We start from the raw sequence: 72,089 nt of genomic DNA on the forward strand, positions 1-72,089 counted from the left end.
TTTTTATAAATTTTACTGAAGTATGTGTCACTTCTAACCAACTCTGCATCCTTGAAAAAGATCTTTTTGCCTAAAGTCATTTCTTTTACCAGTCATACCTTTCAGAACTTTTACATTCTCTCCTCACTAACTTCCTGTCGAGACCAGCTCGACAAGCAGTTTTTGAGAGTGTGATACGGTTAGAGAATGAGAAACGAGACACAAGAATTTAGAGAAAAGCGAGGATCAGGGGACCAACACTGCTGTAAGGTGAAGGTGCCGAAACTGAATCCAAGCCAGCTTTATTATACTTTCAGCTGTGAATGAAAGAATATGTGGGGAGTTAAACTATAACTCATGTGGCCTTCAAGGCCAAAGAACAAAATGATCATTAACCACTGAGTGATTAGGAAACAGTAATCAGTAACAAATCAGTAGCTAAGAATAATATTCTTATCTATAGATTTTCCACATAAAACATGTGACTCTGAGATGCCAGTTGAGAAACAGTCTGGGGTCGGTTTTCCAACCCCAGGATCATATCATGTTTTCAAGATTATGAACTGTTCCCTCTGGACTTGTTCCAAGAGCCTCATGCCTTATAGCATCCAGTTTATCAATAATTATAAATTTCTTTTGCAGCCCTTGTCAGGGCCTGCTTTTCTTTTATTCTTCCTGTCTCCTACAACTTCCCAAATGTGGATATTCCCTTTAGTTTAAAGAGAAAGGGCTTTTCTTGCTCTACATTTTTTTTTTCATTTTTTTTTTTTAATACTCATTAATGACTATGTATTGATAAGGCTAAAAATATACTTATCTGACTTCTGAATTTTTGTCATATGTCTCCAATATACTTGAAGATATTAGTGCTAAATATCACACTATATTTCTAAATTTCCTATATCTGGAATTTAATTTAAAGAAGCCTTCCATACCACCTTTCTGGTTTCTGTCAGCATCACAATTACTCTTTCCATAGCACTACCTTGAATTATCTCTCCTTTAGGAGTCTCTGTAGAAGGCAGTGAAAGTCATTCAGTTGTGTCCAATTCTTTGAGACCACATGGACTATACAGTCTGTGGAATTCTCCAGGCCAAAAGACTGGAGTGGGTAGTTGTTCCCTTCTCCAGGGGATCTTCCCAACCCAGGAATTCTTTATCAACTGAGCTATCAGGGAAGCCCTTATAAGGCAGAGTCATAACTAAATTGGAATATGAATTCCATGAAATAGTCACAATTTCTTCAAGGAACTGAAGAGCAAGCTAATGGACCACCCAGAATTCTTCTCTCAATCATAATTGCAGGAAGCTGAGGAAAGAGTGGTAAAAACACTTTAATATCAAAAAAAGAGAGTGCAATAATTATATTCAGTGTGAAAGAGGGGAAAACATTCTTGCAAATTTAACAAAATCATTATTTAAAGCATCTTTTACTGTTATGAAACAAAATAAGATTGCAAACAATAAGAAATATGGTACTTTATTGATTTTTTTACATATCTAAGATACATAGGCCTTGTAAACCAACTTTCTTAATCCTCACAATGTAAAATTTTGGACTTGTTTTCAAATTACATTCAGTAAGGACATATAGATGAATGCAATGATAGCTCCATTCACTTTAGGGTTATAATAATTTTTACAATATGCTTTGATTTGGAGACTGTAGGGTTGTATAGCATAAAATATATTATGTAAACGTATCTGTTTCCACATCTGATACTGACATTCAAAATTCAACATCAGAGCAAGCAGAGGAGATAAAAATGGAGAATTTTTTAAAAGACACTATGAGTTGTTTGGAAAAAGACACAAGGCCTCTTGGGGGGATGTTAGAAATTTAAGGAGGAAGGTAAGAGATGAAACAATAGTTATAAGAGAGTAGAGACTGAAGCAACTTAGCAGTAGCAGTAGCAGTAGAGAGCCTAATCAAAGTATGACGTATGTTTAGAAAGAAGACACAAGCAAATTTAAGGATAAAAGAATAAAGATAAGAGAAGGCTTAGGAGTTTGGGTTTAGCCAATGCAGACTGCTATATATAGAATAGATAAACAACAAGGTCCTATTTTGAATAGCACAGCGAACTGTATTCAATATTCTGTGTTCCGTAAGCTATATGATTAACACACAGTTTCTGCCAAGCCACAGTGAGTTTTCAGTCTTAGGTCTTTTAGTAAACTGCCTTATCTCTTAATACTGTGCGTCCTTTGGTGTTTCTGAGGTTATATTTTCAAGTTCAAAATCTCCTTTTAAATAATATATGGCAAAGTGCCAGAGAAGTAACAGTACTGGCTTTTGGGTAGATAGACTAAACTTTAGTCTTCTAAAGTTTCCATATTTTCTATTATGGGCCTATATGACTTTTGTAATTGAAAAAAAATGCTAAAACATGCCAGTCTCTTAAAAATCAACAGGTTCTGTTATTCATTAAGTCAATCCGGGAATGAGTCCTGATTTTATTTCATGAATTAGTATCAAAGAAATAAATACAATATATTCACCCATCAGTCCAGTTGAGTTCAGTCACTCAGTCGTGTCCAACTCTTTGCAACCCCATGAATCGCAGCATGCCAGGCCTCCCTGTCCATCACCAACTCCTGGAGTTCACTCAAACTCACGTCCATCAAGTTGGTGGTGCCATCCAGCCATCTCATCCTCTGTCGTCCCCTTCTCCTCCTGCCCCCAATCCCTCCCAGCATCAGAATCTTTTCCAATGAGTCAACACTTCGCATGAGGTGGCCAAAGTACTGGAGTTTCAGCTTTAGCATCATTCCTTCCAAAGAACATCCAGGGCTGATCTCCTTCAGAATGGACTGGTTGGATCTCCTTACAGTCCAAGGGATTCTCAGGAGTCTTCTCCAACACCACAGTTCAAAAGCATCAATTCTTCGGTGCTCAGCTTTCTTTACAGTCCAACTCTCACATCCATACATGACCACTGGAAAAACAATAGCCTTGACTAGACAGACCTTTGTTGGCAAAGTAATGTCTCTGCTTTTGAATATGCTATCTAGGTTGGTCATAACTTTCCTTCCAAGGAGTAAGCGTCTTTTAATTTCATGCTGCAGTCACCATCTGCAGTGATTTTGGAGCCCCAGAAAATAAAGTCTGACACTGTTTCCCCATCTATTTCCCATGAAGCGATGGGGCCAGATGCCGTGATCTTCATTTTCTGAATGTTGAGCTTTAAGCCAACTTTCTCAATCTCCTCTTTCACTTTCATCAAGAAGGTTTTTAGTTCCTGTTCACTTTCTGCCATAAGGGTTGTGTCATCTGCATATTCGCCCATAATGGTATTTAAATATGAATCTTTTTTCACTAACTTAAGCTCCAAAAAACAGATAGGATTTCATAGATTATCTTCCAAAATTAAGTAATGGGAATGAGGGCAAAATGGTGATCATAAGATTACTTGGGTCCTCAGTGACCAAGATTCATATTCTCTCTCTCTGTCTCACTTAATAATTATGCTATATTTCAAAGCAAAGCTGCACTCCAAGATTTCAGAAGGATCCCATACTTATACACTGTGAAAATTCTTTTAACTAGAATGCTGTTAGCTAGGAAAACATTCTGACATCATAGTTTATAATCATGGAGAACCTGTCTCTAAAACCTACTAACTGATTGGAGTTTAATATGACTATATTGATAGAAGCAATCTCTCAGGCCTTGTCTTCTCCTGCTATAGCTCTGGAATCATGAAAATCCTGGTTGGTCGCTTAGCTTGACTCAGCCACCAAGGCCATTTCTGACCTTAATCCAGGAAGGATGTAAGTAGTTTAGTTCAACTGAATGAAAATTAGTATAAAATTATCTTTGTGCTAGTTATTCATTATCTTATTTAACAACAATGTATACTGGAATGATTGTGCGCCCAAGACTACTCATGCTCAGTTGCTTAAGTCATGTCCTCTTTGCAACCCCATGGACTGTAGCCCACCCAGCTCGTCTGTTCATGGGATTTTCCAGGTAAGAATACTGGAATGGGTAACCATTTCCTTCTCCAGAGCATCTTCCCAATTTAGGGATCGAACCTGTGTCACCTGTGTCTCTTGCATTGGCGGACAGATTCTTTACCACTGAGCCATTTGGGAAGCCATTTGTCTTACGCTGCTTCATTAAAAAATTAAAGCTACCTTCCAAATACAACATTAGAGCTAAGGAAAAATGGAAACTGGGTGAAAACTAGACCAGTTTTGTACAGGTCATTAGGTTTATTAAATATTAAAGAGTTGCAATTTTCAAATATTATATATGGTAGTCAAAGCAAAAATAAATGGAACATGATCTGCCTCTCAGTTTAAAATGTCTACAAAATATAAACATATTAATTGTTTGATGAAAGCAATAGATTTGTTGTCACTTAGGACAGGAAAATCTCTCTTTAAGAGATGGTAAAAGATGTGATGCATCCCAACAACCTCCTTATAATAAGTGTAATACTGAATTTCAGAAAATAGAATCACATTGGAAAGGAGAAAGAACAATAAAAGAGAGGTGAGCTTCATTTGGGAAGAACCTAAGAGTGGGAGATCAATTTTTAACAATCTTTCTCCATTTTTCACCCCCTGAGACTAAAATGCTCACTATGAGACTATTCTCTGTGGTATGCACTATCCAATCCAAGTAGTGTATACTCCAGGAGTATAAAACTACAGAAAAGGGGGAAAAAAAAAAAAAGATGACAACACTGGTATTGAGATATGGGAAGAGGCCATAGCTTTTAAACACCACCCTCCCTTCCTGCCATACATACATATATAAGCATATATACTCACAATTTTAGCTGTACATTTGATAAAAACTAAATGGCACATAGTTCAAGATCATTTATGTGAGGTAGAATTAGACCTGCCCCAGAGTCTATCTAACTTTGATCTTGGGCAAATTAACCAATCCTTTCATCATTAAATAGGGTAATACTGGTACCTACTTAATAAAATTTTGAGTAAGATTAAATAAATCAATTTTTTTAATAAAAGGCTTAGAAAACTACCAGCATATAATATCCACTATTTGTTTATTTAAAAAATAACAAGAAATGTCTATAAAGGTTTGGAGGATCAACATTCTACATTGCTCAATCATTTGTTTATTTAAAAATTGTTCATTGTATATCTATTGTGTCAAGCCCTGAATTTAAGATACATTATGGCAGCTGTGACTATGATAGATCTTCTGCCGTCAAGCTCTAATATGCTAACGACTATTTTACTTTTAAATCTAACAACTGATTGGAGAAGGCAATGGCACCCCACTCCAGTACTCTTGCCTGGAAAATCCCATGGACAGAGGAGCCTGGTAGGCGGCAGTCCATGGGGTCGCGAAGAGTCAGACATGACTGAGCGACTTCACTTTCACTTTTCACTTGCATGCATTGGAGAAGGAAATGGCAACCCACTCCAGTATTCTTGCCTGGAGAATCCTGGGGACAGGGGAGACTGGTGGGCTGACGTCTATGGGGTCACACAGAGTCGGACACGACTGAAGTGACTTAGCAGCAACAACTGATTTCTGTCTCTTTCTCTCTTTTTTAAAATTTCTCTCTTTTATTTATTTAAAAAATTATCTCACTAGTTAACAGTTCAATAAAATATTGTACATAAAACATAGTTTAGAAAGCTGGTCTAGTCATATTGCTTGGATGTAATACTTAACAGATTAAAGTGACTGTAGAGTTAAATTTTTGTGAGAGTAAATTGAGGATCCAAATACAAAGTCCACCTTTATTTTAAGATGGGCTTTTAACTAGTGAGTACTGTGTGGAGATGTGGACCTAATCATACAGTGTACAGCTAAATATGCTCAATTATAAAGGAAGTTTAGCTCTAGGCTCAAGTTTGCTCCATATTATTCTTCCTTATTATAAACATGGTAACATACAACCACTGACAGCTCCAACAGATACAAACACAATGTATATTTTTGGTAAGGCTTGACTGTGACCAAAACTAATGCTTTATTTCAATAGAAACAAGACACATGTACTTAAGTATACATAGTTTGAAATCACGGTGTGGTATTTAAAATGTCTTATGTTAACATGTATATTTGTTGGATTCTTGATTTAAATTACCTATATTTGCATATTTATGCATATCATTTATGCATATCCTGAATGCATATCAGGAAGCTAAAGTTTAAATATTTTATTTTCATTTCTTGGCAGAAAAGTTGATTGTAATGTAAATTTTCTTCTAAATTATTTGTGACATTGTTTTCTCCACTAAAGAATGAAAGCACAAAAACACTTTATAAATTAATTATATCTTTATTTTTCCTAATGGAAAACATTCATATTAATGTCAGTGTTAAAGCCTCATAGGAAAATATATTTATGTTTTAAGTAAATGAAATATTTTAGGATATGTATGTAAATCATTTTAAGGGTTTGGAAAAAAAAAATTCATTTAGTTTGCCAAGGGGAAGTTTTCAAAGTTAAATTTGAATTAAAAGAAATTATATTTATATTGCTCAGATGCACAGTTAACTGAAATTACCTGAAATTAAAAGTTCAAGATTAAAATTTTTGTTGTGAGCTAATATTTATAACAGAAAAGTAAATATTTTAACATATATTAAGTTCTAAATAAACAATTACTCTATAAGAATTATTAAATTCTTACATGATACATATTAGTAACAAGTATTACAGAAGATTATCTTTTAATTTTGTTGGCTCTAAAATGTTCATTAAAATATATCCATATATTAGATTTAAGAAATATCTTTTGGAATATAGTGTTTCAATATTTAAATATTGAAAAGTATTTAAAATGTATATGTAGACTTCTGTTTTATTTATATCTTTAATACCAATGAATATGACAACATAGTAGTTATATGTTTAAAGCAATCATGATTATTTGATAGATTGACTAAACAAATAAACCAAGTTTTCCAAGAGTCTATTTCCTCTTTGCAAGATACTCAAGAAAGCAAGCATGAAAATACCTTACTTATAGAATATCTTATTACTGAAATTCTATTATTTTCAGTAATATAAAATAATTTGAGTCAAATATTAATGTATTTTAATATATTACCATAAAGTAGCAAAAATAAGCTGGGATAAATATTTGAGAAAAACAATATTGGAAAAAAAGAGAAAAAAAGGCTGTAAAATTTCTAGTAGTTTTAACTATAAGACATATACAAAATTTTCCCCAGAGTGAAACTCTAAACTTAAATTTTGTTTATAATTTTTGCTTATAAAAAGTAGTAATACTGGAATAAAAATATATATACATATATAAAGTATATAATTTATGGCATCAGGTATAAAATCACTGATAATGGAACATATACATCTAACTGCACATAAAGTAGAACAATAAATATCATGTCCTCAACAAATGCTGTGAAACAAGGGGTGTTAAAATAAAAGTTTATTAATAAAAATAATTTTATTTGTTTTTCTATAATATTTTGATATAGACCAGGGATTGGCAAACTTCTGTCCACAAACCATATCTGCTCCACCAGCTATTTTGTAAATAAAGTTTTATTTAAACAAAATTGAGCCATTCCTTTATGTATGGTCGATGGCTGCTTTTGTTCTACCATATTAGAGACCATATAGCTTACAAAACCTAAATTATTTACTACCTGGTTCTTTATAGGAAAAGTTTGCTCAACCCAAAATAGATCATTGTTATAAATAATCTATTATTACTAGTTAGGTGATTTAAAGTGGTATTTCAAATGTTTCTTGGTTTCAAATGCATATTTTCAAAAGAATATATCATATTACTATAAGGCCTTTTTATTTCCTTCATGCTTCAGTATTTTAACAGTAAAGATAAAAGTTACACTTCATAATTTTCTCTGACATGTTAAAACTTCTAAAATTAAATAGGCTTTTAAAGTACCATTATAATGAAGCATTGGATTTAATTAATTTTATATATCTGAATTACCACAAGGGAATTCAAACTCTACAACTGTTCTTTGTGAAATGAACTTGGCACATTTATGGATCTATGCAAAAAATAAAATAGTCTATGCATAACTGCTTAGTTTTATCCATTTATCTTCTCACCAGGTAATTTTTAAAATTTAAAATTTATAACAAAATGTTTTTCTCATATATGTGCAGTTACCTGCACTTTTATATTTATTGGGCTCCCCTGATAGCTCAGTTGGTAAAGAATCCACCTGCAATGCAGGCGATCCCGATTTGACTCCTGGATGGGGAAGATCCACCGGAGGAGGGATACACCAGCCATTCCAGTATTCTTGGGCTTCTCTTGTGGCTCAGCTGATAAAGAATCTGTCTGCAATGCAGGAAGCCTGGGTTCTATACCTGGGTTGGGAAGATCAAATGGAGAAGGGAAAGGTTACCTGTTCCAGCATTCTGGCCTGGGAAGACCTGGGTTCTATCCCTGAGTTGGGAAGATCCCCTCGAGAAGGGAAAGGCTACCCATTCCAGTATTCTGGCCTGGAGAATTCCATGGACTGTATAGTCTATGGGATCACAAAGAGTCAGACATGACTCAGCAACTTTCACTTTAACTTTACATTTATTTAAACAGATGTACACACGTTTGCACATATTTTTAACAAAATAAAAATGCTATGATTAGAATATGCTATGATTTTATAAACCCATCTTGATAATCCATAATTTTTTTTCTGATTTTTCTAAATCAGCAATTCTTAGTGACTGGCAAGCCAATAAACAGTTTTCATTTCAAGAATGTCACTTTCTGCTCTGCCTCAGAGGTATCTTTGTAAAGAACATGATTTCTGCTAATATGTAGATTAACACATGTAAGAGTCACTCAATAATAACAGAGTTATTATTCAATTTAAATATAACTTCTGCATAATTGCATCATAATGCAGCTTCCATTCAGCTGGTTAATATTCTTGACATCATATAATCTCAAATCGCTAACCTAAGAGCAACCTCTGCTGGCAAACAGAGGCTGAGCTGCAAACATTTTAACCATAGTTTTACAGTGTCATTTGACCATGTCAGACTAAAAAGTGTTTGAGGGAAGGTTTTAACATTTTTGTTGTATATAGCTGAGTGACAAATTGTACACTTTTAATATAAAATGAAGGTAAGTATGGTATATTTGTTTTAGGACTAAAAAAAATTCATAAGATTTCTGTTACATGCTTGATTCTCAATTCACAGTTTTGTGGCCTGAGGATCACTTAGGAAGAAAGGTTAAAGATAAGAGCTTAGATTTCAGAGGATCTTAATAATATTGAATGAAAGGATGATGTATCAAAAAGTTTACTGCAAAATACAAAGTTTTATATAAACAAGCTTATTCTGAATTTTAAGAACGGTTCTACTACAATGAACCTAATAGATATGAATACGTTAGTGAATTTTCCTTTCCAGATAAATATTGCAAATGAGACCATATAGAAGGATTCAGATAATACTTTTCTATTAGAAGCATATAAAATAAATGCCATCTCGATATAATTTCCAAATATTACATCTACTAAGGATACAACCACACTTTTGGGGTCTATGTTATGGAAACATACACCAAGTTTAACTATAAAATATGTCTTGTGTAGTAGCAAATAATTGTTAAGTAAGTATATATAATATTTTGTCTTTTAGACTGAGTTACGTGGAGGATACACATTGTATAAAGGCATGTACATCTAGTCTAACAAAACTATCCACACAGAAAGATTACACTTGAACAACAGTGAACAACTCAAACCCACAAACATTGAGTGGAATATATAGTTATATGTCCTAAATCCACTTGACACTGCTGTCCATTTTTTGAATAAAATTATTCCTCTGTGCTTCATAGAGACATCCTGATAAATTGTGAAAAACAAATAAAAATTCAGGTCCTTTAAAAAAAAAATGTTTAATACACACAGTTCTTTATAAAACAGAACTCTCTACAACTGAGAGTTGTACAACTGGCTCTTACTTCTCCCAAGTGTATTTCTCATAGGAATATGTCATTCATATTTCTCCTCTCTGCTAATTCTTTGCACAAACGTTGGCTCTTCTTTCATAATAATAATACTGCTACTGCTGCTAAGTCACTTCAGTCGTGTCCGACTCTGTGCGACCCCATAGACGGCAGCCCACCAGGCTCCCCAGTCCCTGGGATTCTCCAGGCAAGAACACTGGAGTGGGTTGCCATTTCCTTCTCTAATACATGAAAGTGAAAAGTGAAAGTGAAGTCGCTCAGTCGTGTCTGCCTCTTCGCGACCCCATGGACTGCAGCCTACCAGGCTCCTCCGTCAATGGGATTTTCCAGGCAAGAGTCCTGGAGTGGGGTGCCATTACCTTCTCCAATAATAATACTATCCATCATGAATTGGAGAAGGCAGTGGCACCCCACTCCAGCGCTTTTGCCTGGAAAATCCCATGAACCGAGGAGCCTGGTGGGCTGCAGTCCATGGGGTCGCTAAGAGTCAGACACGACTGAGCGACTTCACTTTCACTTTTCACTTTCATGCATTGGAGAAGGAAATGGCAACCCACTCCAGTGTTCTTGCCTGGAGAATCCCAGGGACGGGGGAGCCTGGTGGGCTACCGTCTATGGGCTCGCACAGAGTCGGACACTACTGAAGTGACTTAGCAGCAGCAGCAGCTATCATGAATATCTGGTACAGTGGTTCTGAAAGTGTGGTCAAGGATCTTGGAGGTCTCTAAGGCACTTTCACTGAGTTCATGAAGTCAAATCTATTTCTGTAATACTAAAATGTCATTTGCCATTTTTACTTTGTTGACATTTGCACTGAAGGTGCAAAAGCAATGGTGGAGAAAAGTGCTAGCGTCTCACTAAAAATCAGGGCACTGGTACCAAACTGAATCCTTTACCATCATACACAGTTAAAAAATAAAAGAAAAAAAAATCAAATTCACTTAAGAATAACCACAATGCAAAAAAAATTAATTTTACTAAATCACAACCTGTGTATATGTCTTTTTTACTCCTCCCTGTGATAAAATAGAAAATTTATATATGCACTTCTGCTATATACTAAAGTAAGATGGTCGTCTCCAGGAAAATCAGATGTGCGATTATTTTTGAGTGGTACTAGTTGCACTTTACATAGAAAAGAATTTTTACTTGAAAGAACAACTGACAGACAATCTACAATTATCTGGAAGATTATCTGGCAGAAATTTTGACAGAAAGGAATATAGTAGGTTTATACTTCAAGGAAAACAATTATTTGTTAATAATAAAATTCAGAATTTTAGGCAAAATTAAGATGTATAAAAAACTTGCATCTATCATGATAGGCTTAGGAACTTCCCAATAAATAAAGATTTTTCTAATATGATTGGTGGTGATATTAATGAATGTGATTTTTGAATGTTGCGTAATGAAATGTGGCAACATTTGGGAGATAGCATAATCATTTAACCAACATTTTTCAAGTGACCAATGCATGATGTTATGAGACTATGCATCATAAAAGATCCATTCCAAGTATATAACAGATCAATGGGATTTAATGTAACAGAGCTCTAAAAGTTCATTGATATAGTTTCAAATCCCACATTGCAACAAAGCTTTAGGAAACTATCATTTGTCAAGATTTGATGTTCTACCAAAGAATATCCACAATTATCAGAAAAGCTTTTAAAAGTATTTCTCCATTTTCCAACTACATATCTATTTATGAGCAGATTCTCTTCATATACTTCCACAAAAACAATGTATCACAACAGATTGCATACAGAAAAATATATGGTAACTCATCTGTTTTATTATGGCAAAGAGTACAGACTCACAAAAATTTAACAATGTAACAAAGCCATTCTTTTAACTAAATTTTTGGTCTGGAAAATATAGTTACTTTTCCTTAAAAATATTATTTATTTTAGCTTGTAAGGTATACATTGCTATAATTTTCAATTAGTTAATTAGAAAAATATTTTAAAATACTGTTATGGCAAGTATTAATAGCTATAGCCCACATACATATTCATTAGGGTACACAACAGTTTCTAAGTTTGTAAGAGGGTCCTCAGTTCAGTTCAGTTGCTCAGTCATGTCTGACTCTTTGCGACCCCATGAATTGCAGCACATCAGGCCTCCCTGTCCATCACCAATTCCTGGAGTCCACCCGAACCCATGTCCCTTGAGTCGGTGATGCCATCCAGCCATCTCGTCCTCTGTCATCCCCTTCTCCTCCTGCCCCAAATCCCTCCCAGCATCAGAGTCTTTTCTAATGAGTCAACTTTTAGCATTAGGTGGCCAAAGTACTGGAGTTTCAACTTTAGCAAAATTCCTTCCAAAGAACACCCAGGACTGATCTTTAGAATGGACTGGTTGGATCTCCTTGAAGTCCAAGGGACTCTCAAGAGTCTTCTCCAACACCACAGTTCAAAGGCATCAATTCTTCGGTGCTCAGCTTTCTTCACATTCCAACTCTCACAATCCATACATGACTACTAGAAAAAACCATAGCCTTGACTAGATGGACCTTTGTTGGCAAAGTAATGTCTCTGCTTTTTAATATGCTATCTGCTGCTGCTGCTAAGTCGCTTCAGTCATCTCCAACTCTGTTTCTTCTCCAAATATGCTATCTAGGTTGGTCATAACCCTCCTTCCAAGGAGTAAGCATCTTTTAATTTCATGGCTGCAGTCACCATCTGCCGTGATTTTGGAGCCCCAAAACATAAAGTCTGACGCTGTTTCCACTGTTTCCCCATCTATTTGCCATGAAGTGATGGGACCAGATGCCATGATCTTCGTTTTCTGAAATGTTGAGCTTTAAGCCAACTTTTTCACTCTCCTCTTTCCCTTTCATCAAGAGGCTTTTGAATTCCTCTTCACTTTCTGCCATAAGGGTGGTGTCATCTGCATATTTGAGGTTATTGATATTTCTCCCAGCAATCTTGATTCCAGCTTGTGCTTCTTCCAGCCCAGCGTTTCTCATGATGTACTCTGTGTGTAAGTTAAATAAGCAGGGTGACAATATACAGCCTTGATGTACTCCTTTTCCTATTTAGAACCAGTCTGTTGTTCCATGTCCAGTTCTAACTGTTGCTTCCTGACCTGCATATAGGTTTCTCAAGAGACAGGTCAGGTGGCCTGGTATTCCCATCTCTTGAAGAATTTTCCACAGTTTATTGTGATCCACACAGTCAAAGGCTTTGGCATAGTCAATAAAGCATCCGAGGTCAGGGGTGGCGGCCGAGAAAAGCAACCACATGTCCAAGGAATGGTGGCTTCGTGGGCGCAGGAGGGCCGAGAGGAGCTACTCTACGTTCAATAAGGGTCCTAAAACCCCAAATTTGAGCACTATTGACTTGATACAGTTAGATACTAGCTTATTGACTGCAGATATTACTTCATCAGTCCTCAAAGCAATCATATGAGCAATATTATTTTAACGATTTATAGATGGAACTTCATAAATTTGCCAGAGGTCACATAACTAAAATGGAATAAAGCCAAGATTTGAACACCAGGTCCCATACTGTTTACTATTATACTACTGCCATGATTTTGGTGATGATAGTTTATCTGATAGTCTAAGTTTTCCACTGAGGAGCACTGTATTACAAACAGAATCAGTGACAAAACAACATACCTGAATTTGATTCCTAACTCTACCATAAATTCCTTGAGGTTCAATAGCTTAAACACTGAGCAAGTTAATAATGTTCATGGTTCTTGTAATGAGCAAATTAAATAACTCATATAAAATTTCTGTACAAATGTAATGCATACTAAAGTTATTACTGCCTTTGCTTTATGTCTCAAGTGAAGACATTCCTCCCCACAAAGCCTTTTTAACTATCACGTTCCTCTATGTTTGTGGTGTTTCTAAAGATTTATGGTATTTTTAATGCATTCATTTGAGAACTCATTTTTTATTTTATGTATGCTTCCTATATTCATGCTTAAGTTATAGGATCTACAGCATAGGGACTCTCATATCTAAGTGAATACCCAGCTTCTAACGTATGGTTCTCTAGCCAAAAGCACCCAGTAAGTGTTTTCTTATGAAATCAGTGATTCCACCTATCATTCAGGTTTAATATCAGTCCACTCCAAACCTTATGAATCTGACTTAACTTTTTTTTTTGAGGAAAATATATTCTTACTGAGATAAATAAAAGAAACAGGTAGGAGAAATTTTAGAAAGGTGTCTACCAAGGACCATTAAAGCCAATAAAATGAAAACATACTTTAGGGAAGAAAAAAAGTAATGATGATCTATACTTATAATGAAGATCTATCTATACACATGTGTTCCTGTTTTAGGTCCTTACATGCAGAGGTTGTAAATATTTTGTGTATTGTCTTTCAGATGTGCAAACCTTGATGAGTTGGTCTGTAATCACATCCAAACACATCACAAAAATTGTACTGGATCTCTGGATACCATAGTGATGACACTAAGGGGTTGAAGAATATACTGAAAGAGTGTTTAGTTTCTTCATAAAATTTCCCTGGTGGCCCAGATGGTAAAGAATCTGCCTACAATGCAGGAGACTTGGGTTCAATCCCTGGATCAGGAAGATCCCCTGGAGAAGAGAATGGCAACCCACTACTGTATTCTTGCCTGGAGAATTCATTGACAGAGAAGCCTGGTGGGCTACAGTCCTTGGGTCACAAAGAGTCCGACAAGACTGAGCCACTAACACTGTATATCTTCCATGTCAGTATCTAATAAACTCCAGGTGCTACAGTACATACAGTTTATTTTTAAACAGTGCTCAAATTGAGATAAACACACATATTCTTCTATCTCTTGGGTACATGTCCTTTTCCTTCTTTCCTTATAGCATAGCAGAGCCCATATTTAATACCCATGATTATCTGATTTTCCCTGTAGGCTCACTGTAAGACTTGTTAATCCCATGAACATCATGAAAACAATGTTTGGGTCTATATTCAAGAACAGCATGGTACTTGTTACACTGGAAAATGTTTGAGTGTATCTTTTTTAAATAGGGTAATTCTGAATATTAATTTGTTTCCTAATTACATTCTAAAACATTAAAAAAATCCAATTAATCAAAATAATCACTTCTTTTTTTAACTTCACATTCCTTTGTCTCAGCTACTTCTAAATAACATCAGACCTCCTTCACTGGAACATTTATTTGTTCATCTTCAGTTCACTGATACATCAGGGTGTCATTTTTGATAAAATATCAGCTCACATACTACACAAAATAAAATTATTTTGTGTAATTTAATGGCATACCTCTTTCCTTTTATGAGTTCAGAAAATATCTCATTAGCAGTTTCACAAATTACCACAATAACTTATGTTGACATGCTCATTTATTCTCATTTATGGATAAATCTGGTTGACAAGCCTAATGAAACAGTACAGGAATTCCAAGCCTATGATAAGGATCAGGCATCACTAGTGAATCTCAAAATGAGGACTACTTGACACAGGGTGGAGGGAAGCTCATCGGTGGGGCCACGAGCTGAGTGCACTTAGTCACTCTCCCCCATGTTCCTTGAGAAGGTCTGAGACTAGGGCCAAGAACAGGCAGTAACAGGGCCTCCCTGAGCTTCCCAGAGGTGAGTTCCCAGAGAATGTGATTCCACGTGCAAGGGCAGACAGGACAGGAGATGCCATGGACCCCACCTTTGTGGAGGGGCCTGGAAGATGCCTCGTTAGCCAGAGCATGGAACAGCCTCACGCCTGCCAGGACTACTTGATGCAAACACTTCACTATAAAATGGAATATTGGGCTTCTACCAAATTTTACACTAAAAATGTACTTGTTTGTGGACACTTATCCTTAGTACAATGTGGAGCTGTTCTTACTTCCCACTCATCAAGAACCACAGTGATCTCAACCATCTGCCTGATACTTCATGAGAGAAAATAATTCTGCAACTCAGAGTTTTTCTTTGTGTTTAGAATACTATTTTGTATTTTTTGCTTGATAAGTATGATAGTGAAGAAAAAGTGTGTTAGTGGCTCAGTCATGTCTGGACTTTTTGTAACCACATAGACTGTGGCCTGACAGGCTCTCTGTCAATGGAATTCCACATGCACCCATACAGGAGTGGGTAGCCTTTGCCTTCTTCAGAGGATCTTCCCAATCCAGGGATCAAACCTGGGTCTACTGCATTTCAAGCAGATTTTTTACCATTTGAACCACCAGTGAAGAGCTAATTATTATAACACCCACTCTCAATGATCATTTCTAGAAATGAAAAGAATTTAGTATACAAAATTATTTGGAGTTGATACAAACACATTTTATTTAAAAAAGTAAAATTATTTAAAATTGCTATGAGGAGACTAATGAACAAAAAGTTATACTTCAATCTTTGAGGTTCTTAAAAAATATCTTAATTGTTTAAGGAATTATAAGTGAACTTTTAGAGGCTTCCCTGGTGGCTCAAATGGTAAAGAATCTGCCCACAATGCAGGAGGCCCAGGTTCAAATCCCTGGCTCGGGAAGGTACCCTGGAGAAGGAAAGGGCAACCCACTCCATTATTCTTGCCTGGGAAATCCCATGGAGAGAAGAGCGTGGCAGGCTCATGGGGTTGCAAAGAGTTGGACAAAACTGAGTGACTAACAGTTTCAGTTTTCAAGTGAACTTTTAAAGTATAATTTGGAATATATATTTTTAATTAAACATCTGTGTAAAAGACACTAATTAAATATCATACAAAGATTAAAAAAACAAAAATAGTTCCTATTCTTTAAGAGATTATAGTCTAATGTATTTTGAATATATCTATACAAAGATTTATATTCACAAATTGCCCAATTTTATCCTTAATTTCAATGTATCTCTTTCTTCAACATAAAAATTTATTTCATTATTTCTTTTCACACTATTATTGTCAAATTCAGACTTAAATTGAAGAAAGTGGGGAAAACCAAGACACAATTCAGGTATGACCTAAATCAAATCCCTTATGACTATACAGTGCAAATAAGAAATAGATTTAAGGGACTACATATGATAGAGTGCTTGATGAAATATGGACGGAGGTGCTTGACATTGTATGGGAGACAGGAATCAAGAAAAAGAAATGCAAAAAAGCAAAATGGCTGTCTGGGGAGGCCTTATAAATAGCTGTGAAAAGAAGAGAAGTGAAAGGCAAAGGAGAAAAGGAAAGATATACCCATTGGCATGCAGAGTTCCAAAGAACAGCAAGGAGAGATAAGAAAGCCTTCCTCAGTGATCAATGGAAAGAAATAGAAGAAAACAAGGGAATGGGAAAGACTAGGGATATCTTCAAGAAAGTTAAAGATACCAAGGGAATATTTCATGGAAAGATGGGCTCAATAATGGACAGAAATGATATGGACCTAACAGAAGCAGAAGATATTAAGAAGAGGTGGCAAGAATACACAGAAGAACTGTATAAAAAAGATCTTCATAACCCAGATCATCACAAAGGTGTGATCACTCACACTCACCTAGAGCCAGACATCATGCAATGTGAAGTCAAGTGGGTCTTAGGAAGCATCACTATGAACAAAGCTAGTGCAGGTGATGATATTCCAGTTGAGCTATTTCAAATCCTGAAAAATGATACTATGCAAGTGTGGCACTCAATATGCCAGCAAATTTGGAAAACTCAGCACTGGCCACAGGACTGGAAAAAGGTCAGTTGTCATTCTAATCCCAAAGAAAGGCAATGCCAAAGAATGCTCAAACTACTGCACAATTTCACTCATCTCACATGCTAGTAAAGTAATGCTCAAAATTCTCCAAGCCAGGCTTCAGCAATACATAAACCATGATCTTCCAGATGTTCAAGTTGGTTTTAGAAAAGGTAGAGGAACCAGAGATCAAATTGCCCACATCTGCTGGATCATCGAAAAAGCAAGAGAGTTCCAGAAAAAAACATCTACTTCTGCTTTATTGACTATACCAAAGCCTTTGACTGTGTGGATCACAATAAACTGTGGAAAATTCTTTAAGAGATGGGCATACCACACCGCCAGACCTGCCTCTTGAGAAACCTGTATGCAGGTCAGGAAGCAACAGTTAGAACTGGACATGGAACAACAGGCTGGTTCCAAATAGGAAAAGGAGTACGTTGAGGCTATATATTGTCATCCTGCTTATTTAACATATATGAAGAGTACATCATGAGAAACGCTGGGCTGGAAGAAGCACAAGTTGGAATCAAGATTGCCGGGAGAAATATCAATAGCCTCAGATATGCAGATGACACCACCCTTATGGCAGAAAGTGAAGAAGAACTAAAGAACCTCTTAATGAAAGTGAAAGAGGAGAGAGAAAAAGTTGGCTTAAAGCTCAACATTCAGAAAACTAAGATCATGGCATCTGGTCCCATCACTTCATGGCAAATAGAAGGGGAAGCAGTGGAAACAGTGTCAGACTTTATTTTTCTGGGCTCCAAATTCACTGCAGATGGTGACAGAAGCCATGAAATTAAAAGATGCTTACTCTTTGAAAGGAAAGTTATGACCAACCTAGACAGCATATTAAAAAGCAGGGACATTATTTTGCCAACAAAGGTCCATCTAGTCAAGGTTATGGTTTTTCCAGTGGTCATGTATGGATGCGAGAGTTGAGCACTGGAGAGTTGATGCTTTTAACTATGGTGTTGGAGAAGACTGTTGAGAGTCCATTGGACTGCAAGGAGATCCAACCAGTCCATCCTAAAGGAGATCAGTCCTGAGTGTTCATTGGAAATACTGATGTTGAAGCTGCAACTCCAATACTTTGGCCACCTGATGCTAAGAGCTGACTCATTTGAAAAGACCCTAATGCTGGGAAAGATTGAGGGCAGGAGGAGAAGGGCACAACAGAGGATGAGATGTTTGGATGGCATCACCAACTCAATGGACATGGGTTTGGGTGGACTCCGGGAGTTGGTGATGGATAGGGAGTCCTGGTGTGCCGTGGTTCATGGGGTCTCAAAGAGTCAGACACAACTTAGCGACTGAACTGAACTTACACACTATTTCATAATACAGAAAAAGAGAGACCTTATGACTGTGTATGTGCTTAGACACTCAGTTGTGTCTGACTCTTTCCAAATCCATGGACTGTAGTCTACCAGGTTCCTCTGACAATCGAATTCTCCCATTATGAATACTGAAATGGGTTGCCATTTTCTCCTCCAGTGCATCTTCCTGACTGAGGGATTGAACCCGCATTTTTATCACTAGTTCTACCTGGGAAGCCCCCATGACTATCTATACTAACATTATTTTAATAGCTTCATGCACATTTTTCATATTTATGGTATGAAAAGTTTATCACAATCTGAAATTAACTTTTTTGTCCACTTATCTGCAGGCTCCTCCTCTAAAATTAAAAAAAAAGGAACAAAGGAAGGAAGGGAGATACAAAAAAAAAAATAGAAAGAAACAAAGAAATAATAAACAGAACATGAAAACCTAGTCTTTGTTACTTTTGTTCATCAGCATTCTTTCACACAATGGTACCTGACTTCTAGCATGTCTTAACAAAATATTTATTGAATAAATAAATGAACGAATATATAGTTCTGGCGTCTAAAAACATATTCTTTAGAGTAAAGAACATATTATTAAATAAAATGTTAATAAAAGCGTTCAATGTTATAGCAAGCATTTTGTTGTTGTTGTTGTTACTGCCATAGGAACGTAAAGAGGAAACAGTGTTCTGCTATTGGAAACTTAGACAAGCTTTGCAGAGGCATTAAATGTATAAGCTGTACTTCAATAGACGGATGATTACAGAATTTTTCATTCATACCAGAATACATTAAAGAGCAAAAGGCAGACAACAGGCATAAACTAGAAAATAGCAGATTGGGAGTGGGTGTGGAGGAAGACAGGAAGACTAAAAAGGGGGATATTTTGGCATAACATGATGTCAAATTAAAAAGTGCACACAAAAGAAATAGATTTTTATCCTACAAGCAATAGTTTCTATTAAAGGTAGGGTATGGAAAGATGACATTTGTGTTTTGAAGATACAGCTCAAATATTCAATGTCTTTGTAAAACTTCCCTAAATTCCCATAAACCCACTTGAGCATGGGAAGAATGTAGCTGAGTAGAAAGGAGGATAAAGAGTTGAGAAATGAGATAAGGATGTGCTAGTGATATTATCCTTCTGTACAACAAAACCTTGCTACCTCCAAAAGTCTCTGGATTGCATGCAGAGCCAAGGGAGTTACAACAAAAACCTGGAATTTCAGAGTTGAATGGGAGGGAATGCAAAGAAGAAAGTCTTGGAGTTTAAATGAATGAGATAACACTGAAGACATCTTAAAAAAAAAAAAAAAGAATAATAAGATGCAAAAAGAACCTATTTCAGTACAAAATAAGAAAGAGAACACATGGAAAAGCACTCCATGCTAATCTTTAAGATTTTCTCTGACAACAGTTAAACTGATTGCATGCATTGACATAAGAAGTATTCAATATATTTTTATGTAAGAATTAGTAAATAATTTTATTGGCCATTTCCAATATGGAACAAGATAACAACAACAACAAAAAAAACCAAAAGTAAATTTTCTGCATTTTCAGTTACATTGATGAAACAATTGTAAATTCAATTTACAGCTTTGTCAATTTCATAATCTAGTTTAAACTAGTTTTTATTTAGACTTTCACTAGAATTGGTAAATAAAGATAGATATTTCTGTTAGGATTTAGGGTAGCTAAACAAGATAATATAAATAGAATGTAGTATTATATTTATATTATTAATATAATAATATAAAAAATATAAAGAACATGTTGGGCTGTGTTATTAGGTTGGGAAAGCAGAACTTTATATCATTTCATACCACTAAAGAATGCTAGACTCTTTACAGGATGGGTATAAAGTGGTCCTTTTCCCTCTGTTAAAATGCAGAGTTGTTCTTTTCTGCTCAAACCACTTTTTATGATAATGGCTTTAGAAGTGGAAATGAGGAATAATTCATCTAACTGAAACTTAAAACACTATCGATAGGCAGAAAGTAATTACCTATGATACAAACTACCCAAGCTCCTAGGAATAACATCCATATCTTTATGAAAAGTGTTATGAAATTATTCAAAACCATGAGCATCATGGGACATTCATTTACATCTTATCTTCCCCTCTCAGAGTTCTATGGGATGCTTAAATTGAAGCAGAGTAAATAAAAACAGCAAGGTAATCCTCCTATTATATTCAGCACTGGTGAGATCCTACTGCATCTAGTTGCACATCTTGGAACTGAAGAAGAATGAAGAGATTTCAGGATAAAGGAAGAAAAATAACTGAAGGGTTAGAATATGGAAATCCCAAGAAAGGTAAGAAAGATTTATATTATTTAGTTTAGAGAAGAGCTGGCTGAAAGGCCCTTATTAACAGTTTTCACTGAAGAGCTATTCCACAGATTGTGGTGACCAGCTCTTTTCATTTTTGTTGAAAACAAAATAGATAAAAATTAATTTTAATACCAAAACAAGGAAAGAAAGAAAGAAGCTTTTGGATGTTGGACATTAAATCAGCTTCTAAGATATTTCAGAATTTTGTAATTGTGGGAATTTTTTAAAAATAAAATTTTAAATATTTGAGGCTTTGAGGTCAAGGGAAGGACAAGATGATCTTTTAAGATGATTTCCATGAACTCAATTAAAAGGCTACAAAAGAAGACAGGACATCCGTTATTTACCAAGATGGATTGTGTAAATAGGAGAAGCAAAAATAAGTACAAAAGGCAGACAAATGTGGCATCTCTTCTTGAAGTTATTTACTAATTTATATAAATGCTTTCTTCATGTGACAATGAAGGAAGTGCTTTTCCTCTCTATTTGACACACATATACTTATGCCCAAATAAGTAGATACATACACACTTCAGAGAAATGAGAAAATAATTCTTTCCCCTAATAAGAATTTTTCTTCTTAAGACAAGTTCCTTACTGAGTCATATGAGATGGAATCTCCCACCCTATATTAACACAGAAATAAAAAAGAAAACCTTAGAGCCGATGATGAACCCTTCAGTGGCACTGTGGGAAAGTTTGAGATTGAGAATATAGAAAAATTTTTTTAAACTTTAGTGTGCATAGAAATTACCCACAGGTTTGTTAAGTGTGTACATCCATGGCTCAAGCCCTCAGAGATTCTGATTTAGATGGGCCCAGGGATCTGCATTTCTAGCAACAGTTCAGGTAATTGTGATGCTGGTTTCTGAGGACTACAATGGTAGGAACAATGGCCTAGAAATTTTGGTTCTGGTTCGTTTATATATTTATTCAATATATTTTCTAGTAACTGTATCTAGTTAAGTTAGAGATTAATTAAGTTATAAAATCACCATGGGACTAAGAATTCGAAGATGGTGGAGGAATAAGATGGGGAGACCACTTTCTCCCCACAAATTCATCAAAGGAACATTTGAATGCTGAGTAAATTCCACAAAACAATTTCTGAATGCTGGCAGAGGACATCAGGCACCCAGAAAAGCAGGCCATTGTCTTTGAAAGGAGGTAGGAAAAAATATAAAAGATAAAAAGAAAGACAAAAGAGATAGGGACAGAGCTCCATCCCAGGAAGGATGTCTTAAAAAAGAGAAAAGTTTCCAAACACCAGGAAACACTCTCACTGCCAAGTCTGTGGCGAGCCTTGGAACCACAGAGGGCAACATAACTGGGAGGAAAAATAAATAAATAATTAAAACCCACAGATTATGTGCCCAAGGGTAACTCCCAGTGGAAAAGCAGCCCAGATGCTTGCATCTGCCACTAGCAAGCGGGGACTGGGCAGGGAGGCGCGGGCTGCATTACTTAAAGTAAGGACCAGGCCTGAATGTCCCGAGGGCAATGTGAGGGAACTAACTTGGGCTAGCAAACCAGACTGTGGGATAGCTACCACACGAAAAGCCCTAACCTAAGACACCGCAGGCCCACTCACAGAACAAAGGACTAAGCAGAGCTAGCCAGCTGCAGACCGGCCCATCACCTGCCTCCTGTGACAGGCAGGGGAGGGTAGCCAGAGCCGGAAGGGGTTAGTCGTGGCCACAGAGAGGCATCATGTACCAAACTGCAAGTAGGCTTCATTGCTAACCAAGACTTCTTGGGATTCTGGACAGTCAACATCCACCTGAGAAGGTGAGCTGGTTGTACACTCAGAAAACCGAGCGGCAGGGACAGGGGAGGAGACGAGTCGTAGCGACCATGCTCGCCAAACACCTGGTCACCTGAGCTTCTTGGACCTGGGAAGGACACAAATGCAGGCCCAACCGAGGCTGTGCCTCTGAGGACTAGCCAAGTACCTGAACCTGGGCAGCTTAGACCTGGGAAATGCATACAACCCAGGGCTGGCCTCAGACAGTTCCCAGCAGAGCAACCTAGAGCCTAAGCAGGGTAGACAGGGAAAGCACACATGCCATGAGCAGGGGCAAACCCAGTGTGGCTGAGACACTGCAAGCACACACCAGTGTTATTTATTTGCAGCGTCCCTCCCTCCCCATAGCACGACCGAACAACTGAGCCTAAAAAAATTGTCCACCACCACCCTTTCATGTCAGGGCAGAAATTAGACACTGAAGAGACCAGCAAACAGAAGAAGCTAAAACAGAGGGAACCTCCTTGGAAGTGACAGGTGCAATAGATTAAAACCCTGTAGTTAGTACTGACTACATAGGAAGGGGCCTATAGATCTTGAGAAATATAAACCGGATCAAGGAACTATCTGAAAATGAACTGACACCACACTGCCCACAACACCACCAGAGAAAATCCTAGATATATTTTTACTATCATTCTTTAATTTTTTTAAATTTTTGTTTTAAGTCCTCTATTACTCCTTTAATTTTCATTTTTACAACCTACTATACTTTGCAAAAAAAAAAAGAGAGAGTCCCTATTTTTTAAAGCAAACTTCATATATATGTATTTTTAAATAATTTTTGTGATTTTTTCTTTAATATTGTATTTTTTAAAATCCAACCTCTACTATAGAGTTTTAATCTTTGCTTTTTGGTATTTGTTATTGATTTTGTACCTTTAAGAACCCAAACTTCAGTACCCATTTTTACTTGGGAGCGAGATTACTTGCTTGACTTCTCTCTCCCCCTTTGGACTCTCCCTTTTCTCCACCAGGTCACCTGTATCTCCTCCCTCCCCCTTTTCTTCTCTACCCAACTCTGTGAATCTCTTTGTGTGTTCTGGACAGTGGAGAACACTTAGGGAACTGATTACTGGCTGGATATGTCTCCCTCCTTTTGATTCCCCCTTTATCCTCCTGGCTACCTCTGTCTCCTTCCTTCCTCTTCTCTTCTCTGTGTAACTCCGTGAACATCTCTGAGTGGTCCAGACTGTGGAGCGCACATAAGGAAGTGATTACTGACTAGCTTGCTCTCTCCTTTTTTGATTCCACCTCATCTCATCCTGGTCACCTCTATCTCCCCCCTCCCTCTTCTGTTCTCCATGTAACTCTGTGAACCTCTCTGGGTGTCCCTCACTGTGGAGAAACTTTTCATCTTTAACCTAGATGTTTTATCAACAGTGCTACATAGATGGAGAAGTCTTGAGGCTACTGTAAAAATAAGACTGAAGACCAGAAGCAGGAGGCTTAAGTCCAAATCCTGAGAACACCAGAGAACTCCTGACTCCAGGGAACATTAATTGACAGGAGCTCATCAAATGCCTCCATACCTACACTGAAACCAAGCACCACCCAAGGCCAAAAAGTTCCAGAGCAAGACATACCACGAAATTCTCCATCAACACAGGAACACAGACCTGAGCTTCAATATACAGGCTGCCCAAAGTCACTCCAAACCATTGACATATCATAACTCATTACTGAACACTGCATTGCACTCCAGAGAGAAGAAATCCAGCTCACCCACCAGAACACTGACACGAGCTTCCCTAAACATGTAACCTTGACAAGCCACCCATACAACCCCACCCACAGCGAGGAAACTCAACAATAAAGAGAACTCCACAAATTGCCAGAATACAGAAAAGGCACCCCAAACACAGCAATATAAAGAAGATGAAGAGACAGAGGAATACCCAGCAGGTAAAGGAACAGGATAAATGCCCACCAAACCAAACAAAAGAGGAAGAGATAGAGAATCTACCTAATAAAGAATTCAGAATAATGATAGTGAAAATGATCCAAAATCTTGAAAACAAAATGGAATCACACATAAATAGCCTGGAGACAAGGATTGAGAAGATGCAAGAAAGGTTTAACAAGGACCTAGAAGAAATAAAAAGAGTCAATATACAATGAGTAATGCAATAAATGAGATCAAAAACACTCTGGAGGGAACAAATAGTAGAATAATGGAGTCAGAAGATAGGATTAGTGAGGTAGAAGATAGAATGGTAGAAATAAATGAATCAGAGAGGAAAAAAGAGAAATGAATTAAAAGAAGTGAGGACAATATCAGAGACCTCTGGGACAATGTTAAATGCCCCAATATTCGAATCATAGGAGTCCCAGAAGAAGAAGACAAAAAGAAAGACCATAAGAAAATAGTTAGGAGACAATACTTGAAAACTTCCCTAAAATGGGGAAGGAAATAATCACCCAAGTCCAAGAAACCCAGAGAGTCACAAACAGGACAAACCCAAGGTGAACCACCCTAAGACACATATTAATCAAATTAACAAAGATCAAACACAAAGAACAAATATTAAAAGCAGCAAGGGAAAAACAACAAATAACACACAAGAGGATTCCCATAAGGATAACAGCTGATCTTTCAATAGAAACTCTTCAAGCCAGGAGGGAATGGCAGGACATACTTAAAGTGATGAAAGAAAATAACCTACAGCCCAGATTACTGTACCCAGCAAGGATCTCATTCAAATTTGAAGGAGAAATCAAAAGCTTTACAGACAAGCCATAGCTGAGAGAATTCAGCATCACAAAACCAGCTCTCCAACAAATGCAAAAGGATCTTCTCTAGATCTGTGGTGGATTCATTTTGATATTTGGCAAAACTAATACAATTATGTAAAGTTTAAAAATAAAATAAAATTAAAAAAAAAGGTGTATAAACTTGAACCCAAAACAATAAAATAAATGGCAACGAGATCATACTTATCAATAATTACCTTAAACATAAATTGGTTGAATGCCCCAACCAAAAGACAAAGACTGGCTGAATGGATACAAAAACAAGACCCCTATATATGTCATCTATAAGAGACCCACCTCAAAACAAGGGACTCATACAGACTGAAAGTGAAGGGCTGGAAAAAGATATTCCATGCAAATAGAGACCAAAAGAAAGCAGGAGTAGCAATACTCATATCAGATAAAATAGAGTTTAAAACAAAGGCTGTGAAAAGAGACAAAGAAGGACACTACATAATGATCAAAGGATCAATCCAAGAAGAAGATATAACAATTATAAATATATATGCACCCAACACGGGAGCACCTCAATATGTAAGACAAGTGCTAACAAGTATGAAAGGGGAAATTAACAATAACACAATAATAGTGGGAGACTTTAATACCCCAACACACATATGGATTGATCAACTAAACAGAAAATTAACAGGAAAACACAAACCTTAAATGATAAAATAGATCAGTTAGACCTAATTGATATGTATAGGACATTTCATCCCAAAACAATGAATTTCACCTTTTTCTCAAGTGCACACAGAACCTTCTCCAGGATAAATCACATCCTGGGCCATAAATCTAGGCTTGGTAAATTAAAAAAAATAGAAATCATTCCAAGCATCTTTTCTGACCACAATGCAGTAAGATTAGATCTCAATTACAGGAGAAAAACTATTACAAATTCCAACATATGGAGGCTGAACAATGCGCTGCTGAATAACCAACAAATCACAGAAGAAATCAAAAAAGAAATCAAAATATGCATAGAAATAAATGAAAATGAAAACACAACAACCCAAAACCTGTAGGACACTGTAAAAGCAGTGCTAAGGGGAAGGTTCATAGCAATAGAGGCGTACTTCAAGAAACAAGAAAAAAGTCAAATAAATAACCTAACTCTACACCTAAAGCAACTAGAAAAGGAAGAAATGAAGAACCTCAGGGTTAGTAGAAGGAAATAAATCTTAAAAATTAAGGCAGAAATAAATTCAAACGAAACAAAAGAGACCGTAGCTAAAATCAACAAAGCCAAAAGCTGGTTCTTTGAAAGGATAAATAAAATTGGCAAACTATTAGCCAGACTCATCAAGAAACATAGGGAGAAAAATCAAATCAATAAAACTAGAAATGAAAATGAAGGGATCACACAGACAACAGAAATACAAAGGATCATAAGAGACTACTATCAGCAATTACATGCCAATAAAATGGACAACTTGGAAGAAATGGACAAATTCTTAGACAAGTACAACTTTCCAAAACTGAACCAGGAAGAAATAGAAAATCTTAACAGCCCCATCCCAAGCAGGGAAATTGAAACTGTAATCAGAAATCTTCCAGCAAACAAAAGCCCAGGTCCAGAAGCTTCACAGCTGAATTCTACCAAAAATTTAGAGAAGAGCTAACACCTATCCTACTCAAACTCTTCCAGAAAATTGCAGAGGAAGGTAAACTTCCAAACTCATTTATGAGGCCACCATCACCCTAATACCAAAACCTGACATAGATGCCACAAATAAAGAAAACTACAGGCCAATATCACTGATGAACATAGATGCAAAAATTCTTAACAAAATCCTAGCAATCAGAATCCAACTACACATTAAAAAGATCATGCACCATGACCAAGTGGGCTTTATCCCAGGGATGCAAGGATTCTTCAATATCCACAAATCAATCAATGTAATACACCACATTAACAAATTGAAAAATAAAAATAATATGATTATCTCAACAGATGCAGAGAAAGACTTTGACAAAATTCAGCATCTATTTATGATTAAAAAAACCCTCCAGAAAGCAAGAATAGAAGGAACATACCGCAACATAATATGATAAAAGCTATATATGACAAACCCACAGAAACATTATCCTCAATGGTGAAAAATTGAAAGCATTTCCCCTATAGTCAGAAACAAGACATGGGTGCCCACTTTCACGACTACTATTCAACATAGTTTTGGAAGTTTTGGCCACAGCAATCAGAGCGGAAAAAGTAATAAAAGGAATCCAAATTGGAAAAGAAGAAGTAAAACTCACTGTTTGCAGATTACATGAACCTCTATATAGAAAACCCTAAAATCTCCACCAGAAAATTACTAGAGCTAATCAGTGAATATAGTAAAGTTGCAGGATATAAAATCAACACACAGAAATCCCTTGCATTCCTATATACTAATAATGAGAAAATAGAGAAATTAAGGAAACAATTCCATTCACCATTGCAATGAAAATAATAAAATACTCTGGAATATATCTACCTATAGAAACAAAAGAGCTATATATAGAAAACTATAAAACACTGGTGAAAGAAATCAAAGAGGACACTAATATATGAAGAAATATACTGTGTTCCTGGATTGGAAGAATCAATATAGTGAAAATGAGTATACTACCCAAAGCAATCTATAGATTCAATGCAATCCCTATCAAGCTACCAACGGTATTTTTCACAGAGCTAGAACAAATAATTTCACAACTTGTATGGAAATACGAAATACCTTGAATAGCCAAAGCAATCTTAAGAAAGAAGAATGGAACTGGAAGAATCAACCTGCCTGACTTCAGGCTCTACTACAAAGCCACACTCATCAAGACAGTATGGTACTGGCACAAAGACAGAAATATAGATCAATGGAATTAAATAGAAAGCCCAGAGATAAATCCACGCACCTATGGACACCTTATCTTTGACAAAGGAGGCAAGAATATACAATGGAGAAAAGACAATCTCTTTAACAAGTGGTGCTGGGAAAACTGGCCAACCACTTGTAAAAGAATGAAACTAGAACACTTTATAACACCATACACAATAATAAACTCAAAATGGATTAAAGACCTAAATGTAAGACCAGAAACTATAAAACTCCTAGAGGAGAACGTAGGCAAAAGACTCTCCAACATACATCACAGCAGGATCCTCTATGACCCACCTTCCAAAATATTGGAATTAAAAGCAAAAATAAACAAATAGGACCTAATTAAACTTAAAAGCTTCTGCACAACAAAGGAAACTATAAGCAAGGTGAAAAGACTGCTTTCAGAATGGGAGAAAATGATAGCAAATGAAGCAACTGACAAAGAATTAGTATCAAAAATATACAAGCAACTCCTACAGCTCAATTCCAGAAAAATAACCCAATCAAAAAATGGGCTGAAGAACTAAACAGACATTTCTCCAAAGAAGACATACAGATGGCTAACAAACACATGAAAAGATGCTCAATATCACTCATTATCAGAGAAATGCAAATCAAAACCACTATGAGGTACCATTTCACACCAGTCAGAATGGCTGCAATCCAAAAGTCTACATGCTATAAATGCTGGAGAGGGTGTGGAGAAAAGGGAAACTTCTTACACTGTTGGTGGGAATGCAAACTAGTACAGCCACTATGGAGAACAGTGTGGAGATTCCTTAAAAAACTGGAAATAGAACTGCCATACAACCCAGCAATCCCACTGCTGAGTATACACACCAAGGAAACCAGAATTGAAAAAGAAACGTGTACCCCAGTGTTCATTGCAGCACTGTTTATGATAGTCAGGACATGGAAGCAACCTAGATGTCCATCAGCAGATGAATGGATAAGAAAGCAGTGGTACATATACACAATGGAGTATTACTCAGCCATTAAAAAGAATGCATTTGAATCAGTTCTAATAAGGTGGATGAAACTGGAGCCTCTTATGCGGAATGAAGTAAGCCAGAAAGAAAAACACCAATACAGTATACTAACACATACATATGGAATTTAGAAAGATGGTAACAGTAACCCTGTAGGCGAGACAGCAAAAGAGACTCAGATGTATAGAATAGTCTTTTGGACTCTATGGGAGAGGGAGAGGGTGGGATGATTTTGGATAATGGCATTGAAACATGTATATTATCATATGTGGAACGAATCACCAGTCCAGGTGCGATGTATGATGCGTGACACATCCCCAGTTCTCAGGGCTGGTGCACTGGGATGACCCAGAGGGATGATGGCGAGGGAGGTGGGAGAGGAGTTCAGGACTGGGAATACATGTACACCCATGGTGGATTCATGTTGATGTATGGCAAAACCAATACAATATTGTAAAGTAAAAAAAAATAATAAATAAACTGAACTGAAGGTCAAAGAAAAAAAAAATCACCATGGAAAAATCATGTGTAATCATAATTGTCCCTGAAACTCCCAAACATCACCCGTAAATTAGAGTGTGATGTGTATACTAATATAAAAACACACTATGGTCTAAGAAATGTTTAGATAATCCAAGATACATTTAAGCAAAATCAGTTCAGTTTGCCAAAGCACAACTATTCTCACCAAACCACCATTCAGCTATAATAATTAATTTCTAACTGTGAATATGTAATCAATAGTTGATTCTGAAATTAATATGCTTGTCAACGTTTTAATATTAGCCCTATGTAACAGGGAGGCCTGGCGTGCTGCAGTTCACGGGGTCGCAAAGAGTTTGACATGACTGAGTGACTGAACTGAACTGAACCATATATGTTAACAGTTCTAAATGTGGTTATGAGGGTTAAATGAGATAATAAATGTGGAAATATCAAATACAAGGTTGGATGCCCAATGCTTTCTAAATTTCAAATTAGACTTTGCCTAATCACTACCACAACAACTTTTTTTTTCTTTGAAAACTATGGAGAAGAACATGATGAACAGATTCTCAAAACTCAAAATCTGTGCTCCCAAACATAATCTCCCTTTCTCCATTAGCTCTTTAATGCAATAAGATTTGTTTCATGACATTTTAGGTACAGAGTTAGACGATAAAAGCAGCTGATGAATTAAATGCAGTATGGCAGAAAGCAACAAAACATTGTAAAGCAATTTTCCTCCAATTATAAAATAAAATTTAAAAATAGATAAATAAATGCGGCTTGATATGACTTGCCTGTCACAACAATCTGTGGAAAATTCCTCAAGAGATGGGCATACCAGACCACCCAATCTGTCTCCTGAGAAACCTGTATGTGGATCAAGAAGCAACAGTTATAGTAGGACAAGGAATAACACATTGGTTCAAAATTGGGAAAGGAGTACAACAAGCCTATGTATTGTCATCTTGCTTATTTAAATTGTATGCAGAATACATCATGCAAAATGCCAGTCTGCATGAGTCACAAACTGGAATCAAGATTTCCAGGAGAAATATCAATATCTTCAGGTATGCACATGATACCATTCTAATGGCAGAAATTGAAGAGGAACTAAAGAGACTCTTGATAAGAGTGAAAGAGGAGAGCAAAAAAACTGGCACAAAACTCAACATTCAAAAAAACTAAGATCATGGCATCTGGTCACATCACTTTATGGTAAATAGAAGGGGGAAAAGTGGAAGCAGTAACAGATTTTATTTTCTTGGTTTCCAAAATCACTGTGGATGGTTATTGCAGCCATGAAATTGAAAGATGCTTGCTCCATAGTAGAAAAGCCATGACAAACCTAAACAGTGTATTAAAAAGCAGACACATCATTCTGCCAAAAACTGTCCACATAGTCCACATAGTCAAAGCTTTGGTTTTTCTAGCAATCATATACAAGAGTTGGGCTATAAAGAAGGCTGAGCACTGAAGAACTGATGCTTTCAAATTGTGGTGCTGGAGAAGGTCTTGAGAGTCCCTTGGATTGCAAGAAGATCAAATCAGTCAACCCTAAAGGAAATTAACCCTGAATATTCATTGGAATGGCTGTTGCTGAAGCTGAAGCTCCAAAACTTTTGGTTACCTGATGCGAAGAGCCGACTCATTGTAAAGACCCTGATGCTTATTTAAATTCTATGATAATTTTAATTCTCTAAAGAGAATGAGATGGTTAGATAGCATCAATGACTCAATGGACAGGAATCTGAGAAAACTCCAAGAGTTAGGGTGCTGGGGTCCATGGGGTTGCAAAGAGTTGGACATGACTTAGTGACTGAACAATGAGTGACAAAAACATGATCTGCCTGTATCGCCATTTGGCTATCATGAGTTGAGTTTTCTCAGGGGTTTGGACTATATAAACTCAACATATACATTACCATATGTAAAATAGATAACCAGTGGGAATTTGCTGTATGATTCAGGGAACCCAAAGCTGGTTTTCTGTGACAACCTAGAGGGAAGGGATGGAAAATCAAGTGAGAGAGAGAATTAAGAGGGAGGGAACATGAGTATGCCTGTGGATGATTGTGTTGATATATGGCAGAAACCATTACAATATTGTAAATTAATTCTCCTTCAATTAAAAATGAAATAAAATTAAAATAAATAAATAACCTCAAATTTTTGCCCCCAGCTTTAAATTTTCATGCTTCTATATAGTTTTAGGCTTCCCTGGTGGCTCAGATGGTAAAGAATCTATCTGCAATGCAGGTTCAATCCCTGGGTCAGGAAGATCTCCTGGAGTAGAGCATGGCAGCCTACTCCAGTATTCTTGTCTAGAGAATCCCATGGACAGAGGAGCCTTGTTGGCTACAGTTCATGATTGCAAAGAGTCAACACAACTGAGTGACTAACACATATGATTTTTACATTCCTTTTTGTTTTGTTTTATCCCAGGTTACAAACATCAGCTGATCATTTATAGTACCCCTTCAAGCAATTCATTTCGTCATTCTGAACCAGATATCACAAGATAATACAGAAAATTGATTAAACTCATATTTATGAAAATCATTCACACCTGGATTTAAAACTGGATCTGACCTTTAGTAACTGTACAAGCATTTATTAAACTTTCTAAAGTTATTTTTCTCAATTTAAATGAGTAAAATATTACACACCCCTCATAAGCTATGAAGAAATCAAATACTGTATATAAAGAACTTAGTATGATATCTGGCATAAAGCAAGCACTGACAAAGTCATAGATGTGACTTCAGTTGTCCTCATACTGAAATGATCATTGTTACCCCTCCTAAAGCTACCTTATAATTTTTGTTTATATAAAACTCAGAAACAAGTCATAAAAAACTGCAAAAGTGGATTGTCAGCAATTAATTAATTAGACTCCTGTTCATACTTGTTAACAACAAAGCTTGTCTAATTAAGCAGAAGCCTCTCAACTCTTCAGATAAATTATATTTATATATTAAAGATATTTAAATTGCACATACCACATTTTTCATATAATAAGCATGTTTTAGAGAAACATTCCTTTTTTATTAATAAGTGATTATTTCTCTTTAAGTAATTTCACATAAGAAATAAATCTAATAATAGTCTGCCCTGTTCCTAAAAAAATGCATTTATTTATTAGCATTAATAATGACATGGCTTTAATTGCATAAACTATGATGGAACTCAAACAGAGAATATAAGCCAGTGGCATTCTGAATTGTCTTTTCAGGCCCATTAAGTAAGGTTTGTTTTGTTTTGTTTTATTTTTGACATTTTAAAGTTTATTACAAAAGAAGATATTCTCCCAAGTATGTAAGACCAAAATATTTTCACAAGTTAAGGTTTCAAAGATTGTTTTTACAATAAAGAAAATTGAAGAAAATACTTCAGAATTACCTTAATAAATTACATATTTTCTAATGCTTATTTGGCTTGAGCAATGAAAAGTGAACTCTATTATTCATTCTTATTTTAAAAAGGGGGTTTTACAATGTTCATGTAGTCTGGTTGCTCTAGAGTTTGCATATATGTACCTTGCCTATTTTCATACAATTAGCATATATCAGTACCCACTAAATCTAATTTGAGTGCAACTTAATCATTAAAGATTTAGAAAGCAACTCTTGATATTTTAGTGCTCTGGGTTATCATTTAAAAATCAGTAATCATTATAACTAGAAATTTCTATTTAATAGACTCTTAATGAGCATTGTTCCTAAGTCTAGTTTTTCATTTTTACTTAGTTCTCTCTCTTTTTTTTTTTTTTCCCCATCAGTATTCTAAACTCATTAATTCCCATGGTCTCAGGAAACCCAGTCCTGAATTCTTCGGTTTTTAACATTTCCATCAGGCTTTATTCAAGGGTTCCTTTCATTCCTACTATAAGCACATTAAAGAGTTCTTCAATTTTGAACAAATCAAAGAGGAAAGAAAAGCTTTTAATTTTCTTTCTCTTCTACTGCTCACTGGTTTTTGAGCAGTGACAAAACCCTCCTGGATATGATATATGCCCATTATTTCTCCACACCATCAACCCATCTATTATCTTTTCAATATGTGATACCTGTTTGCTTTTCCAGAATCTTCTTTCTCAAAAGTTTCTATTCTTATCACTGCTTTTATCTGCCAAAAGCACTGCTATTGTTTCCTGTTCAATAATCTGAAATTCCCTATTGCCCACTACATCAAGTGCAAACTTTTCTGTCTAGTTTTCAAGACCTGCCATGATCTAATTGAACCTATTCTATCAAGGATGAAGAAGCAGTCACTCTCTAAAATACACACACAGTTACAGTCAAGCAAGTATTTTCAACATCCACTCTGCACATAATGTTTCTTTCTTAAATTGTCCCTTTCTTAATATTCTTTCTTTCCCGGATTGTTGTTGTTGCTTTGTCACTAAGTTGTGTCTGGCTCTTTTGCAGCCCCATGGACTGTAGCCCACCAGGCTCCTCTGTCCATGGGATTTTCCAGGCAAGAATACTAGAGTGAGTTGCCATTCCCTTCTTTAGGGGATCTTCCCAACCCAGGGATCAAAATTGCATCCCCTCCATTACCAGGCAAAATCTTTACCACCCAGCCACCTGGGAAGCCTATTTCTTATCAATTTATATCTAGATTACCTTCTTGGCCAGGATGACACATTATCTTCAAGGGCACCATCTTTTATTCAAGTTCTCAATTACATTTTATTCTCTCGAATTTATCCAATATTTAGTTGTTTTCTACTTGTTTTTATACCAATGAACTTCTAATCTTTTTTAACCAAATGGTGTAAATAATGACTTTTATCCATTCTTTCATTCTTCCTTTCATCTACAAGAACCCTGGGGTCCACGTGGTTAGAGTGACAAATTTGTTAGTTCCACAGGCTATATACACTAGAGTCATCATTTATATAGATAAAGATATGAAGGTGACTCCCTAGATTGTTGAGGAGAGAAGCGCACACTATAATAAAAATGGCCCTATAATCACAGAAGATGAATATTTATTGGAAGGACTGTTATTGAAGCTGAAGCTCCAGTACTTTGGCCAAATGATGTGTAGAGCTGACTCATTGGAAAAGACCCTGATGCTGGCAAAGATTGAAAACAAAAGGAGAAGGAGGTGGCAGAGGATGAGGTAGGTAGATAGCATCACAGACTCAATGAACATGAATTTGAGCAAACTCCAGGAGATAGTGGAGGACAGAGGAGCCTGGTGGCTCCAGTTCATGGGGTCACAAAGAGTTGGACAGGATTTAGCAACTGAACAACCACAACAGTAATAATCATAGATTTCTCTCAATACATGTTTCTTACTTTAAAAAAAAATGTTCTGTATTTGGGTCAAAGTACATTATAGATGAAACTTTGCTATATAGGGCTTTCCTGGTTGCTCAGGGTAAAGAATCCACCTGCCAATGCCTGCAATGCAGGAGACATGGGTTCGATTCCTGTGTCGGGAAGATACCATGGAGAAGAAAATGGCAACTCATTCCAGTACTCTGGCCTGGGAAATCTCATGGGCAGAGGAGCCTGGCAAGTTATAACCCTTGGGGTCACAAAGAGTCAGACACGACTTAGCAACTAAACAACAACAAATTGCTATATAATTACAAATATTCAAATATATAAAAGGATCTGTATGCACACAGGTCTCTGTACGTGTTTCTGTTTCAATATCCATTGGTCCAAAACTTAGAAACGTAAATAATATACTAAATTAAAGATCCTTCAACACTGAATCTTAAGAATTTGTAAATTTTGAGCATAGGTCAGTAGCTACTGCAACCTCTGCTCCCAAAATAGTAATTCATACTATAAAGATGATCTGAGGAAAAATTACTCTCATATTTCTTCTTTGCAGATTGAAGTCATTTCTATCAGGAAAATATAGGAGACCCTCAATTTATTCTTCCTATTCAACTCATCTGAGGTTCAGAAACAGTACTATGGGTATCTATCTGCAATCAGTGATTTAGAAGAAATTTTAAAATATACCAAAGTCTTGGGAGCCTTGTACTATAAGAGATTCTAGTGATCTAAGAGAATTGATGGTTTCCTAGGTGAGCAATTTTCTGGCAAAAAGTATCTTAAGCATAAAAAGAAATAAAATTCCATTGGTTATAATAATAAATCACCCACACAATTTTAAAGTACTTATCTCTCTAAAAAAATATATACTTGTTTTTTGCCAACTATTTGGAAATATAAACTACAAATGTCTCTGGACTTGGGTTAATTTTCTTAAAACAGAATTTGGCATCAATTTTTACATTTTCTGGTAAAGCAATGTAGGTTTAAATTAGCATTTCCAACTCTAATAATATGAATACATTATATTGATAGTGCTATTAGAATACAGACAGGAAAATGGTAGTCTCATTATAACTATTCATAAAGATAATGCATATCATTTTCTAGTATTTGAGGGAGTATCTTTTGATATATGCATTTGAATTCAAGGAGATTTATGCCTGTATAAGGATTATATCACAACCTTTTTTATGTTTTGTTCTATTGTATGAATTTTATCGAAGATATTATTTTATGGATTATAATTCTTTTCAAAATGCATTAACATTTCAAATAAGGAACACATTGTGACTCTTCGTGGGACTCAGTCTATTTCTTTACAGGAAAAAGAAAAAGAATGGAGGAAAACTTTCTATCTTATGTTAATCCAGAAATGTCAAAAGAAAAATAGAATCTTTAACTTGTTCCTGAAAAAAAAATTCTGTTTCTGGGAGGGTCTGGTTCAGGGATAAATAAGGACATTCTTGTTCTGGGATGTAGACTGTTTCCTCTCAGATATAAGTGATCCAATGAGTATAAAGGAGATGATTAAAGGGAAAAAAATTTGGCCTGTCATGAGGCTAAAGTAATGGCTCAGACCTCCTGCTATTTAGAGCCTGCATTTATGCTCTGACGTTGAGTGTCTGTCAGTAGGGCTTGGGCAGTTGGGAAAGAAGGAGACAATCTGAGGAAACAGGAATTCAGGGATGCTTCAGAGCAGAAAATGATCTGCCTTCTACACATGCACAAAAAAAGGGAAGATTGCTTTTAAATAATATAATCTTTTCTGTAGCAACTCTTTCTCTAATTCGTAAGCTCTTAATAGCTTATTTTTCCCCTTTGGCTAGTTGAGTTTTCTCCAGTTTTGCACAGTACAAAAATAAAAACAAGCCTAGGCGTTCATGTAGTATTCATCTCTTGAAAATAGATGAGCATCACCTAATGATATGCCTTCTAATGAATTCATCAATTTAGCATATATTTCTATTGGAAATTACAACATGTCACTATGAAAAATGCCATTTATTTACAAAGCAAATGGTTTATATTACAAACAGACTTATTAGAGAAAGTAAAGATATTCCACCACTTGGAATTCCATAAAGTGAGTGACCCACCAGATCTTGGTAGTATGGAAACAAACTGCGACCAATTTTGCAGAAGCTTTATATTCAAGTGCAGCTAAAGTGTCAGACCTTAGCTTCAGGCCAACTTCAATGTAGCATTTATTAATAATACTAAAACCCACAATAACCTGAATAAATAGCATGCATTTTCTTCCTAGGATCTCAAAGTGCTTCTCCTAAATTATCTAATTTATTCTCATGACATATTTCTTTAAGGAAAAGAAGGCAAAAACTGTAGGTAATCTTAATGTAGACTTTACCAAACAACCTCGAGAGGATCTTGGGACATTCTGGCACTGAAATCTGAAGGCTTATAGCCAACTGGCTACATGCCTGGTAGTCCTGTAGCTGGGCTTTCTAATGGACATCTTGGGTCTGGGGGAAGGTTTGGCTTTATAGGGAGGGTGGAGTAGGTGATTACCCAAGAGATGTTACTTAAGAGATGTGTACTTAAGAGATGCTTGGAATATAAGTTGAGGTTTGGCAACAATACCCTACTTAAGTGTAATACTGCCTTACAGTTTACATTTTTGCTTAGGAATATCTATAAAATCTTAGCATACATTATTTTACCAGTACTTTTATTAATTGTGAGTTTACAATGGAAGAAAAATACATCAATTAGGTTTGGATAAGGAATATAAAGTTAGTATTTTCATAAGAATTTCATACTTAGAGTGTTAATTACAGTTCTAACACTGTAATAGATCTGACAGAGAAAGAATAAAAAGTATCAAGGATATTTAGGCATAGGCAGGACTTCAGGATTCCAAAGAGGTAGCAGGAAATCCAGGAAGGAGTACAGAAGTAAAGGGAAGATTTATCAAAAGGAAAAGTGATGGAGACAAACTAAGATATCTTTCATAATACTGCATATCATTAGAGCTAAAAATGACAGGTCCATAACTCTTTGTTTTGTAAATTGTTCTAGATTTTATTCTTTAGTACTAAATGATTTGTGTGCATGCTTAGTTGCTCAGTTGTGTCTGACTCTTTGTGACTCCAAGGACTGTAGCCTACCAGGCTTCTCTGTCCATAGGATTTTCCAGGCAAGAATACTGGAGTGGGTTGCCATTTCCTCTTCCAGGGAATCTTCCTGATCTAGGAATTGAACCAGCACCTCTTGCATCTCCTGCACTGGCAGGTAGATTCTTTACTGAGCCACCTGGGAAGTACACTAGACTACTTATCTATAGTTGTTATAGGGACTTGCTGTTTTAAGAGAGAACCAAATATATAAGAAAATTCAGGCATCTCCAAACAGTTCTAGTTTACCCTCTGGGCCCAAAAGCAACTTTCTGGAAGTTTGCCAGAAGAGTGACACTACTAGAGAACAGAGAAAACAGCCTGTGGTACCCACCAGTCAAGAGGAATTAACTTTATAAACATATATATATATATATGTTTATAAACATATATATGTTTATAAACATATATATATAAACATATATATATATAGATGTAACTAGATTACCCCAACTATTACAAGATTATTTTAGGCATTGTAAAAAATTAAACCTCTAATCTTAGCCTTATTTAAACTATAGGGAGTCAACATGTGAAAAGTTAAATATAACTAAAACCAAGTCAACCTTTCCAATTAGTACAAGAAGTTTCATATTGCTATACCCTTTTTACAAAGAGGGCTGGACACCTATCCAGGAGAAAGATGTAACTTTTTTCTTATATGTCAGAAGTTAGTTTATTTCTTAGCCCAGTGAATACACTCTGATTTGTTATTTTTTGCTATGTTTATGGAAAGAGCATTACTTCTCATGCTGTCAAGACTTCCTCACACTTAATTTCCTTCAACCCCTTCCCTAAAATATTCCCCTTCTATGATTACCTGTTTTTAATTTCCAAAGAAATTGATGCAAATTAAGCCAGAATTGGAGAAGGCAATGGCACCCCACTCCAGTACTCTGGCCTGGGAAATCCCATGGACGGAGGAGCCTGGTAGGCTTAAGTCCATGGGGTTGTGAAGAGTGGGACATGACTGAACGACTTCACTTTCACTTTTCACTTTCATGCGCTGGAGAAGGAAATGGCAGCCCACTCCAGTGTTCTTGCCTGGAGAATCCCAGGGACAGGGAGTCTGATGGGCTGCCATCTATGGGGTTGCACAGAGTCGGACACAACTGAAGCGACTTACCAGTAGCAGCAGCAGCAAGCCAGAAATCTCTTTAAACAGTTTCTCCAGAGACAAACTCAATTCCCATTTAAAGTGTTAGTAGAATGATACACCTCTGACATTCAGTAGAGCCTTTCTCCCCGGAGAAAGCAATGGCACCCCACTACAGTACTCTTGCCTGGAAAATCCCATGGATGGAGGAGCCTGGTAGGCTGCAGTCCATGGGGTCGCTAGGAGTCGGACATGACTGAGCAACTTCCCCTTCACTTTTCACTTTCATGCATTGGAGAAGGAAATGGCAACCCACTCCAGTGTTCTTGCCTGGAGAATCCCAGGGACGGGGGAGCCTGGTGGGCTGCCGTCTATGGGATTGCACAGAGTAGGACACGACTGAAGCGACTTAGCAGCAGCAGCAGCAGCAGCAACAGCAGAGCCTTTCTCCCAGGGGCTTCCAAATGGTTTAGTGGTAAAAAATCTTCCTGCCAATGCAGGAGACAGTGGTTTAATAACTAGGTCAGGAAGATTCCCTGGAGGAGAAAATGGCTACCCACTGCAGTATTCTTGCTAGGACTATCCCATGGACAGAGGAGCCTGGTGGGCTACCACCCATGGGGTCACAAACAGTCAGACACCACTTAGTGACTGAGTGCACAAACGTGTACACACACATACACACACACACACACACACACACACACACACACACACACACCCCACAGGCTTTCTCCCAACCCCATAATAATAAAACAGACTTTTAGGTAGCCATAGGTTTGCATTCTCCTTCATTTCTTTCTTAGTTTTGTCACACAGAGGAAACCATTTATGGTTTCTGAATATAAGTTAGCACACACACTGAAATGAGGGAAATCAGGGTTTTATGATTATTGAAGATTTAAGTTTAAAAAGAAGAAAATGGAACTTAAGTACTAGTTATATTACTTAGGAACTGTTGACCTCAATCAAACCATTTAAAATCGGTGAGCTTCAGTATTTTTCCCCCTGTAATACATGATAATATGTTTGTTTTCACTATGAGACTATTAGAAGAGAAAAGCATATAAATGTATATCAGAGCGTTTTTAAACATGACACTTTATCAATATGAGCTTATCACATATTGATTACTCTGCTAGGCATTTCCTAGGCTATGAAACTATAGAAAGAATAGGCTCATCAAAAAAGGAGATTTAGTGAGACAAAGAAGTTAAACTGAAAATGTTAACTAATTTATGAACTTTTATCTCAGTACAATGTTCAGCTAGGGTCATCTCTAGTATATAAACTCTATCACAAAAGTGCATTAAGAGTTATCATAAAATTGCAAATCCCAAAAAAAGAAAAAAAATTGCAAATCCCTGCAGATTTTGAAAATGACTTTCTCATAGCATACCCCTTATACAGGTCTGTAGTTTCTGTGCAAAGGCTTTTTTCCCCTAGTTACATAAAAATCTAAAAGTGATCTTTCTCACTTTGATATCTGGCTGTCAGTTTCTGGGACTAACTGTGCTGGAACACTATCTCAGGCCATCAACAACAACATTTCCAGGTTTTTAGCATTTATCATTCCTGACATCTGTTGAGGATATCTCCTCTACTTGCTTTCAGCCACTGTCTATTAAACTACCCAATATTCATTTATTAGTAGCTAATTTAACTGCTTATTTAACTTATATGCAGAGTACATCATGAGAAACGCTGGGCTGGAAGAAGCACAAGCTGGAATCAAGATTGCTGGAAGAAATATCAATAACCTCAGTTATGCAGATGACACCATCCTTATGGCAGAAAGTGAAGAGGAACTAAAAAGCCTCTTTTTGAAAGTGAAAGAGGAGAGTGAAAAAGTTGGCTTAAAGCTCAACATTCAGAAAACGAAGATCATGGCATCTGGTCCCATCACTTCATGGGAAATAGATGGGGAAGCAGTGGACATAGTGTCAGACTTTATTTTGGGGGGCTCCAAAATCACTTCAGATGGTGACTGCAGCCATGAAATTAAAAGACGCTTACTCCTTGGAAGGAAAGTTCTGACCAACCTAGATAGCATATTCAAAAGCAGAGACGTTACTTTGCCATCAAACGTCCTTCTAGTCAAGGCTATGGTTTTTCCAGTGGTCACATATGGATGTGAGAGTTGGACTGTGAAGAAAGCTGAGCACCAAAGAATTGATGCTTTTGAACTGTGGTGTTGAAGAAGACTCCTGAGAGTCCCTTGGACAGCAAGGAGATCCAACCAGTCCATTCTGAAGGAGATCAGCCCTGGGATTTCTTTGGAAGGAATGATACTAAAGCTGAAACTCCAGTATTTTGGCCACTTCATGTGAAGAGTTGACTCATTGGAAAAGACTCTGATGCTGGGAGGGATTGGGGGCAGGAAGAGAAGGGGACAACAGAGGATGAGATGGCTGGATGGCATCACTGACTCGATGGACGTGAGTCTGAGTCAGTAATGGCCAGGGAGGCCTGGTGTGCTGCGATTCATGGGGTCGCAAAGAGTCGGACACGACGGAGTGACTGAACTAAACTGAACTGAAACCAGGGTTAGTGAGATTCTGCAGATATCATACGAGCAGCATTCATCTAAGCATCTATGTTGAGTTTTTGCCACAGGGTCTTGCGATTATTAGCTGGGATAAATCCCAAAGTAGTATATTCTTCAAGGAGAACCAAAACATGGCTTTGAACCCAGAGTAACTGAGATAGCAGAGCTTTGCAAAATTAGAATTCATCTACAGGATGCATGCATTCATTTTTAGAAAGAAGACCATTCTTAGTTTCCTTTTTTTAAAGTAAATCTTTAGGAAGAATTAAGCTTAAACTCATTGATTTTTCTAAGTTAAATATGCTTGTTTATTTTGTTTGGCAAATTTTCTCTAACTTTTTTATAATATATTTGTCTATTCTATTTACACTATCTTACAAGGGACTCTCAAGAGTCTTCTCCAACACCACAGTTCAAAAGCATCAATTCTTCAGCACGCAGCTTTCTTCACAGTCCAACTCTCACATCCATACATGACTACTGGAAAAAACCATAGCTTTGACTCGATGGACCTTTGTTGGCAATGTCTCTACTTTTTAATATGTTATTTAGGTTGGTCATAGCTTTTCTTCCAAGGAGCAAGTGTCTTTTAATTTCATGGCTGCAGTTACCATCTACAGTCATTTTGGAGCCCAAGAAAATAAAGTCTCTCATTGTTTCCCCATCTATTTGCCATGAAGTGATGGGACCGGAGGCTATGATCTTTGTTTTTTGAATGTTGGCTTTAAAACCAGCTTTTTCACCCTACTCTTTCACTTTCATCAAAAGACGCTTTAGTTCATCTTCACTTTCTGCCATAAGGGTGGTATCATCTGCATATTTGAGGTTATTGATATATCTCCTGGCAACTTTGATTCCAGCTTGTGCTTCAATCAGGCTGGCATTTCACATGATATACTATGCATATAAGTTAAATAAGCAGGGTGACAATATACTGGGTCTGGGTTTCTCTTATTACTTGGGGTCACCAGGAAATCAAGGTCAATCTGATTAGCTTTAATCTAAAGTGACTATTATCTAACTACCTCAGAGACCAAGGACCTAAAGCAGAATAACAACAACAAAATGCAGAATTAATGAATGTGTGAGGAAATATCCTCAATAAATCACTATAATTTATTTACTTTTACAATTCAGTAAACTGTTACAAACCTGGCCTTCTTATCTATATAAATAAAGTGATAATCTGTCACAAAACCTAGGAGAGATTATTTTTAAATTTTCCTACTGAAATGATAAATTAGCAGGTAATATTATCCATCAGATTTTATGAAAGCACAGCTAGGAAAGCTTAGTTGATGTAGAATTTAAGGACATCAATGCATGCCTGTCTCATAATAGATGAAACATGGAATACTGAGATTCCTCACTAAATTTTAACAGCTATAGGTTAGGGAAGAGAGGTGAAGTGAGATGTATCATTTATTCCTTCTCTCAATAGGAAATACGTCATCTTTTATTTCTATTGTTAAATGTTTTATCTCCACAAAACACACACACAGGCACACACAAACATTTTATTTAATTTGTATTAGTACAACAGGATTTAGATAGACCAGATGACACCACCTTTATGGCAGAAAGTGAAGAGAAACTAAAAAGTCTCTTGATGAAAGTGAAAGAGGAGAGTAAAAAAGTTAGCTTAAAGCTCAACATTCAGGAAACAAAGATCATGGCATCTAGTCCTATCACTTCATGGGAATTAGATTGGGAAACAGTGGAAACAGTGTCAGACTTTATTTTTCTGGGCTCCAAAATCACTGCAGATGGTGACTGCAGCCATGAAATTAAAAGACGCTTACTCCTTGGAAGGAAAGTTGTGAACAGCCTGGATAGCATATTAAAAGGCAGAGATATTACTTTGCCAACAAAGGTCCGTCTAGTCAAACTATGGTTTTTCCAGTGGTCACATATGGATGTGAGAGTTGGACTGTGAAGAAACCTGAGTGCCAAAGAATTGATGCTTTTGAACTGTGGTGTTGGAGAAGACTCTTGAGAGTCCCTTGGACTTCAAGGACTTCCAACCAGTCCAGCCTAAAGGAGATGAGTCCTAGGTGTTCATTGGAAGGACTGATGCTGAAGCTGAAACTCCAGTACTTTGGCCACCTCATGCGAAAAGTTGACTCATTGGAAAAGACCCTGATGCTGGGAGGAATTGAGGGCAGGAGGAGAAGGGGACGACAGAGGATGAGATGGTTGGATGGCATCACCGACTTGATGGACATGAGTTTGAGTGAACACAGGGAGTTGGTGATGGACAGGGAGGCCTAGCATGCTGTGATTCATGGGGTCACAAAGAATCAGACATGACGGAGCAACTGAACTGAACTGAACTGATGACTTCCAAACATTTGAATTTAAATTATTTCTTTAGCTATGGTTCCAAATTAATTTTGCAATCTCTAACTCAGGCACATCTGAAATATTTCAATACTATGTTTTATTTTTAGACTTTTCCACATCTCAAGAAAAATTGACAACTCATGAAGTAGTGAGTTTTCTTTTACTATAGTTAAATAAATGTTCTCCCACATTCATCTTGTTCCTACCAGCCCTAGTCTATGATTAGTAGGGATGTGACCAAGCAGAATTGTATCTCTAGGCTACACTAAAGGAACTGCTACTCCTTACTACATCACTACACTGTTCCTATTTTAAGATAAGATCATCAACGCTTCCATTTCATTACCACTGATTTACTTCATGTTTTGCTGACACTGCTAAATAAAAAAGAGCTTTGGTATTTATAGCAATGCAAAAAATTATCTTTATCACTTCAGTTATTAAAACTGCTATATTAAAATAAAAATCCTACACAATAAAAGTTCTTCCTCTTTCAATAAATAATTTTAATATAAAATGCAAAATCCTTGTGTTTTAATTCCCTTAAATATATCTTTCTTTAAAAAAAAAAGACCACAGATTAAATGCACATTTCACTAAAATTACATTCAGACATTCTTAAAAGACACAGCACCACAGGCCATCCCAAGATGCCCCCATGTTCGATTTTGTGAGTTAATAAGTCATACATTTAACACTACAGAAACATGAGGCTGCAAAGAACCACTATGTGTCAACAACCCAACCATATCACCACATATATTCAGAAACTGCATCTTGTATAAAAGGAAATATAATTTACTAGGGAATACATATGTGAAAGCAAGTACTTTAAATTACATTAATTTTAAAGAGATAAGAAAAATTGTGCAAAATTGTTTATTAAGAAATATTTTTCCAAAGTTACAGAAGCCTATAAGCAAGCAGTCCTCTTTGCCTACATCTGTCAGCACTATTCATAACTCAAAGTTCTGATTCAAACTGAAAGCAAGCATCTGAGATACATAAGTAGATAAATTTTATCCATGTATTTTCTGTCGCATCCTATTATGGTGCTTCTGCTACAACGCAGATTCTACCATGCATCATGTAAAGTAACAAGATATCTCAAAAGTAACAATGCTACAGAACTAAACAGTATTAATCATTCACTGTGACAACACTTGCTTTTACACAGTTACCCCAAGGTTGTATTTTCTATTTATATGACACAAATATATTGGCTTTTGTTGTAACATTCCTTTCTCTGTATAGTGTTGTAATAATCTGTGTTATATTGCTTCCTTTCATGTGATACTATATACAGATAATATTATTTATATTTAGTATAGATTTGTATCAAACTCTTCATTATGGATTTATTTTCCTGATGACATGGAAACTATTTCAAATAAATATCCAAAGCTATCACTTATTTGGAATTTTGAAATCTTCTAGGATCCTGAAACATTTCCAAATATGAGAATATGTCCCATTAACTATCACACAGTTGCACTCATATCACATGCTAGTAAAGTAATGCTTAAAATTCTCCAAGCCAGGCTTTAGCAATACATGAACTGTGAACTTACAGATGTTCAAGTTGGTTTTAGAAAAGGCAGAGGAACCAGAGATCAAATTGCCAGCATCCTCTAGACCATCAAAAAAGCAAGAGATTTCCAGAAAAGCATCTACTTCTGCTTTACTGATTATACCAAAGCCTTTAACTGTGTGGATCACAATAAACTGTAGAAAATTCTGCAAGAGACGGAAATACCAGACCACCTGACCTGCCTTTTGAGAAACCTGTATGCAGGTCAGGAAGCAACAGTTAGAACTGGACATGGAACAACAGACTGGTTCCAAATAGGAAAAGGAGTACATCAAGGCTGTACATTGTCACCCTGCTTATTTAACTTCTATGCAGAGTACATCATGAGAAATGCTGGACTGAAAGAAACACGAGCTGGAATCAAGATTGCTGGGAGAAATATCAATAACCTCAGATATGCAGATGAAAAGTGAAGAAGAACTAAAGAGCCTCTTGATGAAAGTGAAAGAAGAGTGGTGGATTCATGTTGATGTATGGCAAAACCAATACAATATTGTAAAGTAATTAACCTCCAATTAAAATTTATCAGAGAAATGCAAATCAAAACCACAATGAGGTACCCTTTCAGGCCAGTCAGAATGGCTGCTATCCAAAAGTCTACACGCAATAAATTCTGGAGAGGGTGTGGAGAAAAGGGAACCCTCTTACACTCTTGGTGGGAATGCAAACTAGTACAGCCACTATGGAGAACAGTGTGGAGATTCCTTAAAAAACTGGAAATAGAACTGCTATACAACCCAGCAATCCCACTGCTGGGCATACACACTGAGGAAACCAGAATTGGAAGAGACACGTGTACCCCAATGTTCATTGCAGCACTGTTTATAATAGCCAGGACATGGAAGCAACCTAGATGCCCATCAGCAGATGAATGGATAAGAAAGCTGTGGTACATATACACAATGGAGTATTACTCAGCCATTAAAAAGAATACGTTTGAATCAGTTCTAATGAGGTGGATGAAACTGGAGCCTATTATACAGAGTGAAGTAAGCCAGAAAGAAAAACACCAATACAGTTACTAACACATATATATGGAATTTAGAAAGATGGTAATGACAACCCTGTATGCGAGACAGCAAAAGAGACACAGATGTATAGAACAGTCCTTTGGACTCTGTGGGAGAGGGAGGGTGGGATAATTTGGGAAAATGGCATTAAAACATGTATAACATCATATAAGAAACGAATCGCCAGTCCAGGTTCGATGCAGGATACAGGAAGCTTGGGGCTGGTGCACTGGGATGACCCAGAGGGATGGTATGGGGAAGGAGGTGGGAGGGGGGTTCAGGATGGGGAACATGTGTACACCCGTGACTGATGCATGTTGATGTATGGCAAAACCAATACAATATTGAAAAGTAAAAAAATAAAGAAAGAAAAAATAAAAATAAAATAAAATAAATAAATTTATATTAAAAAAAAAAGAGAGTGAAGAAGTTGGCTTAAAGCTCAACATTCAGAAAACTATCATGGCATCTGGTCCCATCACTTCATGGCAAATAGATGGGGAAACAGTGGACACAGTGGCTGAATTTATTTTTCTGGGCTCCAAAGTCACTGCAGATGGGGATTGCAACCATGAAATTAAAAGACTCTTGCTCCTTGGAAGGAAAGTTATGACCAACCTACACAGCATATTAAAAAGCAGAGATATTACTTTGCCAACAAAGGTCCATCTAGTCAAGGCTATGGTTTTTCCAGTGGTCATGTATGGATGTGAGAGTTGGACTATAAAGAAAGCTAAGCACCAAAGAATTTATGCTTTTGAACTGTGGTGTTGGAGAAGACTCTTGAGAGTCCCTTGGACTGCAAGGAGATCCAACCAGTCCATCCTTAATTAGATTGGTCCTGGGTGTTCATTGGAGTGACTGATGTTGAAGGTGAAACTCCAATACTTTGGCCATCTGATGAGAAGAGCTGAATCATTTGAAAAGACTCTGATGCTGGGAAAGATTGAGGGCTGGAGGAGAAGGGGATGACAGAGGATGAGATGCTTGGATGGCATCACCGACTCAATTGACATGGGTTTGGGTGGACTCCAGGAGTTAGTGATGGACAGGGAGGCCTAGCGTACTGTGGTTCATGGGGTCGCAAAGTGTCAGACACGACTGAGGGACCGAACTGAACTGAACTATTATTATAATATAATTAAATTTAATTTTGGATTCTGACATATCCAAATAAATATGCACAACTAAATCAATACCTTCTTAGAGCTCACATTCTAGAATTTCATTAATTGAATGTAATCACTACATGTAAATAAATATTTTAAGATTTTTCTAATCCTCAATTTAGAATTAATTAATACTTATCTTATACTTTAAATGCTCTGGAATAACAAATCATATGTAAATGAGAATATTTATTCCAGGAAATACATGTCTTAAAGCACAACTTAGTACCCTGGAGTAATAGAGCTTAGTATTGGAATTTGAGGATCTATGGGCTTTCCAGAAACATTCCAAGGGCATAATATGCCAATAATTCTATACATGGGAACTGGAACCTGGGAATTCTAAGTCACTTAGTTGCTTTGCTTTAAACTTGGTCAAGAAATGGCTTACATCAATAGCATAGCTCAAGTGAGACAAAGTAGTCAGCACGTGCTAGTTCTCAGTGAAAGTGTTAATCGCTCAGTCATGTTCCACTCTTTGCAACCCTAAGGACTGTAGCCCACCAGGCTCTTCTGTCCATGGAATTCTCCAGGCAAGAATATTGAAGAGTGTAGCCATTCCCTTCTCCAGGGTATCTTCCCAACCCAGGGATGGAACCTGAGTTTCCTGCATTGCAGGCAGATTTTTACCATCTGAGCTGCTAGGGAAGCATTTAGGTCAAGGCATGTTTCAAATAATGATCATGGTAGTACCTTAATTTAAATGTGATGCTAGCATGTCATGAACAAGTATGCTTCATAAGAACATTCCAAGCACAATGAGATAAACAGTAAGAGATAAATGCTTTTTTAAAAAGTAAACGAATAGCTAGATGGGGGCATTCGATCCATCAATCCATTCTAGAAGATATGAGATATACTTATTTAGCAAATGCCTTTCTTCTGACTATTTCAAAAATATTGTTAGTACTCAGGTTTCTGATTAAGCTCTCTGAATTTTACTCATCTATATAATCTCCCTTGGGCAACCAATTCATCCACATTCACTCTAAATCTATGCACTTAGATTTTCTCAGACCTCAGTTGCTGAAGAAACTATTAGTAGCAGTGACTTCTGTGGAAATTAAAGCCCTGGTAAATTAGTACTTCTTTGCAAGGATATTCACTAAAGTCTTAAAAGTGTTATTCTATCTATATTTCTACCTAATGTTATAAAACTCCAAAACCAGTACATAATTGTTACAAGCCTTTTCTGCTTCTAGGACTGTACTCTCCCTAAGCTTGATGTATATTTTTGTTTCAATAATTTACTATTTAATTTGGATTGAACACCCTAGATTATTGTTTCTAGATGAAGTATCCCAACAAAGCTAGGAAATTATATTTTCTCTTTTGTTGTTATTGAAGGACCGGCCTTGGAAGACAATTTGTTCATTCAACAAGGGTTTGATGAAGATCAGCAAATATATCCATTTACAAAGTAGTTATAAGTGAAAATGTACTAATGAGTTCTCAGACTAGTGGTTCATGCATGTGTATGTGCTAAGTCGCTTCAGTCGTGCCCGACTCTTTGTGACCTTATGGACCATAGCCTGCCAGGCTTCACTGTCCATGGGATTCTCCAGGTGAGAATACTGGAGTGGGTTGCCATGCCCTCCTCCAGAGACTAATGGTAAAGACTGGGATATAAACAGATTAGTTACAGTATAAATGATGCTTACTCTGACAGAGGTGTACATTTAGTGCTTCAAATCATCCACCTCTGTGTGAGTCAAAGAAGCCTCACAGTAGATAATGGCACTTAAGATGACACTCAAAGGCAGTCTGCCAGGTAGAGAGGGGAACTGAATCTAAAAAGAAAAATACCACAGCAAAAGGCACAGTTTAAGAAAATGACCATTTGTTAATGGGTAAAAAAGTTATAATGGCATAATGTATACAGGGAAGAAGACAAGGGTATGACAGAGGGCAATGCACTGGAGAAAGGTAAAGATCACCAGACTGGGAGGAGGTCTATTTGCCAGATTCAGGAATTTTTATTTACTTTTTTAAGCTACTGGAGACGATGTTATCCTTCTAAAAGCACCTAAAGTGGGAGATGGTTAACACAAGGAAACACCAGAGGCAGGAAGCCCAAAAGATAAACAATACTAGGTAGGACAAGGTTAGAAGGGAAGAAGAGTGTTACTCTTTGTGACCCCATGGACTATACCTCACCAAGTTCCTCTGTCCATGAAATTCTCCAGGCAAGAATACTGGAGAGGGTAGCCATTCCTTTCTCCAGGAAATCTTCCCAGCCCAGGGATCAAATCCTACTCTCCTGCACTGCAAGCAGATTCTTTACCATCTGAACCACCAGGGAAGTGCAGACCAAATGGGGTGTGTGTGTGTTAGTAACTCAGTTGTGTCTGATTCTTTGCCACCCCATGGACCATAGCCTGCCAGGCTCCTCTGTCCATAGGATTCTCCAGGCAAGAATACTGGAATGGGTTACCATTTCTTTCTCCAGGGGATCTTCATGATCCAGGGATCAAACCCACATCTCCTATATTGCAGACAGAGTATTCACTGTCTGAGCCACCAGGGAAGTCCAGAACAAAGGGTAACAAAAACCCAGTGAGTTCAACTCTGGCAGTGATGCTGAAAGTGGAAAGGTGCAGAGGCTGAGAAAAAGTGGACAAGGGCAGAGCCTGAGAGACTCTGCTGAGTTACAGCTAGTCAACGACAGGGTAGAGAGCAGTGCCAGCCCTGTTGCATGTTTCTATGGCTCAAATATCTAAAGAGCCACCTGATATGTCCTGTAGAAGATTATGAAGCACTGTTATTTGGAAATATAAGAACTTCACTTTGAACCATATTATCAGTCTTGCTTTTCCTGCTGGGTACTCTACTCAACTAACAGCCATCACAGTTAGCAGAAGCAATTTCCCATCTTTAGAGAAACCCCAGTTAATCGAGATTGTGTCTCTCTATTACATTATCCTTGGCAACTGTAGGAGATAATTTTCTTTCTCTCAATGAGAATAAGACTAGGTCACTTTAATGTATAGTCTCCTGCCAAAATTCCAAAAAGGATGAAAAATGTAGGGTCCTTCCATTCAGGAATTCTTAAGTAGCCAGGAGAGTATAATAAGAATCCAGATTTGAATGCAAAGTAATACTTAGTTAAATAACTAGTCTAGTAAACAGATATTCTGGTTTTGTGGAGGGCAATTGCCATAGAAAACACACTGCAAAGTTGAAGGCCAATGTCAGTTTATAACAAGTTTGGTGCACAGACCAGATATGTGTACCAGACAAGAAACACATTTTTCCAGTGTTGAATCACTTTCCTCAAAATGAACTCAAGCAGAAGCTAATTCATTCTATCAACACATTTTTAACTAACTGCTTCCTCTTCATGTTCCCTGGGCTAAAAATTTGAACAGGGTATACATGGCTCTGGCTCTTGGCTCTTCTGGAGACCACATCCCACTAGGGAGGACAGACACAAAACAAGCAAAACAACAAATACAACTATTACAGCTTGTGAAAAGGCTGTGAATACAAAGAGGAAGATCCATTTGACCACATTTTAGCACAGAGGATAGAGAAGTGAGGACACAGACAACAAAATCTCAAGTGATCTGGTCTCTGCCTGTCTGGCAATTCATCTTTTCCAAGACATTGAGTCCATCCAGAGGAAAACTAATTTTATTTATTCAGTCAACAAATCTTTGTTGAATTCTTCTTATTCATCAAGTTCTTAACATTGGAAAACCTGACACCAATCAATCTCACATACTAGATAGGGCGTCCAATTGTGCTAATTCCTCTTCTTTGATGCAATCCTTAATATAAATGCAACAATTATATAATTCATTTTAAAAGTTTCATTTTCCTTGTGACAGATGAAAAAGAAAAAGGGAATAAAACACTCACTTAAGTGCAAGGTCACCAGTAAAAGTGTAATTTAAAAGCATATCAAACAAGATAAGATACAGGACAATACATTTTCCCCACTTTATTTAGCAAGAGGTAAAAGATTCATTGTTATGAGAGAACAAGTGGCCACAGTTTAACATAGCCAGAACTAGAAAATCTCTTATTTAAATATACTTCAGGGAATTCCCTGGAAGTCCAGTGGTTGGGACTCTCTGTGTCCACTGGAAGAGGCACAGGTTCATTTCTGGTCAGGGAACTGAGATCCCTCAAGCCTTGTGCCATCACTAAAATAAATAAACAGATACATAAACTTCAGGTTTATCAACTTTAAAAATAAAATCAAAATTCAAAGTAATAACTAAGGCAAATAAAGAGTATTTTCAAATGTAATAAAATAGTTTTCATTCTTTTTTTTGAATATTCTATTTAATTAATTTACTTATTTGTGATTGTGCTGGGTCTTCATTGATGCAGGTAGGTCTTCTCTAGTTGCAGGGAGCAGGAGCTTCTTATTGTGATGGTTTGTCTTGTTTTGGAGCCTGGGCTCCGTAGCATAATTCGAGAATTATACTTTTCACATAGGAAAAGTACAAAAATAAAAAGATAAAGTAACTCTTGTTGCTGTTTTAGTTGTTAAGCAGCGTGCCACTGTTTTGTAACTTCATGGATTGGAGCCCTCCAGGCTTCTTGTGACCTGGAATTTCCCAAGCAAGAATACTGGAGTGGGTTTTCATTTTCTTCTCCAGGGGATCTTCCTGACTCTGGGATTGAACTCCTGTCTCCTGCACTGGCAGGTGGATTCTTTACCATTGCACCACCTGGGAAGCCCATAAAGTAACTCTAGCTATTAAGGAAAATATAATTTTAGAATGAGTAGTTATTTCCTCAAGATTTCAGAGTCTTAAAATCTGTCCTTAAAATGTGAGGAGCTAAATGAAGTCAAAGTGAACAGAAGCGTAGCTACCTGAATTCACTCAAGGAAAGAGAAGTTAGGCTTAGATGACCCAAAGCCAACCTGCGTTTTCCATCAGAGTGTGCCTCCTGGAATGGACTATGGTCATAACTGCCACACTATAAAGGAGGTAGCACTAGTGGTGAGTTTCAGGAGATGGTGTTTTGGTTCTTGTTATAAGAAAGGTCTAAGTGAAAACTCTAAACTCTAATGTTTCAAAATGCAACTTTGACAAAATTATTTAAGCTCTGGTCATTAGTTTCATGAGGCTTCCCAGGTGGCTCTAGTCGTAAAGAACCCACCTGCCCATGCAGGAGACATAAGAGATGCAGGTTCAATCCCTGGGTAAGGAAGATCCCCTGGAGAGTGCATGGCACTCCAGTATTCTTGCCTGGAGAGTCCTCATGTTCAGAGGAGCCTGGCAGGCTATGGTCCGTAGAGTCACACAGAGTCAGATATGGCTGAAGTTACTTAGCACGCACGCACACATTAGTTTCATGATATGCAAACAGGGCTAAAGCATACTTTATAGGGTTTTATGAAGATTAAAATGTAATGTAGCTAAAGGTCTTAGTATATTCTCAGAAATCAGTTAAAACTAAATAAACACATTAGCTAATACTCTAAAAAAATATTAGAATGTTACTAGCCTCACATATAGTACACACATAAAATAATTATTCACTCTTTTAGTGAATTAATAATTTATACTAAGAAAGAGAAAGACTATACATTGTTGTGCTGTTTTAAAGAAACTGGCTAGATAAGAATAAGAAGGCCAAAGGAGAAACTAATGGCAAAGGAGCAGAAACCATCTAGATGTTAATCACAGGCTTCAAATTGGGCCAGGACATGTCAAAGAATAATGACAGTCAGGTAGCAGCCTTCACATGAAATGCTAATTTAATACTCTTAGGCAATTCCTTGACAAAAATATTATGGAATAGTTGAATGTGTGTGGTAGGCAGTTACTTTATAAAATAAAACAAACATGGTTACCAGGGGATGTGGAGTGGGGAAGGGATAAACTGAGAGATTGGGATTGACATATACATACTACTTTATATAAAATATAAATGAGATTATTTATATTTTAATATAAAATAATAGATGATTATATATGATTATAATAATAGAATACATATAAAATATAGATGATTAATAAAGACCTACTGTATAGCACAAGGAACTCTAGTCAATACTCTGTAATGACCTATATGGGAAAAGAATCTTAAAAAGAGTGGATATATGTACGTGTATAACTGATTCACTTTGCTGTACACCTGAAACTAACACAATACTGTAAATCTATTATAGTCCTATAAATTTTTTTAAAAGACTATATTCTAGAATTTAGTTGATTCTTGGGTTTTCAGTTCAGTTCAGTTCAGTTCAGTAGCTCAGTTGTGTCCGACTATTTGTCACCCCATGAATCGCAGCACATCAGGCCTCCCTGTCCATCACCAAATCCCGGAGTTCACTCAGACTCACGTCCATCAAGTCAGTGATGCCATCCAGCCATCTCATCCTTTATCGTCCCCTTCTCCTCCTGCCCCCAATCCCTCCCAGCATCAGAGTCTTTTCCAATGAGTCAACTCTTCGCATGAGTTGGCAAAAGTACTGGAGTTTCAGCTTTAGCATCAGTCCTTCCAAAGAAATCCCAGGGCTGATCTCCTTCAGAATGGACTGGTTGGATCTCCTTGCAGTCCAAGGGACTCTCAAGAGTCTTCTCCAACACCACAGTTCAAAAGCATCAATTCTTTGGCGTGCAGCTTTCTTCACAGTCCAACTCTCACATCCATACATGAAAAACCATATATGGAAAAACCATAGCCTTGACTAGACGGACGTTTGTTGGCAAAGTAATGTCTCTGCTTTTGAATATGCTATCTAGGTTGGTCATAACTTTCCTTCCAAGGAGTAAGCGTCTTTTAATTTCAGGGCTGCAGAGCCCAAAAAAATAAAGCCTGACACTGTTTCCACTGTTTCCCTATCTGTTTCCCATGAAGTGATGGGACCTGATGCCATGATCTTCGTTTTCTGAATGTTGAGCTTTAAGCCAACTTTTTCAGTCTCCTCTTTCACTTTCATCAAGAGGCTTTTTAGTTCCTCTTCACTTTCTGCCATAAGGGTGGTGTCATCTGCATATCTGAAGTTATTGATATTTCTCCCGGCAATCTTGATTCCAGCTCGTGTTTCTTCCAGTCCAGCGTTTCTCATGATGTACTCTGCATAGAAGTTAAATAAGCAGGGTGACAATATACAGCCTTGATGTACTCCTTTTCCTATTTGGAACCAGTCTGTTGTTCCATGTCCAGTTCGAACTGTTGCTTCCTAACCTGCATACAGATTTCTCAAGAGGCAAGTAAAGTAGTCTGGTATTCCCATTTCGTTCAGAATTTTCCACAGTTTATTGTGATCCACACAGTCAAAGGCTTTGGCATAGTCAATAAAGCAGGAATAGATGTTTTTCTGGAACTCTTGCTTTTTCGATGATCCAGCAGATGTTGGCAATTTGATCTCTGGTTCCTCTGCCTTTTCTAAAACCAGCTTGAACATCAGGAAATTCATGGTTCACATATTGCTGAAGCCTGGCTTGGAGAATTTTGAGCATTACTTTACGAATATGTTAATATAAACAGAGATACAAAGAGCATAATAATGAATATAAAGATATGTCAAACAATTGCATAACTTGTATTATGCATGCCACAACATGATGGGCATGCTATTGTAGAAAATAAACAAAAGCTAATGTGCCATTTCTATAAGAATGCCTCTATCTCTGGACACCTCAATTTTTATGACTGTAAGGTGATCACTACCTGGATAAAGGTTACCAAAACTCACATATTAGCATCAAGCTGTACTAGAATCTCAAATTTCCCCAAAAGCAGCCTTCAGCAATTGTTAGATGAATGCCAAATGCTCTGACAGTCAGTATTTGGAATGCCTTGTCAAAAGTAACTGTGGTCCATAGGGCAATCTCTTCAAGAAGCTCCTGGGTAAGTTAGGATGTCTGGGCTTGGATAAAACAGACTTAAAATCCAGTTTTTACTGGCCAAACATGAGGTTGTTTTGCAGATTCTGCTATAGGGTATCCAGGCCTACTACAGAAATGCCCTTTGAACAAGTAAGTAAGATGTCTAAGCCTCAATATAAGTTGCCCATTCAACTGATATTAAGTATTCAATTTATAGCAGCACTCAGCCATACATATACATGTATCCATTCTCCCCTAAACTCCCTTCCTATCCAGGCAACCACATAGCACTGAGCAGATTTCCCTGATCCATACAGTAGGTCCTTGTTGGTTACCCATTTTAAGTATAGCAGTGTGCACATGACCATCCCAAACTCCCTAGCTATCTTTCCACTGTGGCAACTATAAATTTGTCCTCTATGTCCAACTACAGTCATCTTTAAGATTTTTTTACATTTGTTTCAAAGTGCTACTCCTTACCTCCACACCAGTAAATTTAATGTAGCACTATAATAATAATAACAAAGTCAGATATACAAATCTTCTAAACAAACTTTAAACATTAGAACTAGCATTTAACCACTGCTTCACATACACAGAGAAACCAATCCTTTTGGAATTTGATTGCACTTGCTTCATCTCATAGATTAAATTGAGGAAGTCAAATTTGTTAAATTAATTGGGGAAGAAGGAATAACTGTAACTGTCACAGGCTAGGTTCACAGGGAAAGAGACTTGGACACCAAGATAGCACACACAATATTCTCAAAAGAGAAAAAAGTAATTAGTAATGGTCAGAAGGAGGAGCCAAGACACTGTAGGTCCAGCAGCAGCCTCAATCAACCTAATTGGGAGCTCTGGAATTAGAATGAGATTTCCAAATTTGGCAAAAATAGCCCAATTCTTTTACTGATCAATCATTGGGAATGAAAGACCAGGGAAGGGCTATGACCCTTGGCAAGGTGGCACTAGTTAGCTGAGACAATTTATTAAGGGGAGGACAGCTGAATACTGTCTGTCAATAGCACTCTTAACAGTTATGGGAACAATTCTCTCATCAGAGAAGAATCTAGATGGTGTATCACATCATCACAACAACTTCACTGTATCGATTCATTTTACCTTGATGTTCATTTACATTTATTCTGGTCTTTAATTATAAATAGCAGTAAAGAAATTATATTTTTATTCCTATAGCTCTTGAAGATTATGGTTTATATAGATATTGGAAAGGCTCTCTTTTTAAATTTTTTAATCATAATGTTTTCTTTCATAAGAAAAAGAAAGTTGTTGGTTTCTAAAAACATATCCAGTACCTTCATTCCGTTCATTCATTCTTCTCTTTCTAGCTTTTTACTCTTGTTGAGTGCTTAGTTTACTTATTTTTAGTCTTTCTTCTATAATGAGCATTCTGAAAGATAATTTTCTCTTGAACTCAGATCTTACTAACACTATGGGTTTTAATTTGCTTCATTTAAACATATTTTCATTTAAAATATTCTGCAACTTCAATTTTATCTTTTTCTTAATTCAAGAATATTTCAGAAGATTACATTTTTTGAAATTGTTTTAATATTTTTGCAGTTATTTTGCTTATCAATTACATTTGACTGAAGACTATCTCTTATATGAATTCTACTTTGGGGACTAATTTAAGTTAATGTATGAAAATTACCACACAAAAAAACAAATTCTGGTTGGGAAAATACTTTGATTCAATTTTCCAGATGACTAATTTGTTCATTTCATGTTTTTACTTCCTTATCTAGCCCTTACATTAGTTGTGTATTTTAGCACTTGTATTTTAATTCACACTGACTTTTAATGTTTTTCAATATTTACTGTAGGTGCCTTCTTATTTTACAAATGTGACTCCAACTTCTGAAGATAGGAAAATTTCATCTCCTCCATTAACACTTTTTAAATCTGACCTTGTTTCTCTATTCATTTTGGAGTATTTCTTGCTATGCATTAGAGAATTTCTCATTGAGAAAGAATGAAAAGAAAAGTATAAATAAAGAAAAGCAAAAATATGAAAGAAAAAAAAAAAACTAAAATTCTATTTATGGAGTGAAGATAGAAATGACTATGTTTCTATAAAATACCTTTCATGACCAAAACAGATTTGCCATAATATTTAGAGCAACACTCCAAGGTCTATATGATTTCTTTCCTATAATCATTATTACATCTATTAAATATATGAAGATGCTATTGAAATAAACCCTGAGTATTAGTTAGAAGGACTGATGCTGAAGCTGAAGCTCCAATACTTTGGCCACCTAATGCGAAGAGCCGACTCATTGGAAAAGATCCTAATGCCGGGAAAGATTGAGAGCAGGAAAAGAATGGGGTGACAGAGGATAAGATGGTTGGATAGCACCACTGACTCAATTGAAATGAGTTTGAGCAAACTCTGGGAGATAGTGAAGGGCCAGGAAGCCTGTGCTGCAGTTCACTGGGTCTCAAAAAGTCAACACCAACTTAGGGTCTGAACAAATTTGTAATACTTAAAGAACAATTTTATGTTTCTTTAAGTTTGGGATGGGACAGATTTAGATTTGTTAACAGGAATATTTAGTATTTTTTTAAAAATATTAAGTCCTTCATACCCACACTGCTGTGGTGTTTGATTCAAGCCTTCATTAGAAAGCACAAGGACTATGACATTGTGAACCCAATACCACAATTCTCCATTTAAAAAAATGCCAAAGCATTCCATGCATTTGTTATAATCTCTGTATGGATAATTTCATGTAAACAACTGCAGTTTCTCTCATGACAAGATTGAGGGGATGAAATATCTACTATGGGATAATTTGTTAGATGTTAATGTGGAAGATTTCCTTTCCAAAGAGGAAAGGAAAGTTTCTGATTTTTCAAGGCCAAAAGGTGAAAGAGTGGTGATATTTTCCATAAATCTATTAAATAGAGAGGGAAAATAATTATAAATAGATACTTGGATCCTAAGGAAAATAAACCTTGTCTGATTAAAATAAAGTCAAAGCAGTAATAAAAGACCATGTCCACTAAAGAAGAAACTATCCATTTATTTATGACAAGACTCCAATAGGAAAGCACAATATTGAGCTGCTTGTGATCAACCTTCACACACAGGCATAGATTTAAGCCCTAGATTACAATCCTTTCCATTTATGCATGGAAGAAATGTGCTAATGTGCTATATTAAATATAACACAAGCTTAATTGCTCTAATGACTAATAGGATGATACTAGAAAAGACCTCATCAGCCATAGAAAGGGTATGAAATCCATAAGTCTCTATTTTGCCTCTAAAATGTTGAATAACTGTACCTTAGTAAGTTATATAACAGTTGTTTTAAAATATAACTGTCTTTAAACCATCAAAAATAATTTAAAACAAGAAAGAAAGTCACTGTTTTAATAAAAATAATTAGATTTTGTGCTATGACTGAGGAGACAGAGGTGAATAAGACCAGATCTTTGAACTCATAAACATAGCATTATACCTTTTATGACTACTATGTTCTGTTTTATACCTAAGTATTTTTCTTACATCCTCTACTAAACTGTAAACTCATCTTCTCATAGGCCATATGATCATTGTTGAGGCTATTACTGTTTTTACCATGATTTTTTACATGAAATCATGTATTTAGTAGATACTTTATAAATATTTACTAATGAATTAATGTATATGAAAATGAATGAATGGATAGTATTTTACCATAATAATTATATATAATATATATTGTAAATTGTTTTATCTTCTACAAAGATGACTAAAATCCTCAAATGTTTGCTATTCAAACGAAAGAAAAATTTATGATTCATTTAAAGGAAACCAATACAAATAAATATTCATTTACTATCAAACTCGTGAGAAGCTTTTTAAAATGTTACATAGAATTACTTAATACAAGACCTAGCAACTATACACAAGGCTTTGGGAATAAACAGTGCAATTACTTAAATCTAAATCAATGAATCAGTATTTCTTACAAAGAGCTTCTTGATGAGGGTGAAGGAGGAGAGTAAAAGAGCCAGCTTAAGACTAAATATCAAAAAACCTAAGATCACGGCATCTTGCCCGATTACTGCATGGCAAATACAAGGGGAAAGGGTGGAAGTAGTGACAGATTTCCTCTTCTTGGGCTCTAAAATCACTGCGGATGGTGACTGCAGCCATGAAATCAGAAGATGATTGCTTTTCAGCAGGAAAGCTATGAGAAATCTAGACAGTGTGTTGAATAGCAGAGACGTTACTCTGGCAACAAAGGTCCATGTAGTCAAGGCTATGGTCTTCCCAGTGGTCACATACAGTTGTGAGAGCTGGACCACGAAGGAGGCAGAGTGTCGAAGAATTGATGCCTTTGAACTGTGGTGCTGGAGAAGACTCCTGCAAGTCCCTTGGACAGCAAGGAGATCTTAAGGGAAACTAGTCAATCTTAAGAAAAATACTAAGCAATCATTGGAAAGACTGATGCTGAAGCTGAAGCTCCAGTATTTCAGGTATCTGATGCGAACAGTCAACTCATTGGAAAAGTCCCTGATGCTGGGAAAGATTGAGGGAAGAAGGAGAAGACAGAGTCAGAGGATGAGATGGCTGGATGGCATAACTGATGCAATGGATATGAACTTGGGCAAACTTCAGGAGACGGCGAGGGACAGAGAGGCCTGGCACGCTGCAGTCCATGGGGTCACAAAGAGTTGAACAAGACTGAGTGACTGAACAACAAAACATACTGTTGTTACATTCCACATGCTGTTGTTTTATTCTACATATTGTGACTGAGCTATGGGGAAATAATTCAGCTATAAGGTCCAGTACTTGTGGAATCAAACAAGCTCTCCTAACTGTAAGAGCAGGGGTTCCAGGTTATAATTCAGGAAAGTGGAGCAGTATGGAGAAGTGAAGAGTTATTATTCTGGGGCATCTGGTCTCAATCAGCATCGGGAACCAGTCAAGCATGCCAGTGAATAGAAGTATGCAGAGTACTCAAGTTTCAACTGGATGAATTGGGAAAGAAGAGAAAAATACACTCACTCATCTTTTTTTCTTTTAATCACTGGATAGACATATAATGAATATCTATTATAAGCCAAACACTGTGCTCTGTGCTGAATTTTCAAACATGGTCCCTGCTTTCATGGAGTTTATAGTCTAGCTATTCAAAGAAACAGATAACCTAAAAGGAGTATGCAATGGTATAATTGCTAGGTAATTGTGATATTGGAAGAAAACTTTGAATTGGCCCCAAAAAGAGTTAATATATACTGTGACCATACAGCAGTCTGTATAAAATTTGGGCTTGGGAGTTTAAGTTGAAAAATTTATAGAAATTTATCTAGGTTCTTAAAAATGAGGAGCATTATAATTCTATATGAAGGGATATAATTCTTTGATTAAAATTAATTTGTATAATTTGCCAGATTATAAGAAAATGGTACTTATAATTAATACAACAAATATTAGATGGGGTTTTATTGCAACAATTAGGAATTGTCTTTTTAATGCTGACATAAACTGCCTCACAGTAATAATACCCAGGAAAGAGTATTTCAAGACATCATTAATATACTTTTATTAATAATACCTGGGAATATTACATTATGCTTAATATAATACAACTATATTACATATAAAATCATTTTTAGAATTATTATAAAAGTGTTTCTGCACAAAGTAAAACATTTTAAGAATTGAACTGCATAACTTTTTATTCATATATACCCTTTAGGTATACAGAAGTAGAGTTCTCAGAAGAAACTTTTCACCCCATTCCAGTCCCTTTTCACATATTCAGCAATATACATGCCAACTGTCACATGAATGCACCCTGAAAAACTTTTTATAGTGTCTAAATGCTACTTTGGAAGTTTCTCAAACATTTTTACCATTTACTTTATCTGTTACTACTCATTACTCAATTCTGTTGATTCTATTTCCCATGTTTAACTACATTCCTGGGCTCCCAGACTTTGTCTAGGTAAAAATTAGTATTGACTGTATGAGTCTTAAATGTTTGCAATACCTAAAGAAAAGATCTCAGTATCTCCCATTCATTTCCATGAAGCTTCATATGAGTGCTCCTGACCTTCTCATTCCCAAAGACTGCTCCTAATGGTTTTCTGCATGAAGGAGAGAGAACTAAGCAGAACCCTTTACTTCTTTAAATATTATAAAATATTTCTCATTTAGAACATATATAAAAATGCATAATGATTACAGGAAATATTTTTGTAATTAATTATTCAAAGTTGTTCTGTAGCTGTCCATCACTTGTCCTATAGCTACCACTTACGACCTACTCACCTAGAGTAGCTATGATGTAGCAACTGGTTACAAATAGCAGGGTTTTAAAAATGGCCATTAGATCAAACACCATCCAAAGAGATATTCTCAAAATCTTAACATCTTCCACTCTTAAAAAAAAATTCAAAATAAAGTTTTAAAAAGAATTTAAAATTTCAAACCTAAAAGCAAGACTTTAAACCAACATCTGATGTTGAAGCTGAAACAATATTTTGGCCACCTGATGCGAAGAGCTGATTCATTTGAAAAGACCCTGATGCAGGGAAAGATTGAGGGCAGGAGGAGAAGGAGACGACAGAGGATGAGATGGTTGGATGGCATCACCGACTCAATGGACATGGGCTTGGGTGGACTCCAGGAGTTGGTGATGGACAGGGAGGTGCTGCGGTTCATGGAGTCACAAAGAGTCAGACACAACTGAGGCACTGAACTGAACTGAACTGAAACCAACATCAGCTTACTCTATAGAAAATAACTAATGACCCCTCTGAAAGAATAAAGGGAATATATTTCCAAAACTCTATTAGACTTATTTATAATTTGTTACAATGAAATGAATTTAACAAAAGTGTATTTTTTGAACTATTTAAATATACCCATTTAAACTTTGAGAAAGAGCTTATGGTTGCTGAGGGAAGTTTGAGGGGAAGGGATAGTTAGGGACTTGGGGATGGATATGCACACACTGCTATATTTAAAATGAATAACCAACAAGGACCTGCTGTATGTCACAGGGAACTCTGTTCAATGTTATGTTGCAGCCTGGATGGGAGGAGGGCTTGGGGAAGAATGGATATGTGAATACATATGGCTGAGTCCCTTTGCTGTTCATCTGAAATTATCACAAATATTTTGCTAATCAGCTATACTCCAATACAAAATAAAAAGTTAAAATATATATACATATATATGTATATATATCCATTTAAGAGCCAAAGTTGTATTTCTTTAATAATCTTTGATGATATCTTTATACAAACATTATAAATGTCACTGTTTTTGAAAAATAATTGTCATTATAAGCCTCAAATATTATCACAAGAAAATATAAAGATTCTTCATTTGGCATTAAGACAGGTATGTAAGAATGATTTTCTTGGGTCAATGGCCTCAGATCAGTAAGCTTTTTGCTCTGTGTTTATATTTTATAGTTCTCTCTCCCATCCCTTACTATCAGATTGTCACTCTATTCCTATCATTTTACTTTGATTTCAATTAAAATAATAATTTTTCTTGAAATATTAATGCAACATACATTTTAATTGTTTGGAGGCCATCTCCCACACTTTTCTGGGGTTTTAGACAAGCAAGTCAGCCAAAAAAAAAGCTTCCTGATAAATGAAGTGTCACTGTAATTAATTAATGTTACCAAGCCCCATCTGGTTGATTCTATAAGAGATATAAAAAAATAGAAGAATGAAATGTTTTGCTTCTACCATTGAATATATTTAAAAAACAATTTCACAAATATAATGAAAATTATACATTATCTAAATACATGGTTTTGTCTTAACGTTAAAATTGAAATACTGGAACCCTTGGTTTTATAAGTTAACATCATTTTGACATCATTATTTCAGCTCAGATGTAGTTCTACTTTATTTGTTTCTGTTATTAAAATAAGCCATAAGCCAGTCCTAGGTTCCTTCATTCTTTTGATTAATTTGGGTTTCTCATATTTCCTATCAGTAAATCTCTTTGGCCTGATTCAATGCAGCATTATCCTTCATTAGGGAGTCGGATTTCATGCTATCAGAGAACACTGTGGTAGAAAGAGACCTTAGAGATCATTTGCCCAGTCCTTTTATTTTAGAGATTAAAAAGGGATTTTAGAAAGATGCTGCTTTTTGAAAAACCTCTTTTGTTCTGATTAAAGTTTATCCTTTTCTGGTACACTTAAATAATTTTCTTATATCTTCTTTACATAAACAATCTCACTATTATATAAGGCCAGCTAACTGGTATTATACTTCAATCAGGCATTACAAGGTTGAGGAAAGAAAGAAAATAACTTTTTTTGTTGTTTTAAGTTTCACACACTATAATACATAAATTACATCTACATGTTATAGTTTTACCCTAAAGTTCTCAATTATGACCAAATAATTCCTATCACATCTTATCTCTTCTTTGTCCATTTTATATTTTATGTTATGTAGAGGGGAGAAAGATACCTGGGAAAAGTCATTTTAGTGGCATTGCTGAGAATAAAAGGACATTTCAGTATTTTTTCTGATGATTAAAAATAATGCAAAATATCAGGAATAAAAGAATATAACAAAAATAATAGTGACTCATTATGTCACCATCCAGAGGTTGAATATCTTGAGGCATTTCTATTTTGTCTTTTTGCTGTACATTTTTTCCCACATGCATAGATGTATGTATGTATGTTTTTCAATTTGGGAGCCTGGATGCTTTCTTAAAAGACAATTTACCATTTTTTTTTTGTTCGGATGTAACACACCAAGGATAAGCTGGCAACTAAAATCTCAATAATTTCTACTTCTGTGTCTATCATTAATTCATAGCTCAACTCAAGCAGAAGGGGAGTTACTTAGAAAAAGTAAAAGAAAACTACACCCCATTTTAATCCTGGAAAAACTGTAGAAATTAGGAGAAATGCATTGCTGAAAAAGGCAGCAACAGTAGGAATTTCTTCCCTGACTACTTATTCAATCACTGGTAGAGGGTAATGCAAGGCATGTTGTAAATAATATAGAGTTAAATGTAATAGAAAGGAGAGAACCTTTGAAATTTAGCTTTCTAAATTTTTGACTTTAAAAATTTACTTTAAAGATTTTTTACTTTAAAAACACCCCCATCCCAGGACATCTGCCTTGGTGTGGCCAGGTGATACCGGTCACACCATGGGCTAATAGCAGTGGCTGACCTCTAGAGAGTGCTGAATAGAAGAGGAGTCAGCAAAAGGCAGATGGCTGAGAAGTCTTCAGTACCCCATCCAAAATAATTCAAATTCACCTCCAGGATGTGTGCAGAGCAAGAAGAAAAATTATTGCCCTTTATACTTCCAAAGTCTAACACAAAGTTCCTTTATCCTCAAGTCTGTGAAAAAACAAAAAACAAAAAACAATCTCCACCCTCCTGTTCATATGGGATGATGATGATTTTAAGGGTGGGAAGATAATTTGAGAAACTGAAAAGTTTATCCCCAAATAAACAGTAAATCACACTTCAAATAATTGGACTGTTCTTGACAGTCACTTTGGTAGTCACGCCCCTTACCCTCTGCCAGATACATATTGCTCAAAAATTGGGATTCAGGAGAAATATTCACAACTTATTAATAGATATAGCAAAAACAAAGCAGCTACTTTTTCTTTGTGTAAGTACATTACAGAATGAATTAAAATTCAAATTCCCCATTTGTACATGTTTCTGTGGATAATATGTATTTTAGACTGCCACATGTTAAATTTGTTACATTATTGTACTATTAGTGATCAGTTCGGTTCAGTCACTCAGTCGTGTCTGACTCTGTGACCCTAAAGACTGAAGCATGCTAGGCTTCCATGTCCATCACCAATTCTTGGAGCTTACTCAAACTCATGCTCATCAAGTCAATGATGCCATCCAGCTATCTCATCCTCTGTCATCCCCTTCTCCTCCTGCTTTCAATCTTCCCCAGCATCAGGGTCTTTTCCAATGTGGCAGTTCTTTGCATCAGGTGACCAAACTGTTGGAGCTTCATCTTCATCATCAGTTCTTCCAATTAATATTCAGGACTGACTTCCTTTAGGTTTGACTGGTTGTATATCCTTGCTGTCCAAGGGACTCTCAAGAGTCTTCTCCAACACCACAGTTCAAAAGCATCAATTCTTCAGTGCTCAGCTTTCTTTATGGGCCAACTCTCACATCCATACATGACTACTGGAAAGAACATAGCTTTGACTAGACAGACTTTGTTGGCAAAATAATGTCTCTGCTTTTCAATATGCTGTCTAGGTCATAGCTTTTCTTCCAAGGAGTAGCGTCTTTAATTTCATGGCTGCAGTTACCATCTGCAGTGATTTTGCCCCCCCCCCCCCCCAAATAAAGTCTGTCACTGTTTCCACTGTTTTCCCATCTATTTGCCATGAAGTGACGGGATCAGATGCCATCATCTTGGTTTTCTGAATGATGAATTTTAAGCCAAAATTTTCACTCTGCTCTTTAGTGATAGGATCAGAGATTTAATCCCAATGTCAACGAGTTTAACATTTGGCTATCTAGATTTGAACAGTTCCTAAAAGCCATTAGGAAAAAGCATCCCACTGTATAAAATATAATAGAAAAATAGTGTGATGATAGCAAATAGAGTTTTTATATCAACATTTTACATGAAAGGTAGTGAAGCCACAAATCATTGTCATGGCTTAAATTTCATTTATTTATTTCTAGTTAAAATATAAACCCTTATGTACAGAATAGCTATAACACAGAAGATATGACTAAAGAAAAGAAACTGCATCAGTGAAAATGTGCTATATTTTTCTATAGCACTTTCTTTTTATTAAAGGAATTATGCACTGAAGATTCCTGATTTTGAATACAGCCCATATACTAATCACTTTGTTAACTGTAATTAGTTGCTGCAGGTTAATACCCCAGGATACACTCCTCTCTTTAAAAAGAGATCAGAGATGTTACAGTCATTAAAACACATCTAGTTGAGAATTTATAATTTGAAGTCTTAAAAAAACCATTAAAAAGTGAAATTTAAAAGAAAGTATTGAGAATTATCTTAAATATTTAAAAATTAAAAGAACAATTATTTCATTACTTTGCTTATCTGAGTTGTTCTGCAAGTAAGCAGATATATTTTTAGAAATATATATATATTTTAGAATCTTTGTAGATACAAATTTTTTATAATTTTAGATCCAAATTTAGAAAATGGAAAGCCATGGAATAAAGTAATGATATGCCTGGCATGGAAAGAGTAAATAATTTAACATGACACCTGGAATTTTGATTTAAGAAATTATGACATTGAATTTAGTTCGAGGCATTTAAAAACTTAAATGCTAATGACAACTAAATAAAAAGTGTTATAAAATTTTCAGTTCAGTTCAGTCACTCAGTCGTGTCTGATTCTTTGCAACCCCATGGATTGCAGCAATCCAGGCTTCCCTGTCCATCACCAACTCCCGAAGTTTCAACTCATGTCCATTGAGTCGGTGATGATATCCAACCATCTCATCCTCTGTCATCCCCTTCTCCTCCTGCCCTCAATCGTTCCTAGCATTAGGGTATTTTAAAATGAGGCAGTTCTTCGCATCAGGTGGCCAAAGTATTGGAGTTTCAGCTTCAACATCAGTCCTTCCAATGAATATTCAGGACTGATTTCCTTTAGGATGGACTGGTTGAATTTCCTTGTAGTCCAAGGGACTCTCAAGAGTCTTCTCCAACACCACAGTTCAAAAGCATCAAGTCTTCAGCACTCAGCTTTTTTTATAGTCCAACTCTCACATACATACATGACTACTGGAAAAACTATAGCCTTAACTAGATGGACCTTTGTTGGCAAAATAATATCTCTGTTTTTTAATATGCTGTCTAGGTTGGTCATAGCTTTTCTTCCAAGGAGAAGTGTGTTTTAACTTCATGGCTGCAATCAGCATCTGCAGTGATTTTGGAGCCCCAATAAATAAAGTCTATCACTGTTTCCACTGTTTTCCCATCTATTTGCCATGAAGTGATGGGACCAAATGCCATGACCTTAGTTTTCTGAAAGTTGAGCTTTAAGCCATTTTCACTCTCCTCTTTCACTTTCATCAAGAGGTCTTTAGTTCTTCTTTGCTTTCTTCCATAAGGGTCGTGCCATCTGCATACCTGAGGTTATAGGTATTTCTCCTGGCAATCTTGATTCCAGCTTGTGCTTCATCCACCCCAGCATTTCTCATGATGTACTCTGCATAGAAGATGAATAAGCAGGGTGACAATAAACGGCTTGACGTACTCCTTTCTCTATTTGGAACCAGTCTGTTGTTCCATGTCCAGTTCTAACTGTTGCTTCCTGACCTGCATACATATTTCTCAAGAGGCAGGTCAGGGGGTCTGGTATTCCCATCTCTTCAGAATTTTCACAGTTTATTGTGATCCACACAGTCAGAGACTTTGGCATAGTCAATAAAGCAGAAATAGATGCTTTTCTGGAACTCTCTTGTTTTTCAATAATCCAATGGATGTTGGCAATTGATCTCTGATTCCTCTGCCTTCCTAAAACCAGCGTGAACATCTGGAAGTTCACGGTTCACATATTGTTGAAGGCTGGCTTGGAGAATTTTGAGCATTACTTTACTACCGTATGAGATGAATGCAATTGTGCAGTAGTTTGAGCATTCTTTGACATTGCCTTTCTTTGGGATTGGAATGAAAACTGACCTTTTCCAGTCCTGTGGCCACTGCTGAGTTTTCCAAATTTGCTGGCATGATGAGTGCAGCACTTTCAGAACATCATCTTTTAGGATTTGAAATAGCTCAACTGGATTCCATCACCTCCACTAGCTTTGTTTGTAGTGATGTTTCCTAAGACCCACTTAACTACACATTCTAGGATGTCTGGTTCTAGGTGAGTGCTCATACCATCATGATTATCTGGTTCATGAAGATCTTTTTTGTAGAGTTTTTTTGTGTATTCTTGCCACCTCCTCTTAATATCTTCTGCTTCTGTTAGGTCCATACCATTTCTGTCCTTTATTGAGCCCATCTTTGCATGAAGTGTTCCCTTGGTGTCTCTAATTTTCTTGAAGAGATCTCTAGTCTTTCCCATTCTATTGCTTTCCTCTATTTCTTTGCATTGATCGCTGAGGAAGGCTTTCTTATCTCTCCTTGCTATTCTTTGGAACTCTGCATTCAAATAGGCCTATCTTTCCTTTTTTCCTTTTCTTTTTACTTCTCTTCTTTTCACAGCTATTTATAAGGCCTCCTCAGACAGCCATTTTGCTTTTTTGCATTTCTTTTTCTTGTACATGTTCTTGACCCCTGCCTCCTGTACAATGTCATGAACCTCCATCCATAGTTCATCAGGCACTCTGTCTATCAGATTCAATTCTTTGAATATATTTCTCACTTCCACTGTATAATCACAAGGGATTTGTTTTAGGTTCGTCTAGTCAAGGCTATGGTTTTTCCTGTGATCATGTATGGATGTGAGAGTTGGACTGTGAAGAAGGCTGGGCGCTGAAGAATTGATGCTTTTGAACTGTGGTGTTGGAGAAGACTCTTGAGAGTCCCTTGGACTGCAAGGAAATCCAACCAGTCCATTCTGAAGGAGATCAGCCCTGGTATTTCTTTGAAAGGAATGATGCTAAAGCTGAAACTCCAGTACTTTAGCCACCTCATGTGAAGAGTTGATTCATTGGAAAAGACCCTGATGCTGGGAGGGATTGGGGGCAGGAGGAGAAGGGGACGACAGAGGATGAGATGGCTGGATGGCATCACTGACACGATGGACGTGAGTCTCAGTGAACTCTGGGAGTTGGTGATGGACAGGGAGGCCTGGCATGCTGTGATTCATGGGGTCACAAAGAGTCAGACACGACTGAGCGACTAATCTGATCTGATCTGAATGGTCTGGTGTTTTCCCCTACTTTCTTCAATTTAAGCCTGAATTTGGCAATAAGGAGTTCATGATCAAAGCCACAGTCAGCTCCTGGTCTTGTTTTTGCTGACTGTATAGAGCTTCTCCATCTTTGGCTGAAAGAAAATAATCAGTTTGATATCAGTATTGACCATCTGGTGATGTCCATGTGTAGAGTCTTCTCTTGTGTTCTTGGAAGAAGATATTTGCTATGACTAGATATAAAATTTTACTATCATAAAATGCTTTCACAATTTCTAAAAGAAAAAGCAACATAAATATCCTGAATCTTACTTCTTCATAATAAATAGAAATTAGTGCATACTTAGTTGATCTTATTTTAGTCTCCTATGTAGAAACAATGGCTTAGCATTATTATTTAACTTGCTCTAAGTTAGCTTTGGGCTTCCCTGTTCCTCAGCAGCTGGTAAAGAATCTGCCTGCAATGCAGGGGACAACAGTTTGATTGCTGGGAGTCAGGAATGATCCCCTAAGAAGGGCATGTCACCTCACTCCAATATTTTTGCCTGGAGAATACCCTTGGACAGAGGAGCCTGGCAGGCCACAGTCCATGGTGTTACAAGGAGTCAGACACAACTGAGTGACTAAGCACACAGCAACTCTGCTGTGCTTTGCACAGCTCTTGGGAGAAATATCAATAACCTCAGATATGCAGATGACACCACCCTTATGGTAGAAAGTGAAGAGGAACTAAAAAGCCTCTTGATGAAAGTGAAAGAGGAGAGTGAAAAAGTTGGCTTAAAGCTCAATATTCAGAAGACTAAGATCATAGTATCTGGTCCCATCACTTCATGGGAAATAGATGGGGAAATAGTGGAAACAGTGTCAGACTTTATTTTTCTGGGCTCCAAAATCACTGCAGATGGTGATTGCAGCCATGAAATTAAAAGATGCTTAGGGGGAGGAGCCAAGATGGCGGAGGAGTAGGACGGGGAGAACACTTTCTCCCCCACAAATTCATCAAAAGAACATTTAAACGCAGAGTAAATTACACAAAACAACTTCTGAAGGCCGGCAGAGGACATCAGGCACCCAGAAAAGCAACCCAAGTCTTCAAAAGGAGGTAGGAAAAAATATAAAAGACAAAAAAAGAGACAAAAGAGGGAGGGACGGAGTTCCGTCCTGGGAAGGAAGTCCCGTCCCGGGAAAGGAGTCTTAAAAAGAGAGAAGTTTCCAAACACCAGAAAACCTTATCACTGCCAAATCTGTGCCGAGCTTTGGAAGCACAGAGGGCAACATAACAGGGAAGAAAAATAAATAAACAATTAAAACCCGCAGATTGCAAGCCCTACGGTAACTCCCCCAGCGGAAAAGCAGTGCAGATGCCTGCATCCGCCATTAGCAAGTGGGGGCTGGGCAGGGAGGTGTGCGCGGGCTGCATCACTTAGGGTAAGGACCTGGCCTGAATACCCTGAGCACTATCTGAGCGAAATAATTTGGGCTAGCAAACCAGACTGTGGGATATCTACCACGCGAAAAGCCAGCCCTAACTTAAGACACTGCCAGGCCCGTGCATGGAACAAAGGACTGAACAGAGATAGCCAGCTGCAGACCTTCCCCCTCTGGTGACAGGCAGCCAGAACCGGAAGGGGGCAATCACAGCCCCAGAGAGACATTATCTATAAAACTGTAAGCAGGCTTCTTTGCTAGCTAAAACATCTTGGCGGTCTGGATGGTCAACATCTGCCTGAGAAGGTGCGCTGGTCGTACACCTAGATAAACGAGCAGAGGGGAGGCGATAAGTCTCAGCAATCACGCTCGCCAAACACCTCATCACCTGAGCTGCTCGGACTTGGGAAGGGCAGAAAACGCAGGCCCAACCGAGTCTGCGCCTCTGAGGACTACCGGAGTGCTTGAACCTGAGCGGCTTGGACCTGGGAGGTACAGGCAGCCCAGGGCGGGCCACGGATGGTTCCCGACGGAGCAACCTAGAGCCTGAGAAGTGTGGGCAGGGAGGCTACACGCACCTTGAGCGGGGGCAGACCCAGTTTGGCTGAGGCACTGAGAGCACAGGCCAGTGTTATTTGCAGCATCGCTCCCTCCCTCCCAACAGTGCGACTGAACAAGTAAGCCTAAAAAACAAAAAAAAAAGT

The sequence above is a fragment of the Bubalus kerabau genome, chromosome 2 (genome assembly GCF_029407905.1).
Source record: "Bubalus kerabau isolate K-KA32 ecotype Philippines breed swamp buffalo chromosome 2, PCC_UOA_SB_1v2, whole genome shotgun sequence".
Taxonomy (NCBI): Eukaryota; Metazoa; Chordata; class Mammalia; order Artiodactyla; family Bovidae; genus Bubalus; species Bubalus kerabau.